Raw genomic sequence first — 72,089 nt, 5'->3', positions numbered from 1 at the left:
CTGTATCATTCATTTGTAGGAACTTGAAAAAGACTGTAGAAACTGGTGTTTTACTGGTGATCTGTAGTTGTTTGCTATTTATCATTTTTATACCCAGCTGAAAATTTATATTAGTATTGGAGATGTGTGTGTGTGTGTAAACATGAACTTGAACCTCAATGAGTTTCCAGTATTCAGGCCCAACACTCCAGTTTCTCTCTAGACCAGGTGTGAGGAACCTTTGGCCATCAGATGTTGCTGAATGTTGGCCATGCTTGCTGGGGCTGTTGGTTCTTGTAGTTCAGCAACACCTGGCTCTCTAATCCTGCACTAGACTGTCTTTAGACTAAAGGGATACTAAAGGGATACTCAAGATGGTTAAACTACAGTAGTTTATGTTCAGATATGTTCCCTAGCTAAGGGTTTGTCAAATTATACAAGACACAGGCAACAGGCAAAAGAAAGATGCTTGTACAAAGGGGGGGTAAAACAGAGAGGTGCCCCATCTATATTTAGCCACATAGTTTATTTATTTATTTACATTTATTCCCCACCTTTCTTTTCATGGAACCCAAGGCAGCTTACATATGGTTCCCAGGCAGTCTCCTATCCAGGCACAGACCAGACCTAACCCTGCTTAGCTTCAGCAGGGTGCTGGCCTCAGGTGCCAAGAGGTCTTCTGTATCTTTAAAAGTTATGGAGGGGGAAGGGAGAATTCTACCTTGTGGTTTTTCTCATTACAGTGTTGCAAGAACACCTGCACTTGGCTGACCTTCTCTTCTCCTAAAGATACAGGATCAGTCTCAGGCCATGGACCTGGCAACCCTACCTGGGACATAGTTCTGCCATTGTATGACAGTGTAGTCATTTGAAATGCCTGCTAGGTCAAAGCAGCATTACTGGAGAAAAGAGATTCTCATTAAAATCTTTTGGTGAGATATCTTTAGGTTTTTCTGCCCCCCCCAACAAAAAGGGGAACAGAACAAGCTGATCAGACATGCAATTTCTGCCATGAGTGAAAATCCAGTATAGCATTAGAAAACTAAACTTACAAATATAGAGTTTATCACCTGCTCTCTGTGCTTTCTGTTGTGTGTGGGGAGGAGTGGGAGAACTAGCAACACCCCACTGAAAATGTTATGTTTAAAAAAGGCAGCATATTCATTTTACTTGTAAAACATAAGGCAGTTAAAATAATATTTCAGTCAAAAGATTTCCAGCCTCTCGGTGCTACAATTAATCAATGGCTTATTTTTTTAAAAACTGATCGACAATATAACCCAAGGGCGTTGAAAAAAATCCCAAAACAGTAGAAGCTGAGGGGAAATATGATAGCACTCTTCAAGTACTTGAAAGGTTGCCACACAGAAGGGGGCCAGGATCTCTTTTCTATCGTCCCAGAGTGCAGGACACAGAATTATGAATTCAAGTTATAGAAAGCCAGATTTTGACTGAACATCAAGAAAAACATCCTGTTAGAGAGGTATGACAATGGAACCAATTACCTAGGGAGGTGATGGGCTTTCCAACACTGGAGGCATTCAAGAGACAGAGGCAGCTGGACAGCCACCTGTCAATTATGCTTTAAGTTGGATTCCTGCTTTGAGCAGGCGGTTGGACTCAATGGCTTTATAGGCCCCTTCCTATTGTGCTATTATATGATTCTATGATTATAAGCACACAAAATGGCATTTTTACAGATGTGAAAGGATCATTGAATTGCATGCACAAAGAAATAGATTGGGGTCATATGAATTTTAATATTTCTGGTAATTTTGATGCTTCTAATGAAAGTTGTATTAAGGTGCTAGATTTGAAGTATCTTGGTCTGGCTGGGTTAAGTCTCAGCCCTAGGGCACTGGTTGGATAATTCCACACAACTAAGTCAACTGGGATCCAGATCACAAGATTTTATTGATGCTTCTAATAAAAGTTGCATTTAGGTTCTAGAAAGTAACTTGGTCTGGCCGGGTTAAATCTCAGCCCTAGAGCACCGGTTGGATAATTCCACACAACAAAGTCAACTGCAAGCTGGGATCCAAATCACAAGAGCATCAGCCAAGGGGAATCCAAACAGCAGTGTCTAAGCAAAGCCAAGGGCAAAACACACACACAGTCGAGAATCAAACATAGTCCAAAGGCAGTAGTCAAGAGGAAGGTTGCAAACATTCAGACACTAAAAGACCTGTGTTATTCCTGCAGCTACCAGACCTCAACTCAGGGCTTATATAGTCCCCCTACCCTCCCTAAAGAGCACCCTGGGCCTTTTCTGGACATAGTTTTCAAAACAACTAGAAAAGAAAGGAACAGATCACCTATTTCCATAACAAAGCTCCATGTGCAATTTTATACTAAGCCACTGAGCCGTAGTTGGAAAGCAATAAATGTTTAAATAAATGTGTGCATGTTGAATTTCAGCTAGACTTACAGAGACAAGTCTATCATGAGACTGTACTTTAAGAAAAGAGAAGAAAAAAAAGCCCTTAAGATACATTATTTGTAACTCACTCAATTAAAGATACATGTTTTAAAGTGCTAGTTGTTTTAGAAAGGTAAATCTGCAGTTGCAATATTATCAGGAAAAGTAATAGAGTCAACTCTGCCATATAAAGTTGAAAGTTAAACCATTTTATTGTTGTTGTTGTTGTTATTAACTACTACTACTACTAGCAGTAGTATTAGTATTAGTAGTAGTAGTAGTAGTACCACTCCAGTTCTGATTCAGCTGCAATTGGAGTTGTTCTTGTTTGTTTCCAATTCAGGCCAATAAAGATTCAGTAAGTGGTTTGGCAGTTCGGCACATCTAAACCAAACAGTTCCATTCTAGTCCACATTGCTTTTATTTTCCATTACATTGTTTGCTAGGAATAAAGCAATAATAAAAGGGTAGAGACTAGGGATTTGGGAGAAATTCTATTCAGTTTGCATTTAAAGCCAAATTTATCAAATTTGCACTTTCCAAAACAATATGAGAAATGAAACAGCCATCATTTGAAATTCTCACATATTCAAATTTTGTGATGCAGCTCATCAACCAAACAATGTTTACAAAAATGCATTATGTTAGGGGGAAGTGTTAATAAAAATACACATATTAGTGAAAATAACATACAAACCTGCATTGCATTAGGAGAAATTGCTTGCAAAATGCATACATTAGTCAATAAACACAATGTGTTTATTAGAAGTTCACACTAAAATGCTGAGGAATTTTCATGAATATTTTTTAAATAAACATTTGTAAATTGTCGCAGAGACATGGAGAACTGAATTAAAGTCTGGAAAAATGAGAAACAGAGAGAACCAAAATTGACAGATCCGTCTAACCCTAGTAGAGATACAGTGATGGGGAAACAGTTTAAAAAAAAATCTGTCACAAAACGTCAAGAAAAAAGCTGGCAAGTTTTGCTCATCCTACAAAGGTAGGCGGCAGTAATGCAGCCGAAGCTCTGTTCACAGCCAGAGTTTGATTCCAAAGGAAGGAGGAAGTCGAATCTCCGGTAAAAGGGGTTGAGGTCCACTCAGCCTTCCATCCATCCGTGGTCGGTAAAATGAGTACCTGGGTAGTAAAGAAAGGCCGGGGAAGGAACTGGCAATCCCACCCCATATATACGGTCTGCCTAGTAAACGTTGCAAGACATCACCCTAAGAGTTGGAAACGACTCGCACTATAAGTGCGGGGACACCTTTACCTTTACAAACAGCATGCATGTGCTCTGAAAAAATATCTGGAGTTGATGGGAGTTGTAGTGCAAGACATCTGGAGGGGACCAGATTGGCGAAGGTTGTTTTAGGGGCGAAGGTTGCCTTGGGGGCAAAGCAATTACTTTAGTTTAGTTTGGTTTCACTTTATTTTTTGTTGTTTCTAGTTGGTAGTTAGCCTCCCCCCCCCATTAGCCTTGGCTCTGACAAAGTTCTCAACCCTGTTTGACTGCCTGGTTGTGAAATTATTATAGCTAGGCTTATTAAAGAAGGGAAGTTCTCAAACTCTTCCATTGACCTCCATGGAACACAAATAACAATGGGCCCCCAACCTCCTCCAGTGTCCAAACTGCTGTGCCAGTGTAAGGTCATCCAAATAATGCCCCCAGCAATCCCTCCCCCTTGTAGGGTTCCCAATCCATATTTACTCTGGTGTATAGAAAACCCACTAGGTGGGGTAAGGTGGAGATGGGAAATGGTGGGCAAAAAAATGGTTCCTTAATCATCTCTTTACAAAGCTGTTTTTCTTAATAGAATTTATGTATAATGTGTAGTTTGTCCTTCATGCCAGCTGAGCTTTGTCAGAAGTTCCTAGTGGATTCTGCCCATCACTGTTAGTATTAGCATCTCTTATTCATTCATTTGCACCATGAAGGATTTACATTCTGTCCCACTGATCATTACTACAATTCGCCTTGTAAAGCTTTCATTAAAAAAAGAGAAAGAGAGTTTGCCCTTTCATGCCCCAGCTGTATGCTTGTCACAGCACACATGCAGAAGATCTAAGTGAATGGCTTCCTTTGATATCCCGCCCTCAGAATATTGTGCCATATCTAGCAGAGTGAAGAATAAATAAGAACCTGGGCTTCTACTGGGAGGAAGGGTGGGATATAAATCTAATAATAAATAATACAATATCTCAGAGAGGAGGTCAGGTCTCCTGCTCTCCTGGTGCATTCACTATAGCTGCCCAATTTCCCTGCTTTTTAAAGTTTGATAGAAATATGTGTTGGCAACTGATATGTTCTTACACTGAAATGTTTTTTTGCCTAATAGTGAATATATTCATTTTTATGCACATTTCTCATAGTATATGCATTTTTGTAAACATTGGTTGGAGAACTGCACTGCAAAATTCACCTATCTGCAAATTTTGAAGGGTGGCTGTGTTTTGCTTTCCATATTGTTTCAGAAAGTGTGAATTTGATAGTTTTTGCTTTAAATGTAAACTAAATATAATTTCTCCAAGCCTGCTGATGCTTCCTTCTTGTCCATGGATGGTGCTGCTTTGTCTCTATAAGGATCCATGCTCACCTCTGATCTTCAGGAATGATTAACCACTTGATTCAACCCATCAATCTTGTCAAAATCCTAGACTCATCCATAGCAATCAGACCTCTACTCACAAGCCACTACAAGATATGAAGCCTCAGTAATAATTGCAATGGCAGCAGAAGGCTCGACGGGCTCCCAAAGAGCAACTACGAGCTCCGAGAGGTCACAGGGCGAGTAAGGGCAGCCACCGTGGGGGGGGGATTCCCAAGCATCTTCAGTCCTGGCCCTCCTTCATGCCTCAGTCTAGCACCACCCTGGGGAGCCCCTCCTCCTCTTGGGGGCTTTGTGCCCCATCCCAGGCTTTCCTTGCCTTCCATGGAATGGCGGACCTCACTAGTCTCCCTCCCTCCCTGCAGAGGCGGGCTGCAGAGCCCAGTGACTAGCTCGCAGCAGCATCTCGCTGGTGATCCTGGGCCACGTTGCTGTTGCTGTTGCTGTTGCTGTTGCTGTTGCTGTTGTTGTACCCTGCCTTTTGACCAAAGGCCCTCAAGGCAGCTTACAAAGAAAAATAAACACAGGTATAAAACACAATAAAAACACAATAAAAACAATATAATTTACAAAAATTAAATTAAATAACAAATAACATTATCATAATATTGTTAATTAAAAGCAGGGAGAGCCCAGGGTTCCAATCTGAAGAAATTATTAGTTAAATCGAAAGTACTGGGGAGCCCCAGCTTCAAGTCCCCGCTCAGCTCCCTAGATGACGTTGGGACCATCATCTTCCCTCCAGCTAACTACTTGGTGCTGGGGGCCATCGTCCACAGCTCCCTCCTGTGCCACATGGCCTGGCCCGTGCACACCTTCATCTCGGAGTACGCTGTGGCTGATGTCGTTGCGGCGGCTTCTGGGCTCTTGAGCATTGCTGCCAGTGTCCTGGCGATTCTGGTGTCCTGGAGCTTCTCCCACCATTGCCTGCCTTGGATCCTGGTTGTTATCTCCCCATCTCAGGAGCCTGCTGTGTCAGGGGGCCACACCCACTGAAAGGAGATTCTTATTATCCTGACAGAGCTCCAGTGATCAGAATGGTTTAACAGTCAGCCACTCTGATTGAAGCTCTATGAAGGGAACAGGGCATCTCCTAGTAACTCTCAGTACCCTTCACAAACTACACTTCCCAGGATTCTATGAGGGAAACCATAACTGTCTCACATGAAAACAAAGTCTGGTGTGGGTGTGGACCCCTGATTAGCCAAGCCAAGCAGCTGTGAGTCTGGCTTTTAGAACCCTGACAGTTGGTTCTTACTGAGCATGCCCGACATTACCATTCAGTTCAATGTAAAATTGATTAAATTAATTAAAAACCAGTCAGGCATTTTTTTTAACTTTTAAACTGCATAAGATGAAGGTCAGAGTATGGGGCAAGGTCAGTAGCAGGATTACAGGTCTTCTGTGAACATGGCTGATTTTTAATGAATTTCAACAGATTATGAGAACTCTGACAGAAAAAAGTCCAAAGGGGGTCTGGGTTTCTCTCTCCCTCTTTAGACTTTGAACTCTCTATTCTCTCACACTGTTTTGTGTATCGCCATGAAAATTGAGAGGGTTATTAAGCAAGCATTTCTGAGTTTAGGACTATAAGTTTTGCAAGGTTTTGTTTTGAAATGAGCTTATGGGAAGCATCAGAATGCCATGGGGGTATTTTCAATTTAACATTGCGGAATGTGAAAAATCCATGCTGGCTATAGTATACAGCAACTCTTGTGGCTATATAATATATGCTGCTAGACACTGGAAGACTGACTGTACAACACTGGGCTAGATTGACCATGCCTACTCAGAAGTAAGTTCTATTGAGTTCAATGGGACTGACTTCAAGGTAAACAGGGTTAGGATTTCAGCCTTAGTATATTTGTTGACTTGCATGGGACTTAGAAAAGTGGGATATAACAACAACAATATAGGATCACAATGGATCCTGGATTGGCAGACTTCATGTGGGAGGCAACTAAATTCAACTGCAAAAGCTTTGTTTAATTGGGAGGGGGATTTAGTTGACTGTCGTTGGACAGACAGTAAGCCTGAGGCAAGAGACAGATTTGCAGGGCAATTGTCTGCTTCATTTACATTTGAATACAAAAACAAATAGAGCAGTGGTAGAAAGTAGGAAAACATCAGTACAAAGAATGATAACAATGTTGTTCTGGGAGGGAAAAAAATGGTAAAAGGAAAAGATAACTGAACATGAATGAACATGAACCATACCAACCTGCCAATTGTTGATGACATGGGAACCGAATCACCAACCTGTGAACTCCAGCCCTAGCAGAAAGTAGATCAGGATCTCTGGGTGGTGTGCTGTAGATCAGTAGGAGTTTCTAACTTCCAACTATTTAACAATAGCAACAACAAAATAACATATCCCAGCTAAATTAGGGTGCTGAAATGTAGAAAACTTGTAAGGCATGACTTTTGTATAAAGGGCTGCAAATTCAGTTCAGTTCTAGTACTGAAAATGAAGTTCTCAGCTTAGAATGTGCTCAGAGACACATTAAGAAAATAAGAAGAACCTCCTGGATCAAGCCAGTGGCCCATCTAGTCTAGCATCTTGTTCTCACAGTAGCCAACCAGATGCTCATGGAAAGCCTGCAAACAGCACATGAGTGCAAGAACACTCTCCCCTCTTGTGGTTTCCAGAAACTGGAATTGAGACACATACCACCTCCAACACAAGGTATGTTCTGAAGGTATATCTTTTGCAACTGGCTTTAAGTTATAAACAAAGGAGATCTGGCAAGTCTCAAGTCTGTCCAACCCTAGCGTAGACAACACTGAGCTAGATGACCTAATGCCCTGACTTAGTATAAGGAAGCTTTCTATGTTCCTAGCTGGGTATATACATCCTTCAACTCACTACAGCATAAAACTGAAGTGGGATGAAAAAGGTTGGGTGACACTGGCAGTGGAAGGAAGAGCAGTGTTCAGCCAGCCTATAGTTTTGGAGTAGCAGTGACCATAGAGTAACATCTCCCATGCTGCTTCAGTGATTATTAATTGGGCCATAAACAACACCAATGTAGTTATTTCAGGCATTAGAACATCACAGCTACAACTAAGTTTCCACTTAGACATGCCATCTTCCCCCAAACCCGAATCTGCTCCTGTGCTGTTAACAGCAGACTTGTCATTAACCACAACTGGATTACCTGTTCACACATGCTGTCTACCTACATGAGAAATGAAACCTACACACACACACACACACACACACACACACACAGAGGGCTCATGGAAAATTGCAGCTACTGCATCTCTGGTTTGTAAAATCACAAGATGAAGTTGCAAGATCCCTAGCTACTTAATTAGAAACAAACTGCAAAATGCAATTTGTTCTATTTATGGAAGTAGGTCCTGAAACTCAGCCCTTCAAGGCCATATCTAAAACCACCCCATAGATGGTGAACTTGATCTTTCAAAGCGAGTGTAACCCCATCCAGAAGAGGCTGAACATCATATCACAGCCCAGACAAACCAACTGCCAATAATGCTCCCATATAAGATTCAGGTGGGAAATGGTGGCTGGTGCCCATAGGGACTGGTAGAGCAGAAGGCAGAGAGGTAGGTGGAGCCATATCCAATAATAAGCAGAGCAAGCTGACTCTGGGTTTGTCCCCATTCTCCTCTTTGCTGATTTCTACAAAGGAGGAGGAGGCTGGCAGACAATACTACCCCCTAAACTGGTTGTAAGGAAAATGGCACCAGGTGAGGGCTGGCTAAGGATAGGCTGTGCTTGGGGCGCTGTGACTACTCCATTTGTCCTAATAAACCAGCTTCCACAGCAGGTGGAGTTGGGCCTCAGTAAGGGCCTTTTGATCTAGCCAGCTTGGTTTGTTCAAAACCAAAATAGGTCAGGTAAATTTGTGGGCACTGCTAGGCCTGTGCTGTTACTATCAAATCAATGCAAGCCCTCATTGTCTAGTCAGGTTCTCCACCACTATCCCAATTTTGTCTAAAGACCAAACCAGAGGCATAAATCACAGGAATACAATTAATGTGCATGCCCTTGTAACAAAAATAGGAGCCATCAGAGCAGCCTGCATAGCCCAGGACAGCAGGAGATGAGAAGGGAAATTTGACTTTTTTTCTCTCCTGGCTGCAGTTCCAAAAAAAATGTCTCTCTGAAGGTGCTATTTGCATTTCAAGGGAAAGCTTCTATTGGAATCAATTAAAGCTTCCTTTGAAATGGAAGCAGCAGCTTCAGAGAAGGAGGGGTGGATTAGTGTCATGGTTGTTAGAGAAAGAGGAAGTGTTAAACTTTTCTTTCCCAACAGTCAGCCTGAGCAGTGGTATATGGCAAATTTAGAAGTGCAGGGTTCCTTCATGCTACACTCCCTTGGGCAGCCATGCCCCTTGCAGCCCCCCTCTCTCTTTCACATGCAGACATGTTATAAACAAAACGCCCTGGCCCCTTTTAGGGGTCCTGGTGGCTGGAGGTTCACTCCCAGATACTCACCCAATAGAGCTCAAGAACGAACAAAACAAGATGGAGGATGGAGTATATTTATTGCTAACACGTGCACATGGAGAAGTAGCAAGCTAGTTCTGACTCAACTAGGCACAGTCAAGTCTTTTATCAACTTTGTTTTACTAATTATTCATACATCATAATCATCATAACTACATCACTTTTGTTTTCCATACATCACTTAATCCATGCCCACTTCCTTCTGGTAACCATATTTGGAACTTGTTTTTCACACTTGTTATATTCATTTTGACCTTGTATCTGCAACAAAGTTTGATACTTTTCTACAGTACAGCTGGACATTGAAACAAAAAGCCTGAGACCTTATTTTTGCAAACGCAGCTTCAAACAAACAATGATAATGCAAGTCAGCAAATTAGCATTTCTTTTAACACACACACAAGTAAATTAACTGTCAGCAAATTAATACACAAGCAAGTTAACTGTCAGTTTGCTTATGCTATAATTCTAAACAGGCCTAGCACCTTTTACTTTAAGCCACAAATAAGCAAAATACATTTTTAATTCAAACAAATAAAGTCCAGTGTCACAATTCCCCCCTTAGAAGCTTTCTGATATTTATATCATATAGCTTCTTCATTTTGGATAACTTGTTGATACATAATTCTACCATACATTTGCATACTATTCTTAGCTGCATTATCTGCTATACTACGAATACTGTTCATAATTATGGGCATTAAGCAAGGCAAAAGCATACATCCCATTAAAATCAGAATAACCAATACAATCATTGTCTTCATTCCTCCAAACCAATTGAACCAACTTCCCCAAGCTCCAAGATTTATTCCTTTCCAAGTTTGCACTGGGACATAAGCAAGCTTTTTGATCTTATTAGCAATATCTTTTATTACTTCGCCATTGTCATCAATTTTCACACAACATTCTGTCAAATTAAGGAGTCCGCAAACCCCTCCTTCTTTGGCTAATAAATAATCCACGGCCAGTCTGTTTTGGAGTATAGCCTCCCTCATTTGAGTTGATTGATCAGCAAGCAATGTTAAGGCTTTAGCTGTTTGATTGGTTATTATCTGTAATACCGCCTGGAGTCTAATAAGGCGATTCAAAATATATATTGGGCCACGGTATCCCGCTGTGCCATCATGTGCCCATGAGGCAGGATCATAAGTTGCAATGATACGTTCTGGAGGCCAAGTATCTTCCCAATCATTCCCTTGGCCCTTTGTCAAAGAAAGATCAAGTGCCCTTTTCTTTCTTTCAGACTGTTCTTCATCAAACACTGGGACTAAAGGATTTAGATTTCCACCTTTTATGGTATACATTGGCTGTATAATTCCAACATAGCAAATGCCAGTCCAATTTAAGGGGAGAATTGCATAAGCCTTTTGACCACAAATCCAATAGTGTCCTTTTAGTGCAGGCATAGTAGCATTATGTAGAATTGGAGAGTCTTTATTATAAGGGATGTAATAAGTATCCTTTGAACCAAGAGGGCCTGTGACAATACGATACCCTTGTCCCAGAACAAAACTACATTTCCATAATTGGGATTCATTCCTGTAAATACAATTAGTATCATTACTGGTTTGGTTCCATACTGCCCAATAATTCTGAAATCCCAAAATGACAGTCCCATTAAGGTGTTTCCATAACCAACCTTGATCTTTCAAGACTACTGGAACCGTTAAGTTTCTTTCTTGGCATTCATTCAATTGAATATCTGTGGATTCACACTTGGATCTACATGAACTCCGATTACGTGCATCAGGGATACATGAACACCATGTTCCATTTATGAGTTGGACATGTGTATTGTTCCATTGGAAGACAAATGTAGTACAATTCGTAACTGGACAGCCATTAATGGAACAATACTCACGCCATCCCAACGTCCAATTACATTTACTGATTCCAACATACCTGCCTCTAGAAATATTCTGTTGGAGGCAATATTTGCCCAAACTTGATTTGTACAACTCCCATTCATGTGGCTTTGTCCAAGTGCTTAGATTAACATGTACCTCACTTTTATTACTCAAAAGCCAGTGAGGTGCAAGGGGAAATCCTATCCATGGCCATTTTAAAAATCCTTTCGGACTTCCACAGATCCAACAATTTGTGAGGTTAAACCCCTTGGCTACCTCTTGAGCGAGTTTAACAAACACATTTTCCCTTTTCTCCTCCTGGAATGAGCGCCTTTGACTTCTACGTATTCTCGTTTCTTGCATGGAAAAAGGAGTTGGGAAGCAGATATATACCACAAATAAAGAAATGAGACACAAAACAACACCAAAGATAGACTTAAAGCCCAAAGAGCTAATATCTGCAGAGTTTCTTCCCATTTTGACATAAGATACAATCTAAGCTAATACTTAAAAATGTCTTGAAAACAAAAAAGTCTTCACAACTATATACCACCGCTGGACTTCCGGGAAGGGTGACTTCGCTTGTGCCTGCTTTTGGGACGGGCTCCCGCCTCAAAAGAAGCTTATTCAGATATAAATCAGTCAGAACATTTTTTTTTTTGACTGATGAAATTTCTCCCGGGCAGGGAGAAACGTAGAGATCAACCTCAAAGCCTGTTTTTGTTGGGAGGACTGGATTTCATTAATTTATGAGATAAGGTCCAGCCAACAATGCCGGACGGACTTTCTAACATGCTCTATCTGCTTAAGTGATACGTTTATCTTTTCTTCAAAGAGAGAACGGACTAACAGGCAAGCACCCTTCTTTCTATTATTTTTTTTACTTGGTTTAAATTGTTGCAGCAAAAGGAGATTTGTCAGATTGATCGGCTTTGGACAACTTCTGGGTGAGATATAGCTCTTCTCTGTTATTCACGAAATTAACAGCTTATCTCTGTTTCTGTCGCAAAAAGCTGTCCTGGAAGTGCATTCTAAAGATAATAAACAGAAGAGGGATTTCTATTCCTGATTTCTATTCCGAGGAATATTATATTGTCTGGGACTATTCTCTTTTTGGTCTATTTTATTTTGACGAATCTGCTTCTTCACGACGCCACTAACTGTTTTGATGCTGGGAACTAAATTTGTTTTGCATTCTTGCACAAGAGAGATAAGGCAGGTTGCTCTGTTTATACTGTGATGTCATCAAGCCTGGAATATTAACCCAATTGTTGCTGAAATAAGAAGTGGTTCTTCTTTATTCTTGTTTTGCTTTGTTTTCGTGGTTTTAAAAATGGCAATCAAGAAAGTGGCTGAGAATCTGGAAGTAATTATGTTTCAGAAAATAATGGATGAGATTGAGATAACGAAACAAACCCTGCGACAGGGTAGTAAGGAGCTGAAAATTGAACTGAGCAAAATGACGCAGGAGCTTAAAGAAATAGGGGACCCTGTGAGAGAGGAGAATGAGATCAGAGATGAGAAAAGAAAAAATAAAGGGAAGATACAAGCCCTGGAGATTGGAACAAATGTGGAATTGGAAAAAGATCTGGAGTTTATGGATTTTAGAAATAAAATCTACTGTTTGGAATTTAACGTTATCTCTGAAGAAATTAATGAAGATATTAGAGATAAAGTTATCAATGGCTTGGATAATCTTCTGGACTGGAATGATGTGATGGAGCTTGATATAGAGAAAATCTATGGAATTAACTGCAGCCATGTGACAATGGAAAAACTCTTAAGAGATGAGCCAGTGCATTTTGTAAAAAAGAAGAACACAGATATGACTTTACAACAGTATTTCAGCAACTTATTCAGAATGGATGGCAAGAAAATATTTGGGATAGAGGAAATTCCCATCAGACTCTTATTATATGACTATGGCTACAACAGCAAGATTATTATGGAATACTGATAATGGAAGATTGGACACTGAAATTACTGGACTTAACAGGACTATTGAAGATGGAAGATGGAACTAATAGGGATAATGGAATAATGGCTATTGAAATTATTGGACCTAACAGATTCCGATGAGATGGATTAATCGAAATGTTTATTTGGACTATGGTTATGACAATAAGATTATTATAATTATTAACGAGATGGATTAATTGACATGTTTATTTGGAGAAAAATTGATAGATATATTTCTTAAAGAATTGAAACCTCTCTTTGACTTTTTGTGGAAAGAATAAAGTAATGTTTATGAGATTTGATGATTAATTAAGATAACTACTGGAGGAAAGTGATTTTATAATATGATTTAAGAGACAGGATTGTTATATATTGTAGACCTATAACTGATTTGATATGTGACAAATGGGAAGTCAACATTTTATTTTATTTTATTTTTTTGTTTAATCATTTTTGTTTTGTTTTGTTTTTTGTCTTTGAATGTTTTATGATTTTGTTTTCTATGTTTTATGAAAATTTGAATAAAAATTATTGTAAAAAAACAACAACAACTATATACCACCGCTGAAGTATTTGTCCAGGAGGTACACGAGCTTGATGTACCACCACTGAGGCACCTGTGTTCAGCCTTACTGCTGTAGGATTTGTTGTAGCTCTAAGAGGAGAAGGATGCATTGAGCCACTCATTACCCTACTACGCTATTTTATGTAGCAATTAAGGGCCTTGGTCTAGAATGTATCGATCTGCCCATCTACGCCACACACGTCGTCGATGTGTGAGATTCGTTTTTAAAATAAGATTATAATCTTGAAAAGGACTTTTATGTGTATCAACAATTCTAGGGACGCGAGGCAAAATAACAGTTACTGTAACACGTCCCCAGGTGTCTCCTCTCCAATCACTGGGAAACACTTCCGGTGGTGATGTTGGTGGAGACCCTCCCATCTACCACCTCAGGCTTACAGTTCTGAGATCAATATCGGGTGGAAGAACAGAATTCAGAAAGGTTCGAGCAATAGTATGTAGATGTTGTTTTCTATTCTTAGTACACGTATCTACAAATTGGACTACTGTTATTGGAACCTTCCTTCTAGGATCTCCTAGCACTTGTGTACTAATAGCCTGGATGGGAAAAGGCTCTCTTGATCCTCCCATACAATCTCAGTCTCTCTGTCTCTTCAACTTGAGCTTCAGGTTGAAACCCAGCACGGTTTCCGACAACCACTTTTCTTCAGGTGCTTGATCCTTCACCCCTCCAGGTGGGGAGTCCTTGGCTACTCCCTTCTCTGGTTCCTCAGTAATGACAGGCTCTGCTCTCTTTATCCTGCTAGCGTGGACCCATCGCTTGTGACCTACGAGTTTTACTGCCGATTCGGTAATCAGGATAATCTGCTCAGACGGTCCCCATGTGGGCTGCAAGGGCTCTTGCTTCTACTTCCGGACTCGTACCCAATCACCGGGTTGATATTGATGGATCGCCACATCCAAGGGTAACCTCTGAAACTCACGATTGTGCCTGTGAATAGAGGACAAAACACCCTGCAAGGCAGTAACATACTCCAATAACTGTCTGTTCCCCAATTCCCCACTAATCTCTGTCTGGGGCCCAGGCTCAATGGAAGGTCTGCCAAACAGTGACTCAAAAGGAGTCAATTTCGTTTTTCCCCTTGGAGTATTTCTCATGATGGTCAAAGCCAATGGCAATGCTGTTACCCAATTCAATTTGGTTTCTTGACATAATTTAGTCAACAAAGTCTTAACCGTCCGGTTTGCCCGTTCAACTTGACCGGATAATTGTGGTCTCCAGGGAGTATGAAGGTTCCACTTGAACCCTAAGGCCGCACTTACAGCACAAATTATCTTGCTCACAAAATGTGGTCCTTGATCTGACTCAAATGTCTCTGGCATGTTGTATCTTGAAAAAATCTCCTTTAACAAAGTCTTTGCAACTACCGTAGCTGTTGCGTTTCGAGTTGGAAATGTCTCCACCCATCCAGTCAACTGATCAATAATTACTAACAAGTATTTGTACCCTTGACACCTAGGTAACTCTGCAAAGTCAATTTGTAGTCTCTGGAAAGGATAGTAAGCCCATGGTCTTCCTCCCATAGCTGGTGGTGGCTTTGGAGCAGGATTAGTCGCTGCACAAATAGTACATCCATATACTGATCGCTTTGTCTCTTCATATAATCCTGGTGCAACTACTTGTCTGATCAAAAGATCTCCTAAAGCGTTGCCTCCAAGGTGAGTCTGTCTATGTGTCTCCGTTACAAGGGCCCGAAGTACTGTTCTTGGGACAAAAATTAGTCCTGTGGGTAACTGCCACCAACCATTAGGTAACTTCTGAGCCCCATACTGTACTGCAGTATCTTCCTCCTTCTTAGAATATTGAGGAATCAACTCTCTCCATGGGATCATGATGTTCATTAAATTCTTCTCCAACGACTGTCCACTCAGCGCTGCTTCCTTTGCTGCCTCATCCGCTTGGTGATTTCCTTTCCGCCTAGCTGGATCTGTTTCTTTCCCATGGGCCTTCACATGGATAATAGATACTTTCTTTGGTAGTTGAACACAGTCCAAAAATTCCTTTATCATCTGTTGATGCTCAATTCTGTGCCCATCACTTTTAATGAAACCTCTTTCTTTCCATAACATAGCAAAGGCATGTGCCGTTTGGAATACATACTTGGAATCAGTATATATATTCCCTTCCTGCTGGTCCAATTCCTTTAAAGCATCTATGGCCGCAGCCAATTCTGCCATTTGTGCTGAATAAGTGGCTGGTAATTTAACACTCTTTATGGCCTTCAAATCCTCACACACGGCGTAACCTGCATACTGTTGTCCATCTATCACCTTCGAACTTCCATCTATATATATGTGTCGCCCAGTTATTGGCTGATCCGTCAAATCTACTCGGGGTTTCAATGAGCATTCCAGTGTCTGGATGCAATCATGCACCAATTCTCCTGGTTGAGGCAGTAGTGTCGCTGGATTCAGAGTATTACAAGCTTTCAAACGTAAGCCTTGTCGTCCCAGCAACTGTTGTTCATACTGGGTAAGCCTACTTGGACTGAGAACCTTAGCTGCTTTCTCTCCCAGGATTCTTCTCAAATCATGCGGTCCCAGCACTTCCACAGGGGCTCCCATCATGATCTTTTCAGCTTTCTTCAGAAGGATTCCTGTGGCTGCCACAATATGTAGGCATGCTGGCCATCCTTTTGCTACAGGATCCAGTTGAGATGAGTAGTAGCCCACAGGTAGATGGTCAGGACCCCACTGCTTTGTCAAAACTCCACTCGCAGTTCCCTTGTTTTCTGAAACATAAACTCTGTATGGTTTGAGCCCATCTGGTAAGGCTAAGGCTGGTGCTTTCTGCAAAGCTCGTTTGATGTTTTCAAAAGCTTGGTTACATTCTTTAGTCCATTTCCAATCTATTTCCTTCTTCAGTAACTCATACAAGGGAGTGGCATAACTACTGTAATTTGGTATCCATTGTCGGCAAAAGCCAGCCAAACCCGAAAATGATCGTAGTTCTCTGACATTCGTTGGTGCTGGTAAACCACAGATCGCCATCCGCCTTTCAGTTGACAACATTCGTCCCTCCTGTGATAGCTGGTATCCTAGGTACGTCACTTGCTTCTGGTTCCATTGTACCTTATCCTTGGACACTCGATATCCACACGCATGCAAATGATTCAATAGGCTCACAGCATCCTGCTCATTGCTCCTCTCATCTGGGCTACAGATCAAAAGATCATCCACGTAGACCAGCAATGCTGACTTTGGTTGTTGTTTATACCATGGTCCTAAATCTTTCTGCAAAGCCTTTGTAAATTCAGATGGGGAACTGATAAATCCTTGAGGCAATATGGACCATGTTAGCTGACACTGCCAATGGTCAACTGGATCTTCCCATTGAAACGCAAAAAGGTCTTGGCTGTCCTCATGAAGGGGTATTGAAAAGAATGCATCTTTCAAGTTGATGACAGTAAATCGGGTAGTATTGCCAGGTACATGAGCCAACAAAGTATGTGGATTTGGTACTACTGGGACATCTTCTAGAACTTTTTTGTTGATAATTCGCAAATCTTGCACCATCCTATACTGTCCTGGGCAGCCTTCCTTGGAAACTCCAAATATGGGGGTATTGTGTGGACAATATGGGGGTATTGTGTGGACAATATGGGGGTATTGTGTGGTATTGTGTAGTTTGATGTAACCATTGGTATCGGATGAAGTCTGTCACTAATTCCTTCAGGCTCAAGCATACTTCTAGTTTCAAAGGAAATTGATGTACTGGAGTTGGGCCTACCCCAGGCTTCAACCTGACCTTCGCTGGTTCAGCGTTAACCGCACGAGCAGGATTATTCTTCCTGGCCCAAACATCAGGGTGGATTCCTTCTGGGGCCTCCCATTGTTGTTTCTCTTTGACCTCTAACTCCCCCCTTAAGATCATTTGAAAAGTGCATTCTTGCTGCTTTGGTATCACCACTTCCAAGGTGTTTCCTCTAAAAGTGATCTGGGCCTGAAGTTTTGCTAGAAGGTCCCTTCCAAATATTGCAATGGGGCATCCGTCTGAAACCAAAAACTGATGTGTAAAATATTGTTGCTTATCTTCCTTACCAGGAAGGTGTACCTGTATGGGTTGGGACAAAGGGATTTGACGACGCTGTCCTTCTATTCCCATTACATCTTTAGTTTCTTTAGTGAGGGTCAAGGGTAGACGGGACATTGCTCATGGAATCATAGAGAAGGCCGCTCCTGTATCCACTAATCCTTGGACCACCTAATTATTCAGTGTAAGGGACACATATGGTTCTTCCCACGAGCCGCCCTCATATCCTGTCCACCTTCATTCTGACTCCTCCTCCTGCCCTCTGACAACCACGATCCGGGCATGAGGTGGATTTGGATCAGAACTTAAGACTGTCCTGGGTTCCCTATAGTTGTCCCGAGAGCCAGGGACTTCTCTATAGCCATACAAGCCTCTTCTCTCATCCTGGCGAACCCTAGGAACCCTCTCATTTCTGCAGTCTTTCGCCCAATGACCTTTTTTCAAGCATTTGGCACACTGGTCCTTCTCTATTCTCATCCTTGGCCCTCTTTCCTTGCCTCTTTGGTTTACACCAACCACTGCCGCAATCAAATCGCATTGCTTTTCAAGCATGCTGCATTGCTTTTTCATCAAATTTTCTTCTTCCTTCTTACTTGCTTCATCCCTATTTACATAGACCTTGAACGCAATGTCTATTATTTGCCCAAGTCCCATCCCCATAACTCCTTCCACCTTCTGCAGTTTCTTTCGAATGTCTGAAGAACTTTGGCCAATAAACAAGGAAATTAGAAGCCATTGATTTTCAGCTGCCTCGGGATTAAGGGTAGTAAATCTCCACATAGCTGTATTAAGGCGGTTAAGGAAGGAAGAGGGAGTTTCCTCTTTCTCCTGATGAATTTCATATAATTTTGCCACATTCATTGGCTTGGGGATGGCATGCTTAAGTCCATATAAAATCAGTCTTTTATACCTAGTAATCTCAGGGGCTCCTACTCCTGGAGTTTGAATCCACCTACGAGGGTCCACAGTTGGTAAAACATGTACTGGGGCTAGACCAGGTGCGTTGCCACCTTGTCTTTGCTCTTCCAATGCAAGAGCCTGTCATGGCCCCGTCAGAGGACTCCTCAGATGAGGACGACTCGGGAGTAACAGCAGCAGACCCAGGAGCAGCAGACTCAGAAGGAGACATGGAGGAGCCTCCTGAGAATCCAGCTCCTTCTCCCCCTCAGCTGCAGAGCACCCCAGATACAGCAGAGGCCCTGCAGCCAGACACAGACAGTGAACAGGATACTCCCCCCTCACCTGCAGAATGTAGACAGCAGAAGGTCAGGCAGAAGAGAGGCAGGCCTGTCTCCTTAAGGCCCAAACGCTGAGGACTCACACCTGCTGTCAACCTTGCTCTTTATAAGGCACACCTTGACTGCAGCTTGTTGCTGACTGCAACGTCAGGTGTGGCTTTGTGTAGACCTAGTTTCTCTGCAGCATCTCTTTGACTGACCCCTTGGCAATTGATCCCGGACCTCCACTGACCTTGCTTCTGGACTTCTGACTCAGCAAGTACGCTTTGGATAGGCCTGGCAGATTTACAACCCAACTGCTGGCTAAGGACTTTCCTTCCCTGCCAAAGACCCAGGAATTTCCAGCCCCCCCTGGCACTGCTGATGCAGTGTAGAGCTGACAGAGCCATGGCTTGGGAGAGTACTAATGACTTTTCCTCTGAACTGAGAAGAGTATTCATCAATGTCTGTGTATCCGCCCAAGTAGGGTGGTGGCTAGCAAAAATAGTCTCCCACAATTGGCAATGTTTATCTTGGTCTTCTCTCAGGCCTGGCATCTGATTTTTCCAATTATATAAATCAGAGGTAGTAAAGGGCACATGTACATAGGCAATTTGTCCCTGGCCATCTAGCATCTCTCGCATTGGTGCCATAAAGTGAGAGGCATCGGCCAAAATATCCTGTGGTGCAGGGTTATTTCTGTCTGCGTCTCTACTTATGGGAGTGGAACTATATGTCCGCCCACTCTGCAAGGTGTGTCCGTCCACTTCTTGATTCTCCCTCCTAACTTCCTCAATCATCTGGAGACGTGGGTTAATCATTTGGGGCAAGGCTCCTAAACCTTGGCTTTGTAATACAGAATAGGCATAACGGTCCAAAATATCATATTCTTGTCTTATCCGCCCTAAAGATTGACTTAAATCCTGGAACGCTGCTGCAGTTCCGGATGAAGTTCCAGCAATGGGTGATTGGCTTAAGTCTTGGAACGCTACTACAGTTCCAGAAGGAGTTCCAAAACTAGTGGACTGGGTCTGCGAGACAGTAGACTGCTGATACGTTGGAGGCTGTATTTGAACTGATGGCACAGCCTGAACTTGGGCGGGTGACACAACTTGGGCTGGTGGCAGTTGGACCATCTGTGGTGGCTGAACTGTCTGCGGTGGCACTGGTGGTACTGGTGGTGCTGGTAAAGGAATGGCCAGAGGTGGGGCCGTAGGCGAAACCAGCCATTCCGCTTCTTCTGCCTGGAGGACTGGGGGCTTTATTTCCAATTTCTTCCCCTTATTAATTTGGCATTGAGCCAAGGCCATCTCCAGCGCACACTCTTGTGGTGGGTCTAGGCAGATGTTTCTCCACCCCCTAGCATACCACCATGAGGTTATCTCATCTGGCAGCATATCATAGAGGGTGGCTTCCAACTGCCGAGCCCTTGTAATGTTAAACATCCCTCCCAGCGGCCAATCAATACCCAACTGCACCCACTCTTCATTACAAAATGTTAACAATTGCTCTTCATTCGGGACCGGCCCTCCAGAAGAAATAACACTTTTCTTAAACCTAGAGAAATTTTGCAAAATACATTCAAGGGGGGTCATTTTCCAATCACCCTTTTTCTTCTGACTCTTTCTGGACCCTTTCTTGACTGTCCCCTCTGTCCCCTCCTGTTTCGAAGCACCATTCCCCATCTCTCCCGTGTCCAGTCCCCACTGCCCTTTGCAGACGACATGTGACACTCGGGTAGCCCTTCTTATCTACCAGGGGAAGTGTCTAAGACGAAACAACAGACAGATGACTTACAACACCCACTTCCCTCTGTTCGTGGCCCAGCCTCTCACGAGGACGTGGGAAACGCACTACTGGAGGTCCGCTCTCGCTTCAGGGTAAACCGCTGCGGATAAGCCCTGTCTCATACACACACTCTCACACACCACTCTCTGCACATTTAAGCCCACTGGGCTCCTTACCACTGCCAACCAGGAATGTTGAAATGTTCATTCCCCTGCTCCGCTCCAACCTTGTTTCGATTTAAAAGGGAGTCATCCCAGCAATACCTCGTCACCCCGATCCGCTCCCACAGGCTTGGGCAGGCTGAAGATAGCCTGGAGCGCTCTTCCCAACCCCCTGCAGAGACCACGTCCGAGGCAAAGAGGAATGCCAGCAAAATGATGTCCCGGTGGAATGTCACCAAATTGTTATAAACAAAACGCCCTGGCCCCTTTTAGGGGTCCTAGTGGCTGGAGGTTCACTCCCAGATACTCACCCAATAGAGCTCAAGAACGAACAAAACAAGATGGAGGATGGAGTATATTTATTGCTAACGCGTGCACATGGAGAAGTAGCAAGCTAGTTCTGACTCAACTAGGCACAGTCAAGTCTTTTATCAACTTTGTTTTACTAATTATTCATACATCATAATCATCATAACTACATCACTTTTGTTTTCCATACATCACTTAATCCATGCCCACTTCCTTCTGGTTACCATATTTGGAACTTGTTTTTCACACTTGTTATGTTCATTTTGACCTTGTATCTGCAACAAAGTTTGATACTTTTCTACAGTACAGCTGGACATTGAAACAAAAAGCCTGAGACCTTATTTTTGCAAACGCAGCTTCAAACAAACAATGATAATGCAAGTCAGCAAATTAGCATTTCTTTTAACACACACACAAGTAAATTAACTGTCAGCAAATTAATACACAAGCAAGTTAACTGTCAGTTTGCTTATGCTATAATTCTAAACAGGCCCAGCACCTTTTACTTTAAGCCACAAATAAGCAAAATACATTTTTAATTCGAACAAATAAAGTCCAGTGTCACAGACACATATACTGTGGATTCACCGGTGGTGCCAATCCACCCACCACCACCACCCCTGTTACCATGAAGAAGAAGGTGACAGGAGAGAAGGCCCCTCCGGGTTGAATGACAGAGTGGAGGCGACAGCAACAGCCTTCCCAGCAGCACCAAACCATGGAAGATGAAGTGGAACAGAAGAGGAGGCACCACTCCGCAGAACAGGAGACAGGCTGTAGGCCGGGGTGGGCAAGTATCTGCTTAATTCCAACCCCCAGTGGTCAGAATTAAGAAGACTTGTTTGCCTGCCCCAGCCTGCAGCCTATCTCTTGCCCTGTGGAATGGTGCCTCCTCTTCCTGTTCCTCCTCCATGATCTGGCTCTGCTTGGAGAGGCTGTTGCAGAGAGCTTTGCTGTATCCCCCTCCTTTCCTGCATCTTCCTTCTCTGTGATGAAGGGTGGCAGATCAGAGGGGGACAGGAAGGGATTGCCTGCAGGAAAAGTAACTGGACGTCATCCCAATGTGTCTAGCCAGGAAAATACACCTTGTCCTGAGGCTACATAGGTTTCACTGTGGCTACTATTTGCATATGTATTTTAAAAGGTGCATTATTTCCATTCCCCCAATTTGCATTAGGCCTAAAACTGGCCTTGAAATGGTACATTCTAGGACCAGTGTTATCACCTCTTCAGTTGTTTTGTGCGAACAAATGCCCCAAAGAAAGAAATGGGATTTCACTTTGCATATGCGGATTTCATTAATTAACTTGTGGAGGAGGAAGAAAGAGAATGGCTAGCTTTAATTTAACCATTGTGCAAACCTGAACTTAACTTTTGATTTTCTGTATTGCTGCTTTACCTGAAAAGTTTTGTTACAGCACTGTGATGTGCTTTTTGCTAGGTTAATTTTGCTCACACTAAGTCCACAGCACAGTCGTTTTATTATGGTGATTCTTCTTTGACAGAGCAGGATGGACATGCCTTATATCTTTGTGGCATGGGAATTAAACTTAATCTGAAAAGAATAAAATGCTGCCCCCTTTGTCCAAAACACACTTGCTATAAACTGCTGCTGTTAGTGTGAAAATGGGTCATCACATGATCTGTAAGGCAATGACTGGTGCACCAATACCAAACACATTAACTTGGAAATAAATCTTGCTGAGGTCAATAGAAGTGGCCCACTGAGTTTACTAACTTTTCAGAAGAAAATATTGGTTTTATTGGCTGGATCTGCAAAAAGAATTCTGGGCTTGCAGCGTTGCTGATCAATTGTGGTTTTCCCATCAAAATTAGGTACACCTGGTAAAACCAACATGTATATCCATGCCATCTGATGCTATGCACACAAGGTACGCAAAAGGTATATGAATACCATATAGGAACTTCATCTTGCATATCTGAAGGGACTCTTACTTAAAATTATTTTAATGTGCCTTTCCAAAGGCTCAGGGCAACTGCCATTAATACATGTAAATCCATAAACTAATTCTACTTCCTCCAACCAAATATATAATCCAACCAAATTTTAAAAATCACAACAAAAGTCAGCCACCAAATGCCTTCCAAATTCATTTTATAGTCCCTATAGAAGGGTGTCAAAGAAGAATGATCTTGTAAAGCACTCTGTGAAGTATTTTGTGAAAAGCCTTGTGTGCAGCCTGTTTTACAGCAGATCCCGGACTGGCAGACCTCTTTGCCTTATAGGAAATCCTAGCCATGCCTACTTGGAAGTAAGTCCCACTGAGTTTAATGAGACTTACTTCCAGGTAAGTGGGGCTAAAATCCCAGCAGGGCTGAGGGGGCACTGCAGTGAGAGAGAGGTTGCTGCTTCAAACTTCACACTGCTTCTTCTTTGCCTTAGAGTGCTCACTATGAAATCCTAGTGATTCTTACTCAGAAGTTCAATGCCTCTGACTGAGTCCAATGCCGCTCGCCCGCCTGCTGTCTCCTTTGCTCCCTCCCCACTTCGATCATATTTTACTCAAATGGAGGAGAGAGCGAAAGAGACTTTTCATGTGAAACTACCTGACTGTGACTGTATACAGGCATACCCCCCTTTAACATACACAATGGGACCGGAGCATGTATGTAAAGTGAAAATGTACTTCAAGTGAAGCAATTATCTATGCATGTACTGCACTGCAATTGCCACTAGATGGCAGTGGCGTCATGCCATTAAGTGTCCGTTATTGCAAAGCGTGTACGTTAAAGTGGGGTATGGAGGAGTATGGAGCATGTACTTTATAGCGAGGAGACTTTAAGTGAAGCGACTTTAAGTGGGGTATGCCTGTAAATGACTGCTATACTGCCTGTGAGTTAAAAAAAAAAGAAAAGATACAAGGGTGACAAGTTAAGAATAAACCCACGAATGTTCATGGCTACCATCAACACCTCATTGAGAGAGGTTAAAGGGAATACACACTTCAGCTCATTTCAGCATTTTAGTTCAAGATTGACATCAGTAACAATATCATTCTCAATACCATTATATTCAAAGCATTTTTTTTAAAAAAAAATCTGGTGTCAGGAAAAAAACTGTGGAAGATCACAGCATATAAGATTAGTCCACAAACATAGCAACCATACAAACTATAAGGAAATCTACTGCCATTCTTCCCTTGTTGTATGCTGCTAAGAAGTGGTTCTCCAGGGTTTCAGGCAAGGCCCTTTTCCAGCCTACTTAGATATGACCCTGGGATCTTTTGCATGCAAAACATGTAATCTACCACTGAGCTTTGGCCCTTCCCAGGGGTTACTAGAAAGAAATACAACAGCTATTTCTTGTCACACCAATCAAAGGGTAAAGTCTCAAATCCTTTGTGCACTGCAGTCATTCCTAAATTGTGTCCATGAGAGAAATACTAGTCAGAAATAAATTAGTTTTAAAATATAAGTCTCTTGGGAGGCCAAAGTGCTCACCTCAAGAAGATGCTTATCTAATGCATTTTTGCATGATTAAGTGCTCTGCCCTTGCTTTCTTACAGTTATGCTCCATTGGGGGACATATAATTTTTTTTCATGTGTCCACATCAGATACAGTCAGATTTCCCAAACCCTCCTGATTAGAGATGCTGGCAAAGCTCTCCGGAGTTAGATTTGGTAAAGAATTTGGCATGTTTGTTAAAGCCAACTTCCAAGGAGAGAAATTTTTTAAGTTTCCAAGTCTTCTCCAGCTTGGATTTCAATCTGAACTGAAGAAGAATTTACTGTTTCACTTCTACATGGTTTTTCCCACACCCATACAAGCTAATGGAGTGGCTTCAGGCAGGGGGTTCCCTGGAGGAGAAAAATCCAGAGAGCCCACTCCCCACTAAGGATATCCTTGCAACGTTCCAGTAGCCCCCCTCAATGTTTGGTCCCTGGAACTGTTGCCACACCCCATAAATGCCAGAGGAGCCATTAGTTTCTATGAGAGCAAAGGAAAAGCTCCCAAGACCTCAGACTGGCTTGGGGAAATTATCCTATCTTCCAATGTTTTTGGGGTACATTCAGAGTTAATCCAAGGGGAGCTTTGGAAAACTTATATGTTTCTGCTTCTGGTTCAGAGAAGCAACAGGATTACCTGTCTACAGAGAAAGCATACATAGAACAATGGATTTATGCAATGGATGTCTTGGAGAACAGGTAGGTCTCATTCTTGTACTCTCTAAAACAGGCATGGGAAACCTCTGGCTATGGGCGCATGTGCCTTATGTGGCCCTTGGGGGCTTCCCATCTAGCTCCAAGACCTCTACTCCTTGGCCCCATCCCCTCCTTCTTGACTTTTCTATTGGCTGTGGCAGGTGGGGGAAAATAATAAATTGTAGCTGCTGGGGGCCTGGCCTAGACTGAGACCTGGGAGGGGGATGTGGGACTTTAACCCTTTGCCTCCATTGCAATACCAAACTGGATCAGAATTGCCAGCACAAATTGGAAGTGCAGGGGAAGCGCACAATCTGGATTGGGAACACAATGGAAGGCAAAGGGTCAAAGCCCTCCTACCCCCATGCCAAGATACTAATCTAGATTAAGATCCCAAGACCTGCTTTTTGAATTGGGGGGACTCCTGTTGCAGCCAATGAGTGGTTTCTCCCTCAATGAAAATTGCTTTGTGTGTGTGAGGATGGTGTATGGGTGCACACATGAAAGAATGGATGGTTGATTGGGGCGTGCTTCTATTTGTGAATGGCTGGATGCTGTAAAATACATGTGTGTGTGAGGGTGGTGTGGTCATGTCCACTTCTGGCTCCAGCCCTGCCCAATTAGGGCACTTTGCCCTTGAAGGAATGCAACCTTCAGGAGGAAAAAGGTTCCCTCGGCCCTGCTTAAAAATTAAAGCTTATTCAGTGAAATAATGACTTCAGTTTTAATTAAGGAAAAAAGTACTTTCTATAGCTATAAGAAGATTATGAAGTACAGCTGTGAAGTACAGCTCTGAAAATGCATCAACTCTGGTGTCTAAGGAGTGGTCCCCATCCTTTTTGCCCCTGTGGACATCTGTGGAATTCTGATAGTGTTGTGGGTACTGGTCACAAAATGGGTTCTGCAGGGTATGGAAAAGAAAGAACATAAAAGTTAAATAAAAATGGATCCTCTTACATTTGCACTATTTTTACATGGGATTTTCCCCAAGTCAGCTTGAAATTGCAAATCACATCTGTCCGCATGGACTGACCTGTAGCAATTACAGAGCCCAGATATAAATGGTCACAATGATAATATTATCATTTCGGTGTTTTTTCAGGTTAACATGCCAAATATGAATTTGAGATCAACATTTATATGAATGGTATTGCAACTAGCAGAGGAGATTTTTATATACGTATAGATATAGATGAGAGCCAGTGTGGTGTAGTGGTTAAGGTGTTGGACTGCAACCTGGGAGACCAGGGTTTGAATCCCCACATAGCCATGAAGCTCATTGGGTGACCTTGGGCCAGTCACTGCCTCTCAGCCTCATGAAAACCCTATTCATAGGGTCACCATAAGTCAGAATCGACTTGAAGGCAGTACATTTACATTTTATAGATATAGATATTAGCATTGCTAGCTTTCCAGATTTTACCCGGAGACTCTGGGTTTTGGGGGTCCTCCCTGGGTCTCCAGAGGATTCACCCCAATCTCTGGAAAAGTGAGGGGTCACAAGGTCATTGCACAAGAGGGCACAGAGTAGCATGGAGTCATGCAGGGTTGCGAGAGAGGTTGCAATGTTGCCAGAGAGGTGGTGATGGTGGTGATAGCAATGAGTGAGCCCAGGCCTCCCTATAGGTTGAGCAGAAGGGAGCCAGCAAGCACCCAACACAAGGTGCCAACAAAAGAAAGTGGTTGTGGGGTTTAGGAAGCAAAGTGCCTGGAGCAGCAAGTGGGGTGGGGGTAGGAAGGAGCCTGGGGGAGTGAATGGAGGGATAGGAAAGTGCATGGGGGAATGAGTGGGGTAGGGGTAGGAATGTGCCTGGGAGAGTGAGTAGGATGGGGGGATAGGAAAATGCCTCAGGGAGTGACATCACTAGGGCCCCACCCTGTGACATCACTAGGGCCCTACCCCTGAAATCTCAAGGTTTGAGATGCTTCTGACCTGGCAACCCTAACAGATATAGCTATATACAAAGTAACCCTAATGAGAGGAGTCATATGGTGAAGGAGGAACAAGTTGAAACCACAAGTTTCTTTCTTTTTTTAAAAAAATGAACCTAAAATATGATCAGAATGAATTGAGCAAGTAAGTGCAGAAATAAAAGATCTGTTGAAGTGTTTAAAACAACAGGAATAATGCATGTACTCTTCACCTTTTCAAAAATAATTCAAGACTGATGAAAAAGGGCATTCCACAAGAGCTCCAGATAACAGCAAAAGGAGAGACAAGCCAATGAATTATGTATTGGAGCCCCCAAAAGCACTTAAGTGTTTTTTCTTGTCTTTTCCAAAAGCACCCAAGAGGCCACAGGAATGTGTACAGAGGCTGATGGTGCTCAATCCTTTTCAACAGCAAGCAGGCTAGCACGGACCAAGTAGCTTGTTCGTACTGTTGCATGCACATGACCTGACTAGATATGTGCCACCTCTCAGGGGCTATAATAGGAGAGATTTGAACTGAAGGGCGATACTGACCTCTCAGGAGGCAAACAACATAAAGGTCAAGATGTATGACAGAAGCATGACTCACCGCAGGGATTACAAAAGAGCTGTCCCAAATCTGAACGTGAAATGTAATCTCTTCACTATAATAGGCCAGTAATACTTTACTTCCAAACCCCCTTTGCCCAGGGTTTTTATCTCCGTGTTTTCATTCTAGGGTAGAATTTCTGCAGCATCAATATTTAGACCAGGGCTGCAGCATGCATCCAACAAGCCCACCAGGCAATCAATAGACCTTCTGTTTTTGCTATGGCTGTCAAAGGCCCCATCTGTGCTATGCATTTAAAGTAGTATCATACCACTTTTAAAGAGTCATGGCTTCCCCCAAAGAATCCTGGGAAGCGTCCTTTGTGAAGGGTGTTGAGAGTTGTTCAGAAACCTGTCTTCCTTTCACAAAGCTACAACTGCCAGAGTTTTGGCTCAAGATGGTATTTAGCCCAATAGGTCTGGCACCCTATATCCTGCAGGACAAATTTCATTCATCGTGGGAAAAGATGATTATTAATAAAATAACAATCCTGGGGTTTTCAATCCCCATAGTTTTAACTATGGGTTTTGCAAAAGCCAAAGAGCAAATTTTTCAACGAGTTAAAGACGTGGATCTTCAACAGCATTTTGTACTGGTAAAAAAACACATGTTTAACACCAATCCTCAGTTTCCTATGCCATATCTGTCAAATCTATCTATACCCAAATATCAGAAGGCGTTTGCGCTGGCTAGGTTAAATTGCTTACCATCTGCGATCTTGGAGGGCAGATATAAAAAAATACCATATAGCGATAGGAAATGTCCTTGTGGTGACGGTGAGGTAGAATCATTAATCCACGTCTTCTTACATTGCACATATTATGGTGAGATTAGAAACCAACTGATAAGGCCTCTAATTACCTATTTGCCAGGAAGAAGCAAGGCTTTTTATGTTAAGTATTTTCTTGCTGACCAATCTGCCCATGTAGCTGAATCTGTAGCAAAATTCTGTGCTATAATTATTTCCATTAGGAAAAGCTTAACTTCTTTCACTTAAATAATAATAAATCGGAACTTTATTTCTTTGAAAGAAGTGTATATATTAAGTATCCCTGCTCTTTTTTAACCAGTATGTTTAAATCAAAATTGTAATTAAATATTGTATGCCTCACCATTTCTATTTCAGAATTTTAACTTCATATTTTTAAATTTTAATGAATTGTTATCATTTTAATTGATTGCATGTCTATATATTTGTATACTTTTTGATCTGTGACTGCAATAAACTGATCCATCCATCCATCCATCCTTTGGAAGAGGGATTGACTGTTAGATCACTCTGCTCACTGGAGCTCTATCAGGGGAATAGGAGTTTCCTAACAACTCTCAGCACCCCTCACAAACTACACAATTCCCAGGATTCTTTGGGAGAAGCCATGACTGTTGAAAATGGTATGCAACTGCTTTAAATGTGTAGTTCAGATGGGGCAAAAGATCAAGCAGGCCACAAAATGGGGCAGGTGTGTTTAAACTGTTTGTTTGTTTTCTTTTTAAAACCAATGAAAATTAGGAACATTGTTTAGTCCTATTTTCCAGCAGAAGTATTTAGTAACAACAGCGAGTTTGAGAATAAAACAGCCAACCTTCCCCTCAGACATACTAGTCAAATAACTCACAGACAGAGTCTTCTTAGGTAAGAAAAGATAAAGAATGTTTACTCACGACCTTTCATGTGTTCAGGAAACATAGGCTCTAGCTTAGATGAAAAAATAGGAGTTTTTTAGTCCATTTAGTTCTTGGTAATGATGCTCCCAGGAAGAGCATCTGCCATGTTGCCTCTGCTAGAGGTTAAAAAACTCAGTAATGGTGGATATGCAGGAAACTACAATATCCCCAGACAAAGGAGGAAGAAGAGAAGCCAGGTAACCCCATCCTTTAGGAAGTTGAACAGGTACATAGAGATATTCCCAAATATCCCTTAGAGGGAACATCTCCCTTTTTACAGGGGAACATGCAAGTTTACTTATTCTAACACTCCTCCTTAAACTGGCATGCAAGAACCCAACAGTCCCATCTTGATACAAAGTCTCTGGAAAGTGTCTCTTGGGAATGGTTTTGTCAAGATATCCGCTGTCATTTCTGTAGTTGGACAGTAGTTCATCTTGATGAATCCTTTCTCTGTCGGCTCATGCACAATATGGTACTTTATCCCTATATGTTCAGTGCGTGGTGTGATTCTCTCAGTCTGAGAAAGTCTAATACAACTTTGGTTGTCTTCCATCATCTGAATTGGTCTTTGCACTCTTATTCCAAAATCCTAAGCCAAATGGCTTCTTTGCATGCTTCTGCAGCAGCTACGTACACAAAGTCTGTTGCCACGGGCGTTGCTACAGGATAGGCATGTTTGAGTTCTAGAGTCTCTAAAAGATCAACAATATTTTGCCTTTGGTTGAGTAGATAGGAGCCATCTGCTTCTTTTTCAATCTGAATGCCTAGGTAGTATATTGCAGTGCCTAACTCTTTGATTTCAACTTCCTTGTTTAAATGATGTGCAATGTCTATGTAGACTTGATCTCTTGAGTTACTAGGATCAAGTCATCAACATAAATCAGAATATAAGTCAAGTGTTCATCTTTGCTTCTGGTGTACAGGCATTGGTCTATCCAGGGCCAGCCCCAGACATGCCAGGACCCTTCGGGCTGTGGGCGGTATATAAATTGAACAAAATAAAATAAATAAATAAATAAATAAATAAATAAATAAATAAATAAATAAATAAATAAATAAATAAATGTGTGTGTGTGCCCAGGGCTAGCCCCAGACACACTGGAGCCCTTGGGCAAAAGCCTGCCCCAGGCCCCAGCGCTCCCTTCCGTGACTTGTGCATGGCGAGAGCTTCAGGGCTCTGCCATTCCCTTCCTTAACTTACCTTCATGGCAGGGATGCGAGCGCACAGCACACATGCGTGCCATCAGCCAAGATGGTGGCAGAGGCTTCAGTCCCTTAGGAAAACCTCAGCCACCATCTTTCTTAAGGGCACTGCTGCGTGCTCAACTGCAGAACAAGGTAAGTTAAGGAAGGGAATGGCAGAGCCCCGAAGCTCTCATCCTGCAATCTACGGCAGTGATCCTGCTGTGAATCACGGAAGGGGAGCAGAGGGCCCCCCAGGGACTCCTGTGGCCTCAGGGGTTCTCGGGCCAGTGCCCCACCTGGCTGCCCCTTGAAACCGGCCCTGGGTCTATCTCACCTTGCTTGAAGCCTTGCTCCTTCAGCATTTTATCAAGTTTCTCATTCTAAGCTCTTGCAGCTTGTTTGAGTCCATACAAGCCCTTTTAAAGTTTACATACAAGATGTGCTTGCTTCTGGTTCACAAAGCCTGGAGGTTGTTGCATGTACAACTCTTCTGTTATTTCTCCATGCAGAAAAGCAGTCTTGATGTCGAGGTGTCTCACTTGCATCTGCTTGGAGGCTGCCACACTTAGTAGCATCCTTACTGTGCTGTGTTTGACAACAGGAGCAAAAATAGCATCATAATACTCTGCAGGAAACAGGGCCAGCCCCAGGCATGCCAGGGCCCTTGGGCACCAGCCTGCCCCAGCCCCTGGCACTCCCCTTCTATGATTCGTGGCAGGATTGGTACAGCAGATCTCAGGGTGGCAGATCCCAAGCCACCTGCCATTTCCCCACCCTACTTACCTCTCTCTGTGCTGTTTTGAAATGAAAATTAGGAAAATTGTTTAGTCCTATTTTCCAGCAGAAGTATTTAGTAGCAACAGAGTTTGAGAATAAAACAGCCAACCTTTCCCTCAGACTTACTAGTTAGTCAAATAACTCACAGACAGAGTCTTGTTAGGTAAGAAAAGACAAGGAATGTTTACTCATGACCTTTCATATGTTCAGGAAACATAGGCTCTAGCTTAGATGAAAAAATAGTTTTTTAGTCCATTTAGTCCTTGGTAATGATGTTCCCAGGAAGAGCATCTGCCATGCCACCTCTGCTAGAGGTTAAAAAACTCAGTAATGGTGGATATGCAGGGATCTACAATATCCCCAGGTAACCCCACCCTTTAGGAAGTTACATCATGGTAAACAGGTACATAGAGATATTCCCCAAATATCCCTTAGAGGCTGTGGCATCAGATCCTAGCCAAAGTGGAAACTGTGTTACAGTGTAAGTATCTGAGAACTCCTCTCCTGCAGGATTGTAAGAAGGCACCATTCTCTATTCTGCCCTGCATTCATTGCATGCAGCACTATTTCCATTCCACTGCAGTTCATCTTCCATCAAAAACTACATTATTCACCTCTCAGTCTACTGTGGCATTTTACATAATTATGTAAATTGTGTAAGTTATATTGTTATTACATTATTTCACTCCATTCATTTCAGTGCAAAGGAAACACAACGCAAATGGATGGGCATGTAATCAATGTTGTATTTTTTTTTTATGAATCCCAATCATATTCACTGGAGTGATTTTTATTCCGGGCATGGGATGAATAAGTGAACATCGGCAACTTCTGCTCCCATTTCTGTCTGTCAGATTTCTCGGGCATTCCTACTCTCCTGTGACAGAAAAGTCTTTTCTTCCCGTCTGAGCTTTCATTCAACCTAGAACACGGCAACGGTTTTATATTTACATGATGGGTAGAACAGAAGACCCTCCTTACCTCTGTGCAAGATGAACAAAATATATTGTAGCAAAATGAGTTTGTTTTTAGGTGAGGGGTTATTACTCTGGGCAGCCCTGTTTTTATCTGTGAAATGTCAGGAAGGTAATCAGGATCCACAATGTAAAGCAAAGCTCAGGACTTCATGAAGCTCTGCAAAGAGTCACTTGTGCTGATGATGTTGTGTAGATCATACACCATCAAGTGATAATTTTCTGATGAAGTTTCCTTCCTTTGTGTGTTGTTTTAAAACATACATTATCTTTTTGAGAACATTGGGCCATACTGTGAAATGCCCTCTCTATTAATGTATAGTGCCATGAAAAAGTATTTGCCCCGTGTCTAATTGGCAGTGAATGTTTTCAGATTTTGAACCAAACCTAATACTAGGGAAAAGGGAACCTGAGTGAACAACTAACACAAAATTTTGATACTTATTTCATCTATTTATTAAAGAAAGTTAAGCAACACCCAATGTCCCTGTCACCTTTAGCAGCAATGACTGCAACCAAATACTTCCTGTAGTTTTTGATCAGTCTCTCACAGCTCTGTAGTGGAATTTTGGTCAGTGGAAAGTTCCATCTGTTGTTCCAGACCTCTTGATGATAGTCCAGGTTCTTTGAGGCAAACAATGTTTTATGGACAGATGAGCCAAAGATGGAACTTTTTGGGCAACATGGGTCCCATTATGTCTGGCGAAAACCAAACACTGCATTCCACACGAAGAACCTCATACCAATGGTCAAGTATGGTGGTGGCAGTGTCATGGTTTGTGGATGCTTTGCTGCGTCAGGACCTGGATGACTTGCCATCTCTGAAGGAACCATGAATTCTACTTGTATCAGAGAATTCTACAGGAGAACGTCAGGCCATCCATCTGTCAGCTGAAGCTGAAGTGTGGCTGGGTCATGCAGCAAGACAATGATCCGAAACACACAAGCAAGTCTACATCATAATGGTTGAGGAACAAGAAATTTAAAGTTTTGGAATGGCCTAGTCAAAGTCCAGACCTAAAACCCATTGAAATGTTGTGGCAGGACCTGCAAGGAGCAGTTCATGCTCGAAAACCCACTGACTTAAAGCAGTTCTGCATGGAAGAGTGGACCAAAATTCTACCACAGAGCTGTGAGAGACTGATCAAGAACTACAGGAAGCGTTTGGTTGCAGCCATTGCTGCTAAGGTGACGTAACCAGGTTTTGAGTCTAAGGGCAATTACTTTTTCACATGGGGGCACTAGGTGTTGCTTAACTTTCTTTAATAAATAAATGAAATAAGTATCAAAATTGTGTGTTATTTGTTCACTCAGGTTCCCTTTTCCCTAATACTAGGTTTGGTTCAAGATCTGATAACATTCAGTGCCATAAATATGCAACCACACAGAAAATCAGACAAGGGACAAATATTTTTTCACGGCACTGTACAAAGGCTTTTAAAGAATGCATTTTAAAAAAAATTTTAGTTCTCTCTCTCTTATCTGCGTGACTTGTTCTGCATGAAACCACACTGCTTAGATTCAAGTATCTTATTTCTGTAGCTACATACAAAGACAGAGCTTTAATCTGTTCCTTTCATAATGTACGAGTCTCAAGAAGCCCCTGCAGCCTGGCATTAAGAAGCCATTCAATTCATTTGCAATCTTAATTACTTTTTTTAAAAAAATGAAAATGATGATTGCTTGTTTGTTAACGAAGGGATGCTGTGGTTAGCCACTGGAAAGACGATTAAGCATCATAAAATTGCCCTTGAAGTTTGACACTTCAAATATCTCATCTGACATGTTATGTACCCATTTGCAAGGAAGGAAATGGCAGGAAGGGGGAGAGAAACCATAAAGCTATTGCCAATTACAGCACAGTGATTCATTAGATAGTTCACTAACATTATTTAAGAAAGAGATGAAATATCCGGGCAAATAAAATCAATTAAAGGTAGAAGAGGACTGAACTGAAAAAGTGTCCTCAATCCAGTTCCAGCTTGCAACAATTAGTCTCTCATAGGTAGATAACAGTATTTCTAACCAAAGAACAACATTATATGAATTGTCTTGCTGGAGCAAACCAAAGGTCGATCTAGTGCAGAGGTGTAGAGCCTGTCCAGCCCCTACCCCGAGGTTGCTGGACTACAGCTCCTATTATCCCTGAACTGCTTTGAGAATGATTATGGGTGAAAAGAAGTAGACCCAAATATTGTACAATTTTTTTAAAAAAATTGCACAGCCCCAGAAAACAATGGTGGTACCCTTTGAAAACAGGGAGAAGCCATGTCCAATTCACTGGATTGCATCATGAGTATCACTGGTTTGATCTCCAGCACACCATGAGGTAATCCTCTGGCTTAATCAATCTCTACATTGCCATCAAATTTCAAGCCTTTTTTTTTTTTGCAAAGCAACTTTTAATGGGTCAAATTTAGAGCAGAGAAGCAGTGGGGAATGAACGGAGTCCTTAACACTTTCCCTGCCATTTCTCGATTCCAAATCACTCCCAACCAAACAACTCCCCCCTCACAAGGTTGAAAGCATGCTTTTTTTACTAAAATAAATTCCAAGGGAAATTCAGGCTTTTATGCTAATTTTCTAAATACATCTGCTACATGTCCAAAATTATTAATTCATCTGATATTATTCCACCTAGATTTAGCTTTAGGTGCTACACGAAGACACACTTGCTCTACTTGTAACATGGAACCAAGTTGAAATCTATAATCCTGCCACTGAAAGTGGCACAAGCTGGTAAATATACCAAGTGTGTCTATAATTAACAATTTCCGGTCGACTTCCCAGGAGGATCCCTCCGCCTGTGCAGCTCTGAGACGGGCTCCCATCTTGGATGAAACTTTTTCAGTTTTAAATCCAGTCAGAAGGGTCTTTTTTGACTGGGGATAATTTCTTCCGGATAAGGAAGAAACGTGAGATTTCCCACACAGCTTTGTTGTGATTGTTGGAGACTGGAATTCGTCAGAATTGTCTGTGAAATAAGGTCTTCCAGCAGTTCGGATGGAGTGAGGATTTCTAGCTAAGCTCAGCTGAATAAGTGACCCGTTTTTTTTCTTTAAGGAAAGACAGACTAACAGGCAAGCATTCTCCTGTCTACGCTTTATTATTTTCTTATCTATACAGCTAAAGAGATTTGTCAAAGGAACAGCAATTAAGAAAACCTGGGTGAGCCAAAACTTTCCTTATCTTTTACTCACGGAACTAAGGGGGAAGAAAATAAAAATAGCCTATCTTTTCTTTTATTGCAAAAAGCTGACATGGAAAATAGCATTATAAAGATTTCAACGGATGAGGGGTTTCTGATTGGAAGAGAAAGGAAAAATCTTTTTGATTTATAAGACTTTTGTGTAACACATGTCTGGGACTATTTTTTCTGATCTACTTTTTTTGACGAATCTGCTCTTTCCTTCTGCTACTAGTTATTTGGACGCTGTGAACTAAAGCTGTTTTTGCACTTCTGGGCATACAAGAGATAAGGGCTGTCTAGAGTGTGAAGTCAGTTGGTTTGAAAGATTAACTCCTTTGTAACTGGATAAAGAAATAAACTGTTCTTTGCTTGGGACATTGAAAATTGAAGGAGTTTTGTTCCTTTGGGTTTAAGAATGACAATTAAGAAGATCATGGATGTACAAGAAGGGACTTTATCTTTAGACATGTTTCAGAAAATAATGAATGGGATTAAGTCAATAAAACAAGAACTGAGAAATAATAGTCAAGCGTTGAGAATTGAATTTGACGAAATGAGACAGGAGCTGAAAGAAATTCAGGATTCTATGAGAAAGGAGAATAAAGATAGATCTGGAAAACCAAAAAAGGATGAAAGAGAAATTAAAGTCAAGGTTCAAACTATGGAGATTGGATTAAATATGGACATTGAAAAAGATTTGGATTTCCTGGCTGTGATGGATCCTGAGATAAATATTACAGTTTGGAACTCAGCGGTGTCCCTGAAGGAATTGAAGAGATTGGAGATAAAGATATTATCGGTTCAAAAAAATTCCTGGACTGGAAGGATTTGATGGAACTTGAAACGGAGAAAGTTAACAGATTTAATCCCTGTTTTGTGTCAATGGAAAATTCTTCAAGAGATGTGCTAGTGTATCATGTAAAAAAGAGGAACAGAGATGCGGCTTTGCAACAATACTTCAGTGATATGTTCGGAATTGATGGCAAGAAAATATCTGTGATAAAGGAAATTCCTATCAGACTCTTATTATATGACTATGACAGCAAGATTATTGGGTGCGTAAAGATGGAAGATGGAAGATGGAACCAATATGGATAATGGAAGAAGAGCGATTTGAAATTACTGGACTTAGTAGACTTGATGAGTTGGATTAATTGACATGTTTATCTAGAAAAAAAATTGATGGACATATATCTCAAGGATTGGAAACTTCTCTTTGACTTTTTGTGGAAGAATAAAATGATATGATGTTAATGAGATTTGAAACCAATTAAGATAACCGCTGGAGAAAGGTGATTTTATAATCTATTAAGAGACAGGCTTGTTATATATTATAGATTTATAGCTGAACTATGACAAATCGGAAGTCAATATTTTTATATATTTTTTTCTTTTCTTGTTGTGTTAGTTATTGATTTGTGTTTTTTCTTTTTGTATTGTTTTGGTTTTGAAAATTTGAATAAAAATTAATTGGAAAAAAACATTTTCCTTCTTTGAGGCATCATCTTTCTGTCACTAATTTTCTGCTTCTGAACAAATAAATACACATTTCTCTGTGTATTTGGGGGGAGGTTCTCCCCTAAACAACTGTTAGGATACTGTTTTCACACCCTCATCATCCAAACTGTAAGAAAAAAAAATACTCCGAAACAGACCTATAAAAGGGAAATGTGTAATATTAGATTTGAATTCTTTCAAAGAGGCAGTGTGGTCAGAATGGTGCACTAGAACCTGGGAGACCAGGGTTCAAATCTCCACTCAGCCATGAAGATCATCGGGTTGTCGTAGGCTAGTCACCATCTCTCACCCTAACTTACCTCACAGGATTGTTGTAAGGATAAGCTGTAGAAGGGGAGTATGCCACCTTGAGCTCCTTGGAGGAAAGGTAGGATATAAATGTAATAAATAAATAAATATTTAGGTATCGTTCAATTTTAGAGACTTTACAAACATATATTTGTTTTAATGTTTTTGATTGCTGTAAACCGCCCAGACAGCTTCGGCTATGGGGCGGTATACAAGTGCAATAAATAAATAAATACTCAACAATTTATTATTATTTCCATCTTCCCTTTTATGAGGACATCTCAATAGATTTCTTCCCAGAAAGAGGTAAAACTAGATGAGCCCATTCGGACCAATAAGAAGGCATCGGTGCTGGCCTGTATGTATGTGGCACCACCGTTATGCCATCCTTCTTTCATCCCATCCCCCTTTTAGGAGTGTGGGATTAGCCAGTCATTTTCTGGGGTTGGGTAGGAATTTCAGGGGTGTCTTTTTAATTGGTTGTAGGGGAATATTCTTTTACCTCCTTTGCACTGACCTGCAATTGGACCTCAAGAGGCTTGGTCGGTCATGATTTGGCTAATTGGCTGGATTTGTCATAACATTTAGTGTGGGCAGCAAAGAAAATTAGTGTGGAGTTTGATAAGAACCCTGAGGCACTATGGGGTAAGGATTTTACCAATGTCCTCCTATCGTTGACCGGCGGGGGGGGAATTGCTTGGTGTGATGCTCTTGGACCTGAAGGGGTCACACTGAATGCTGAACATCAGAGATGGGATCTCAACAGGTCCCCATCTGCTCATCTTCACAGTGGACAGGCAATGAGAGGCTGACATCAGTCAGTAACTGATAAGGGACTTTGAGCCAGGGTGGTTTTGCTCATCAACACAAACTGGGAGGCTTTAGACCCCTAATCCAAGAGACTTTGGGAATGCCAATTTATAGTTTAAGGATTATTATTATCATCATCATCATCATTATCATCATCTTTATTTTTATCCCACTCTTTTTCCAAGGACTGGAACTCAAGGTGGCTTCCAAATATAAAAGTACATATAATTACAAGCAAACAAAAAATCTACATTAAAATACAATTAGACTATGTGCAATAATAAAACCATTTAAATACACAATTGGAGTAATTCAAAACTCACTTTAAGATAGTATAGATAAAACAGTAAAACAATACAACACCCTCTTCAACCCCAGTTGGTTAAACTGCAGATCCTCAAATTATTAATTAGTAAAGTTATGAACTTGTTTTCACAAGTTTTGTCTCTCAAGTCTTATTTTGCAGTGTGCAGGCACTGTTTTTTAATTTATCCTATGTATACTCTGACCTCTCTCCACATTGCTCAGACATTGCTCAGACATTCCCATTTCATACATGGGAATACCTCAATGCATCCTCACAAGGACTTTGCAAAGTACGTTAGCCTAAAAGTGTATGACTTGCACAAATTCATTTACTGACCTTTAAAATTAATCACATATCTGAACTCAGGTTTCTCCATTCCAAGTCTAATACACTATGCCAGAGATAGTCTACATGGTGCCCTCTAGATGTTTGGGACTCCAACTCCCATCACAACATCTGGAGGGCACTATGTTCACTACCCCTGCCCTATTCAATAGACCAGTTACGGACAACTTCTGCATTCTCCAGGGCCATTCAGCCCTCCAAACACCAGAGCAGGGTTGTATAGTGTGACTACTTTGTGGGTTGTCTGGCTCTGTGATAAAGTTGGCATCTCCATAGTTCACTTAGATAACATGAGGTTTGATGTGTTTCCTGCAAGATCCACTCAAGAGAGAGTTTAGCAGCGATTTTGCCTTTCCAATATGTGCAGTATAAGAAAGAAAGAAAGAAAGAGAGAGAGAGAGAGAGAAAGAAAGGAAGAAAGAAAGAAAGAAAGAAAGAAAGAAAGAAAGAAAGAAAGAAAGAAAGAAAGAAAGAAAGAAAGAAGAAGAAAGAAAGAAAGAAAGAAAGAAAGAAAGAAAGAAAGAAAGAGAAAATACACATGGGACCTCATTGCTATTTTTTTTCCTGATGAGTGAAACTATGAAAGAACCGTCCACCATTTTAGATTTGTTAGTGCTGCTGAGAAACTGGATAAACTTGCTTTGTGCTGGGCCATCTGTTCCCCATTTTTGCACTTCACCACTCTGACTCCATTTTTTTCTCCAAGGAGTTGAGAAGATGCTATAATAAATACTTCTCTATTTGCCTTACAATTCCAAAGAGAGATTATGCTATATTAAATATTTGCCTTGCAAATCCCACAAACTGAGACATACAATTAGGTAATATACATATTTTGACAGAGCAATTGTAGGTGTAAATCATCATTTCTCAGGGTAACATGCTTCACAAGATACAGCTTGTTCAGGTGTGAGGGAGGACACAGACATTGATCTAAGAAGGCATCCCCTGTTTTTTATCTTGGAATAAAATTAAATGGACCAGGATTAAGTGACCTGAAATAATAATTGCTACTGAAATTTGCCCAAGATGCTGGTTGGAACATGTGTCAAGCCCTTGATAGAAAATCATGGGAGGCCATGACTTGGGAAGTGAAGCACAGAAGAGGTGGTGCTAATAATTGAGTTCAACAAGCAAGAAAAGCACTGCTAAGCAGCATCAAGGAGGAAGGACTCTGGAGAGTAATGGGTGACAACTATGTTAATGGGAAAACAAAAATGGAAGAAGACGTCTGACAAAGCAGCATAGAAATTTAGAAGAGGAATGCATTAAGATGGAAGGCCAGGTGCTGCTTTAAATTGGAGATCTAGCCAAACGTGGGTGACAGTTACAAGTGGCTGAACAGAGTCCATCATGGTTCAGCAAACCACCAGGTCTTTTAGGATGGTTGGTGGGGAACATCAGCCTCAGATGCTGAAGATACTTAACTTATGGTCCCATCAACACCACTTAACACCTCTGCAGAGGCATCTGCACTGGCTATCAATATGTGTCCTGCCCAGAGTGTGAGACACGGGATGGAGGCAAGATTAGAAATAATTCCTGTTTTATTAAAGTAATGGTTACATCAAAAGCAGTGCACTTCATAGACCTAACTGTACTGACTCACTAATGATCCTAACTAGGCTAACTAGACATTCTCGGCAGCGTATGGAGTAAGTTGACTCAGCACCCCAATCAGGGGGGCACCACCTTAAATAGGGAAGGTCTTAGCCCGTAATCTCTGACTCCTGTGAAGTAGGACCTTCTGACTGTCCCACTTCTCACGTCGTCTTGCATGGGGCGAAAGGGGGCGAGCCTCCATCTGCTCATTATTTATTTATTTATTTATTTATTTATTTATTTATTTATACTCCACCCTTCCTGCCAGCAGACAGCAAACGCTCGCTAGGTGCCAGCTCAATCTCGGGGGCAAGCTGCAGGTTGGCAGGGAAGCATTTGAAGTGCCAGGTGGGGGATCCTGTCGGGGGTGGAGTTGGCGCATGCACCAGATCACTGGCCAATTGCTCTGTTGGAGTGCTTGCAGTTGGAGTGGGAGCCACATCAACAGAAGGGCTGTCAGTGAGAACTTGCGGGCTGTCAGCATCTCCCCCTCCCTCAATGTCCTCGAAAACCTCCTCCTCCTCTCTCCCTGATCCACCTGGGGGAACTGGGGCTCAACAATATGCTACCAGGAATAGTTCAAGATTTAAAGCCCCTAACAACTTGAGACCAGGTTACCTAAGGAACTGTCTCACCCTATAGATCCCTGCCCAGCAATTGCACTCTTCAGGTGGGGCACTGCTGAGAGTACCTCATGCTGCAGAGGTGCACTTAATTTCCACTAGAAACCAAGCTTTTAGTGCTTCAGCTCCAGCTCTCTGAAATCAATGACCAACCAAAATTAGACAGGTACCAAATGTCATGTTGTTTAGGTCCCTGTTGAAGACATTTTTATTCAAGAAGGTTTTCCCTGATGGGTGACCCAGTCAGGAATCATTTATGGAATATTGATTGAATATTTGCAGATATGCAAATGGTTTTATGGTCTGACGACATTGTAAAGGTGGAATTTCTTTACAACCCCTCTTTAAAAACATCCATTTTACTTACCTTTAAATCATCTGCCGCAACAGCCAGGATGATTGCTAATAAATCATTTCTTGGAAACCATGGAATATCTATCCAGAGACATTTTACCAACCTAGCCAAGCCTGCCCCTTTATTTACAAAGAGATTAACTCCATCGGAAATAACTCCCCCAAATGTGAGCGGAAATTCCCCTCTGAGCAAAAAGAACAATCTGCTAAACCCTGGAAACATAGATCCACCTCTGGACCGGCTTCCCCTCATTAATCTGCCTAATTTAAACAGCCCTCAATCACTAACAGGCTCGACTATGCAGACAAACAACCTAATTCCTTCGTTCCCTCTCTCGCAGAAAAAACAAGCACCTGAAACGGCCTTATTGCCGTCTTCCTCTGGTCTGGTAAATATTGAAGCAAATCAGGAAGTACCTTTTGACTTTACATGTGAAGGGGAAGATGAATTAATAAACAGCTTCCATACATTCACAGATGCCGAACAGAGTGAAGTTATTAACAAAATGCAAAATCTTTTAACAAATCTCAGGGCAAAAAGGACTAGCTCTAGATTCCTAGAAGACTCAGAACTAGGTTCACCACCTACAACTCAAGTGCTCTCTCCTAAGACTCCTTTAAATGAATGGCCACTTTTCCACCCTAATGTCTGCAGATCCAGTATGCTTTGCGATGCAATAGTGCACGAGGCACCTAAACCAATTTGACAATTTTCATCAATACTTAAGAACTCCTCTCTAACTAGTAATCTACCTGGGAAAAGGGCAATACATTATAACTACACAATAGACTATCCTCACTCACTTGTAAAAGAGACTACCGATCATAGCGTAGAGTCTGACCCCTTTACAAGGTCAGTACCCACCTTGCCCTATGAAAACTGGCAAAGGAGACTAAACATCAGATCTATTCCAACACTGCTTGGTAAAGGGAAATATAAAGGATTAAACATCATTAAATCTCCTAAGGATACCACCTGTTTACGCTGCTTAGTAACCCCCACTCGAGTTCACCAGCAAAAGGGACAACCCACCTCTGAAGGAAAAACACGTACTGATTATTTAATATTATTATTTAATGCCAGATCAGTCAATAATAAGACTACAATAATCTATGATCTTATCCTAGACGAACAGGCTGACATCACCTGTATAACAAAAACATGGCTTAACAACTTAGGTGGAGCCAATTTAACTGGTATTTGCCCCCCAAACTACGCTGTTTACCATCAACCTAGACTTGATCATCGTGGTGGTGGAGTAGCTCTAGTATATCATAAATCTATTCCCTTGTGTAGAATTTTCCTTCAGTCTTCCCCCGGTTTCGATTCTTTTTGTCTGAAGCTTGGCCACTATAATTCCATTGTGATTCTTGTGATTTATCGCCCCCCCAATTCCCCAAGCCGTTTCCTGTCTGATTTGTCTAATTTAATTGCTGGTTTATTATTGGACTCTCCTAGACTCTTAATTCTGGGAGACTTCAACATTCATATGGATTCCCCTGCCTCAAGTGATGCTCTTGACTTTCTAACCGCAATGTCCACCTTGGGGCTGCAGCAATTAATCTCACCCCAACGCACATTGCAGGTCATACCCTAGATCTTATTTTCCAACTGGAAGTAGGTACCTCTGATCTTCGTATAGAGAATATAGTCTTTACTCCACTATCATGATCGGATCATTATCTAATTAGTTTTAACCTTCTTGTGTCACCTGTACCCCTTAAAATCAGAACCCCCACTAAGTTATATCGCCCTAAGAGACTATTAGATCCCGACATATTTTTAACAAAGCTTAAGGAATACCCATGCCCCCCTATGGGAGCTCCAACTGACATTCTGATTTCCTCTTGGAATAACATTATGGTTGAAATTATGGATTCAATGGCTCCCCTTCGTCCGTTAAAGACTACAAGATCTAAATCAGCCCCCTGGTTCTCTAAAGAACTGCTAGAAATGAAGCGTACTTATCGAAAGTTGGAACGCCGATGGCAAAAAACTAGGAGCCCATTCGACCGAGCCCAAACCAAGGAATCTGTGAAAGCCTATACCTTGGCTAGACATGCTGCCCAAAAAGCATATTATTCCGCTGCAATTACCTCAGCCGGAAATCAATCAAAACAACTCTTTCTGATAGTTAACAATCTACTCCGCCCTAAACAATTGGATTCTAATATAGTCCATTCCCAAACCCGTTGCCAAGAGTTCGCTACCTTCTTTGAAGGTAAGGTGGATCAGATTCGCTCCACCTTGGACTCTATCAAAACAACAGATTATACTGATACTTCACCAGAAATAGATATAGTCATATTGGCAGAATCTAATAACACTCCAACAGAGACTGCCCCCCCATCTCAACTTGCGAGCTTTCAACTTATCCAACCAGCTGGCGTCCTCCAACTTCTCACTAGTATGAGACCGACAAATTGTTCACTAGACCCATGCCCTTCATGGCTTATAAAAACATCAAAAGCTGAACTTGCGAATTGGCTCAGTGTGATAATCAATGCCTCACTCCAACAAGGCCATGTCCCTGAAATCCTGAAAGAAGCAATTGTAATTCCTTTATTGAAGAAGCCCTCCCTCGATCCTACACTTCTTAGTAATTTTCGTCCAGTATCCAATTTATCTTTCATCAGTAAAGTCATTGAACGAGCTGTAGCCATGCAACTTCAAACATTTATGGATTCAAATGACTGTTATGATTCTTTCCAATCAGGTTTTAGACCAAAACACGGGACTGAAACAGTGCTAACAGCACTGGTAGATGATATGCGACTTGAATTAGATAGAGGAAATCTTACTTACTTAGTTCTGTTAGACCTTTCAGCCGCATTTGACACCATCGATCATACTATTCTTCTGGACCGCCTTTTCAGTATGGGATTCCGAGGTATAGTACTACAATGGCTTCGCTCCTTTCTGGAGGGCAGACTCCAAAGAGTTGTCCTTGAGAACTTTTCATCTAAAGTTTGGCCATTACGATACGGTGTCCCCCAAGCCTCCGTATTATTGCCAATGTTATTTAATATTTATATGGAGCCCTTGGGAAGGATCATCCATGAATTTGGAATACATTACCATTAATATACAGATGATACCCAACTTTACTATTCTTTCCCTCCAGACGCCTTGGAGGCGGTTCATCCCTTAAACCAATGCCTGGTTGCTATTCAAAATTGGACAAACAGGAACAAATTAAAACTCAACCCAGAAAAGACCGAGGTTCTACTAATCAGACAGAAACCCTCTCATGAAGTTAAAAATCTACTTACCTTAGATGGGGTTCCACTCCCTCTGAAATCCCAAGTTCGGAGTTTAGGCATTCTCCTTGATTTGGCTCTGACTCTTGAACCCCATATTACAACAGTATCCAAAAGCGCTTTCACTCAATTAAAACTAGTCTGCCAACTTCATCCGTTTCTAGGATCATCGGACTTGAGGCAAGTGACACAGGCCCTTGTGACCTCCAGATTGGACTATTGTAATTCTCTTTATATTGGACTATCGGCAAGATCACTCCGTCCGCTTAAGCTAATACAGAGAGCAGCGGCCAGAATGCTGACTGGAGCTGGCCCACAAATGCATACCACACCTCTTCTTTATCAACTTCATTGGCTACCGATTTCATTTCGTCACCAGTTTAAAATTTTGGTATTAACTTTCAAGGCCCTACATGGATTAGCCCCAACATATCTATCAAACTGCATTCTGGAGTATAAATCTCAGCGACCGACAAGAGTATTTTTCGAACACTCTCTTATTATCCCTTCTACCTTTTTAATTCGCCGTTCCAATACTAGGAACAAAGCCTTCTCGACCATAGCCCCTATCTTATGGAATAATCTACCACCAGAGATCCGACGTTCTCCCTCACTCATGGATTTTCACCGCCAGTTAAAAACATTTTTGTTTCGTCAAACTTTTAAAGTTAATACTTGAATTGTTTTATTCTTCTTAATTTTATATCGGATTGTATTAGACTTGTCTTATTTGTTCGCCACCCTGAATTCTATGAACTAGGGCGGGGTATAAATTGTTTAAATAAATAAATAAATGAAAAATATGGTTTCATTGTTTTCTAGAATTTGTAAAATACTATACAGCCACAAGAGTGGCTATATACTATAGCCAGCATGGATTTTTCACATTCCACCATGTTAAATTGAAAATACCCCCATGCTATTTTGCTGCTTCCCATACATTCATTGCAAAACAAAATCTTACAAAACTTGTAGTCCTTAACAATCCTCTAAGTTTTCATGGAAACACACGAACCACTCAGAGAGAACCCAGACTTTAAAGTTGGAAACACAAGTAAAAGAATCTAGACCCCTATTGGACTTTTTTTCTGTCATTGTTCTCATAATTTGTTGAAATTAATTAAAGATCAGCCAAGTTCACTGGGTACCTGTAATCCTATTACTGACCTTGCCCCACACTCTGACCTTCATCTTCTGCAGTTTAAAAGTTAAAAAATACATAGCAAATTTTTAATTAATTTAAGAAATTTAACATTGGAGTTAAGAAATTTAACACTGGAGTTAAGAAATTTAACATTGTGATAGCACAGCATACTCAGTATGAACCAACTGTCAGTGTTCTAAAAGCCAGACTCACAGCTGGTTGGCTTGGCTAATCAGGAGGCCATACCCATGTCAGGCATGTATTTCACTTTAAACACTCATGGCTTCCCCCAAAGAATCCTGGGAAGTGTAGTATGTGAAGGGTGCTGAGAATTGTTAGGAGAGTCCTATTCCCCTGACAGAGCTCCAGTGGGCACTGGGCACAGTGGTTTAACAATCAGCCGTCTTCTGGTGATTGTAGCTCTGTGAGGGGGAAAGTGTGTCTCCTAACAACTCTCAGCACCCTTAAAAACTATACTTCCCAGAATTCTTTGGGGGAAGACATGAGTGTTTAAAGTGGAATAAATGTTTAATGTGGATGTGGCCAGGGACAGCTTTGGTTTAAATGTGGTGGGAGACTACACATGTCTGCTGTAGAATAAAAATGTGGGAGAAACCCCCCAAAATGATGCTGTTGACAAGGTTTTCCTTTTGGAAAGGAAAGGGGCTTTCACTCACCATATGCTAAGAGGCACATGTTACCAAATTCTTCCAAGCTACACAGAAAATGCATTGGACTATGAAAGAGCAACCTAAATTGTTTGCATTTTTATAAATTTGTAGAGCACTGCAATATCTCAGAAAGGAAGTCAGGTCTCCAGCTCCATTGATGCATTCACAATTGTCCTGCTTTTTAAAGTTTGATAGAAATATCTGTTGGCTATAGGTATGTTCTTAAACCATGAGGGGTTTTTTTGCCTATTAATGGATATTTTTATTGTTTTTAGAGTTTTATAGAAACAATGGTTTTGCTGGTAAAAATTGGGTTTTGTGTTTTATCCTAATTTTTTCATCTTGTACAACACTTTGATGGCCTCCAACTGGGAAGCAATTTATAAATCTATTAAAATAAATAAATAAATCATCAGAGGACCCAAATGTTGAAGACCAATCCTGGACTTAAAAACACCCCCAAGATGACTTGGTGTTTTAGCCACAACTTTTGATTATTGACAAAAAAAGACTGCATAGCAAACAAAAGTGGGCATGCAACAGTAAGAAACACAGAGGTTGTTGCTGGTTTTTAAAATTAAATACACAGCCTATATTAAAACAATAACTCATAATAAGCATAACAAATTAGTAATAGCAAAGTGAGAATATAAAACAGTAGGGGACAAGGAATTACGCAAGAATAATGTGTAAATCTCTCAATGTATCTTGATTTTAGGTGTAGTTTTTAGTAGTAATAGTACTATTAAATATTTAATAGTATTATTAAAATAGTAATGTGTGGTAGAAATGGGCTAAATGCCTTTGTAAGGACATTTTTACCTTATATATAAACTCTGGGCCATCATTCATGAAGTAAGTGAAGATTTACACTGGATGTTCCATGTTTCATTAACTACAGTGAGTATAAAAATCACACTGCTCATATATTGGATTGTTGTTATTATAATACAGCAATACAGTCTTAAAGAAGAAGCCATCTTTGCTGTATTGCTACCAAGTTCTGAATTACCACTCCATATTTTAGGGTGTGCTTTTTAAAGGAAGCCCACTGTTGGTTGTTCTTTTAAGAGGTAAATCTCCAAAACTGTAATTAAGGAAAGAGTTATGAATTATCCATGGCCCAAAAGCCCCTGTTGAATATCCAGGCTGGTTAATTATCCAGCCCATTGCATTCCAACTCACAGCACCCAAGCTTTTAAATCTAAAACTATAAACTCTAGTTGGGGAGTAAATATTTCCCAGTGACAACCTACTTTATACAAATTGCCATAAAATATTTTAATTACATGTTTGATAGATTAAAAAAAACACCATGGAAAATAAAAAAAACCTAAAGATGTCAGTGGCAGATCCATCTCCAATGGCTGTGAGAAGAAAATGTTAAAATTGCTTTTCCACGTGCCCTGTGTGTGAGCACTCAAGCTACTTTGGTTTATACACAGCCTGTATTAGAAAGAAAACTCAGGTCAAATTACCCTGGGACTTTAGAAGTATGCTGAAGGACAGCTAGGCTAAACCTTGGCCTAGCAAGAAAGCATGAGCATGCAGGCTCCTGGAATTTGTTTCTGGTTAGTGACGAGAAAGGTTGAGCATGAGTCCCAGTTCAGATGACACCATCTACGTCAAAGCTTGGTTTAATTCAGCGTGGTGGAGCAGCAGAAAGGAAAGAGGAGGGGTAAAGTGGCTGCCTCTCCTGGAGGTTTGGCTTAGTATGTTATGTGAAGCAGGCCTGTCTTCTCCAACTGGCTGGAGGACCAAGGCCAATGGGAGTCTGCACCCCCTGTCTCCCAGAAATAACATCAAGGAGAAGGAGACCAATCTGGCCACAACCATTGGCTTGGGGAAATGCAGCCGCAAATAGCTTGCTTCCCTGCTCCCTGCCAGAAAGAGCACTCAATTCCAACTGTCTGTTGCCATGGGAGTGCAGAAGAGAGGGGAAAGGACACTCTGGCCCCATCTATCTGCCAAAGGAATAAGAGCCACCAATTGCTATTCAAGCAAGAACACTTGAAAGGGGGTGGGGGATTAACCTGGCCTGAATATAAATGCTCACCACATATATATCTCACCACTTTGATGTGGCCTTGAAGAACTGACCTTCCTCCTACCTTTTCCTTCCACTGAGGTGGCCATGTCTCCTACTTGACAGACAACAGTCCTCTCTTCAAAAACCTGCCAGAGAACAGTCCTCTCTGTGAAGGGATTCTGTATTTGAAGATCCAAGTCCCATTTGAAAATAAAGGGGGTCATCCAGTGCTCTGTAAGCAGAGCTCTGCTCATGCAGTGGGACTTCGCCTTCCTCCCCTCCTCCTGCATTCTCCCAAATCTGCTCTGGAGAGTCCCCCAGCCTGTAGGGAAGAGGAGAGGAGGGGAAAGTTCCATTCTGCAAGCAGAAGCCTCTTGGATTAACAGAACAGGAACATTTGATGCCACTCAGAGACCCCTAAGAAGGTAGAACAAGGGTCCTGAAGTTGCCCATCACCTTAGGCTCTCATCTAGGGCCCAAACAAACTCATAGCTCAACCACTAACTCTCACAACAAAGGAGTTCCTGGAATTTGTCTCTCACACTAGGTTTGCTTTTATGGGCAGGCACCAAGGTTGATAGAGCTTCCTCAGGCTGCTTACAGCTGTTTCCCATTCAGCTACTCACCACACACCCATTTCCAGGCTACAGCATTTTTGGTTTGGTTTGTCCCTAATGTCCCCACTCCCACCATCATGTGGCCACACACTGTCCATCAACATGCCCCACTTCTCCCTCTTCCAGACACAAATGATGCACCCCACTGGCAGCTTTTTGCCAGCTATAAGGGCCATTCCATATTGTATAAGACAAACTTGAAAGTCGCTTTATTCTTTCTTCGCAATGGAAACTCTTTGTTGTTACTTATTAATATATGATTTGACTCTTAAATTCATTGCAACACACTATACAAACATTCCATAAACAGAGTTAAAAACTTTTTAAAGTACAAACAAAAAGAAACTAAACATGATACAAAATGAACAGCTAAAGCAGAGATATTTTAAGGAAAAGGTTGTTGAAACAAAAATGCCTTCAGTTGTTTCTGGAAAGTACAGATAGTGGGTGCCTGTCACATCTCAACAGGGATGCTGTGTCATAAATCAGGGGCAGCCACACTGAAAGCCATGTTCCAAGTTGCTGTGGAGTGGCCTTCTGATATTTTGAGGACTTTAAGGAGAAACTTTCCTGCAGACCACAGTGACCTACTGGGGATATAGGGAGAATGCAGTCTCTCAAGTAGGGATGCAGTTGGGGGTGCATGAGCATGAGCAAGGGAATAACACGCTAGATCCTTGGCTCCGCTAACCCGACCTAGTTTAAAACACCTTTTGTGCCATTCCAAGATATGATATAAACAATATAATACATGGACCTTACCTGGGATATGTTCCCAGGCATCTTGGGCAACAAAAATAATCAAATAACCACTTTTAAAAAAACTGATTACTGAACGTCCAAAAAACAACCCCTAGGGACAAATGGCCTCAAGATGGTGGCAAGAATGGTCAGAATGAACAAGGAAGATCAAATGCAAATGATGGAGCCTGAAAATGAACCAGTTGCAATACAAATTGCGGTGCTTCAAATCAACTTATTAAGGAAATGGGATGAAGGCTTCAAATCACTGGAAGAAAAGATTTCCTCATTAACAAACAGCCTGGATGAAACAGCCAAACAGGAGGCAAAGTGCCAGAGATTGGAATTCAACATGCAGATGTGCTTAAACATATCATACGTAGCCAGAGAGACCTGCTAAACTGTATAGATGACCAGGAGAATCGAGGCAGTTGCCAGAACATTCGTGTCCATGGGATTAAATAATGGCAAGCTTACTGAGACCTTATTCAATTTTTAATAGACTGGTATAAAAATATAATCCCGGATTTAGAAATCACCAACTCGTGACATAGAATGGGTTCATCAGAGTCTGGGCCCTTGCCCTAAGAATAATTATCCTCCCAGGGATATATTGGTGGCTTTATAATTTTGCTAAAAAAGAAGCACTCCTTAAAGCTATTTGTGAAAAAGGCCAGATAGAATATGATGAACATCCAATACATTGCCACCATAAACATTCCGTCCTGCTATAGATCTGCTACAGGAGGCAGGTATCAAGTACCGCTGGGGTTTCCCATTTGCTTTTATAGTAGAAACCAATGAAATCCAGCATAGAGCCATAAATAAAAAAGAAGTGGTGAGTCTGCTAGCATTTTTAAATATAACATCACCATGGGATGAAGAAGATATTGAATCTAATGATTTAATCAATAGGATTTTGGTGGGAGAAGATTGGAAGGCTTTCCCTCAAGCTACCAAATGTAGAAAACACCAAAAAGGAGACTCACCTACCACAGTTTCCAATCTTCAGAAAACCACAAGATCAACCTCTACAAAAAAGAAATAATTGCTAAGTTATATGTTGACAACATCATTTATTTACAAAGGAGTTCTAAAAAGGAGGCATACATATGAGGGAAAATAATCCAAATATGTACTTCAGATAACATAGAATCCTTAAAGTTACATAAATCTTACTGCGTTTGTTTTATAATATCAATTTGTAAGTGAGTCTTGGTGCAAAAGGTAAGTCTGTGCTATTCTTGTTAAGGCAAGGGTTGGCGGAGGCAGGGGTTACCCACATGGTATTGTTGATATTTTTAGTATAGTTTGGAAACCCAGCACGTCTTCATGCTATACAAAGCCCCAAAAGTTTGGCCCATTAAAAGCAGAACTGCCTCAGGTAATACCCACAAGCAGGGACATGTTCCCTTTCTTCATTTAGTTGGGCACTGGGGTTGGTTGGGGGGTGAGTTTTAGATTTGAATGGGGAACTGGAAGTCATGAACGAGGTTTACATGGTTATAATGGGTTATCTACGTTATGCAGTTCTTTAGGAACAATAAGAGGAATATACAGGGGGAAATTACCAGGTTCTTCATAAAATACAAATAACTGAATTTCATGCCTTAACATTGAATGTAAGGGACTTGGGAGATGTTACCAAGCGATGGAGAGCCTCTGATTGCATTAGGATTCAGAGGCCCTCTGTCATTTTTCTTCAGGAAATCTATAAATCAAAAGTAAACAATCATTTATTACCACATTAATAGTTTGGGTCCCATGTTTTGGCTCCAGCATCTACTCATTCCAGAGGAGTGGCAATTATTTTTGCTAAAACAATGGATTTTCAGGTTCAGATTGATGCAGAAGGCAGATATATTTTTATTTCTGGTTTGATTTATAATTGTAATTTCATCTTTTCTTTGATATATTCTCCTAACTCTAATCAATTTAATTTCTTGGCTAAAGTATTAAAACACCTTTTTAAATTTGCAGAGGGGGATATAATTATTGGTGAAGATCAGACATGATATGTGATTTTAGATTAGATAAAAGTAATGGGCATCAAACAACCCGTCACTAGAGCAAAAAAATACTATCAAATTATTACAACGTTACAGGTTGGTTGATGCCTGGAGACACATAAATCATGGAATTAAGGGCTACTCTTATTTTTCATCCAGATTTAATTCATTTTCATGTTTAGATTATGTCCTGTTGTCCTCTACTTTAGCACCAGGTGTAACTAAAGCAGATATACTTCCTAGACTAATTTTGGATCATGCAGCAGTTGGAATAATTATGGATATTTTACCAGACAGTCATTACTCCCCTATGTGGAGGATTGATCCATTCCTTCTGTCAGTTAGCCTCAATACATTAAAAGATACATTGGTGGAATATTTCAAAATAAATACCACTCCAGAGATTAGCTGTAACACCATTTGGGATGCTATGAAAGCTACAATGAGAGGGCAATGTATAGCAGAAGCAGTAAAAAAAGCACATAGAATTGACCCGATTAAAGATAAATTATTAAAAGAAGTGGAATTATTAAGAACTCAGCATAAGAAAAAAGAGTCCAAATATTTTTGATAAATTGCAAAAAAAGAGAAAAGAATTAGAAGCCTTAGATTCTACAAAAATAGCCAAATCACTTTAAATATAAAACAAAAAGATTATGAATCGGGCAACAGGAATTCTAAATGTCTAGCTCATGCTCTCAAAACATGTCACCTATCTTCTCAAATTTCAGCAATATCCCATCTTGACAAAGTAACATACGATACCAGAGGAATAAATAAATATTTTGCAGATTATTATAAAGAATTATATAATTCTAATCCCAACAAGATGGGAGATATCAAAACATATCTCCATAGTTTTTCTTCTCCCAAACTTTCACATGCTCAACTGATGTTCTTAAATCAAGCTATCTCTGAAGAGGAAGTTTCTGCAGCAATCAAAAGGCTTAAACATAACAAAGCCCCAGGACCAGATGGGTTTAATAGCTCATTTTACAAAACTTTTAGGGAAATATTTACTCCACATTTAACACATTTATTTAATTGTATTCGGCCCGGCAGCTCTGTTCTGGAAACATGGGGATCATCACATATAATAGTTCTTCCAAAATTAGGTAAAGATAAGAAAAAAGTAGAGACCTATAGACCTATAAATCTGTTGAATCAGGACCAAAAACATTTCACTGCTATCATAGCAACCCAGCTTAATTCAATGATAACTGAATTAGTACACCCAGACCAGACAGTTTTCATTACAGGAAGGCATATAAGATCCCATCAGATGACTACTTAATGTTGTACACCATGCTAAACATTCTCGGAACTCGTTGGGAATATTTTCTTTAGACATGTACAAAGCCTTCGATTGTCTGAGTTGGGAGTATTTAAAAAAAGTCCTGGAGAAATACCAAATGGGAAAAACATTTTTTAAATGTGATAGAATGACTGTACTCCAAAACTACAGCTGTAGTTCACACTAACAACCTAGATTCTGACCCAATACTAATAAAATGTGGCACGAAGCAGGGTTGCCCTTATCACCATTGCTCTTCACCCTCTCCCTGGAGCCTTTGGCAACAAGAACTCATAATAAGATAGCAGGATATTGGGGAGAGGGCGAAGAGGAACACTTGCTGAATTTGTATCCTGATGATATGACTCTAATGCTAGGAAATGCATCCGAAGCAGCCCCTGATCTCAAATCAGAACTAGACAAATTGGCAATAATATCACGGCTTAGGATCAATTATGATAAATCCACCATTAAGTTTTTTCATACTCATCTTGAGGATCAATTGATAGTTTGTAAATTGTTAGGAGTCACGATATCTAACACTGCCTTTAGAGTTTTAACACAATTTTTTCAAGATTATTTTCAATTAATTACTGCCCATTATTAAGTAAAATGAACAAAGATATAAAAAATTGGAAAAAACTTAATTTAACTATTTTGGGTTGAATAGCTTCAATACACATGAAAATAGTACCCAGATTTGTTTATTTATTTCAAGTACTCCCAATACTTATTAATTCTAAAACAATGAGTAAATTAGTCCCAGGCTATGGTCTGAAGGCAAATGAGGCCAGCTCCCTGCTGAAGCAGGGTCAGGTCTGGTCAGTACCTGGATGGGAGACTGCCTGGGAACCATATGTAAGCCGCCTTGGGTTTCTATCATGAAAAGAAAGGTGGGGTATAAATAAATAAAATAAGTAATAGTAAATGGCAGAATAATTTAAATACATTTATTTTTCAAAATAAAAAACCAAGATTGGCTTGGTCTCCATTGTATATAAAGTATTAGTAGAAAAATATTCAGGAGGTCTTCTCGGTCTTAAGAATCAATGGGAAAAGAATCTGGGATTTGAGTTGGACTCACCTGATTGGACAACACTTTATACATTTAAACATAGTAAAACAATTTCTGCCAGTCATAAAGAAATTATGTTGAAAATATTCCATAGATGGTATCTCACACCAGTTCAGCTGTCTCACATATCTTCAACTATATCAACAACTTGCTGGAGATGTTGTATCCAAAAAGGAACATATTTCCACCTTTGGTGGACGTGTCTAAAGATTAAATCATTTTGGAACATAATCCACACTGTACTCAAGAAAATTACTAAAGATATTCACTTAAATCTGGAACTGTTTTTACTCTCTTTATTCAAGGGTGAAAATAACAATTTGAAATCCAAAAGCCTTATTTCTAAATTATTATTAGCAGCAAGGATATCGGTATTACAACAATGGAAAATTTTGATTGATTTAGACATACAGGCTTGGCATAGGAACATCAGGATGATCATGATTCTGGACACACTCGCGCTACACCTTAGATTCCTGCAAGGCAAAACAAAACCAGGATACTTCATGACCGTGTGGTGGACATTTATAGAACATACAGCTCAACATGATTTACATGATCAACTTTCCAAAGTAACCAGGTTTATTTAGCTGTCATGAACAAACATTCTAGATCACTTACTTGATGGATTAACCCTGTCCTATAGTTGCTTTTCAGTTCCAGTGTTATTTACTGTATTAATATTTTTACTTGTATGATCTGAAATTGTATTTATATTTGTTAGTGATAATTTGTGATAGTCCATGGCTCTGAGGTGGAAGGGATGGAAGGGGTTGTTGGTTGGTTGAATTTTTGTTGTTTGTAAAATAAGTAAAATATATATATATATATATATATAATATAATAAAGTAAGGATCGGGTTCGTTGTCTAGTTCCCATCTGCTTATATTCCAATATTTGTTGTTCAGTCCTGATCTGCCTTTTTTTTTTGTTCCGGCATGTTTTGCACTTACTGATTTGATCTGCTGGGTTTGTGGGGGGGGGGGGGTTGCAGCGAAAAAAAATATGTAATTTTAACATAAATGCTTATGTAAATCCATGGAAATTAATGGGTAATAGCGATTGTAATTGTGAAGATAATTACATAAAATTGAGGGGGGGAATTTAAAAAAGCCATGCCGATTACAGCTGCAGCCCACTGCAAAAAAATCAGTGCCAACCTGAAAAGACAGCGGACTGTCAGATTCAGTCCAAATCTGGTACTAAGTCCAATTTAGTGGATATTGTCCCCCATCCCTACTCTCAAGCAACCTGGTCCTGGGTTGTAGAAGCCCTTATATGTTATCTCACCCTAATCCTAACCTCACCACCTTATAAAGCATCACATCCATTTTGCCTCTTTCACCTTGCTACTATTAAACCAAATGCAGAAAGCATGAGACAATAACCATCCATTCTTCAGCATAAAAATTGGTTTTGTACCTTCATCTTGGGGAAGAGCAAAAAAGTGAGGGCAATATGTAATTCATTTTTTAAAGAACACTTGATGCAATCTGCTTCCCCCACTGGTGACTTGGACAGCGTCAGCAAGATTTCTCACTTTCCATATTAAATAAAAGATTACTGTTCCCAGACTTCTTATTTCCTGTTGCTAATGAAGCTTTTGAAAACCTCTTTTTACAAGTGTAAATGGATTAAATCTCTAACAAAAATGTCCTAGAGGTACCAATAGATTTTGTTCCTTTCCTGCTGATAATCTCTTTCTGTCTTTGACATCCTGTGCAATAACTTTTTCTCAAATAGCCATTCACCTCTCAAAATATCTTATCCTTGCTTAGGTGCTATTTGAGACAGCAGTGCACGGTTGAATCCCCTGCAGTTTGTGTGTGCACCTGTTTTTGGAGTTGTAAATCTCAATCAACTAGGTTTTCCATGTTCTGAAGCCCAGTAGAAAGGCAGTCACTCAGACACATCCATATACCCAAGTATTATAATGGTAAGACTTCAAAACATCTATTCTATTTCCTCCCTTATGACATGCAAAGCACATTTTTCATCGTATCTCCTTACCTCATGCACACACACACTTTTAAATAAAGTCTTATAAACATGAGAAACACAAACAACACTTTAAAGTTGAACTACAGAATGGATGGCTATTTACATCCATTCATTTGTTTTTGCTTGGCTGCTCCTGTTTCTTTGACTATAAACCATCAGTAATGGTTTATAGTCCTGCACACAGAAAAGTAATCCACTAAGGAAAAAGCTAGAGCACTTCTCCCTGAGACTATATTTTTCTATTTGCTGACTGAACCAGCTGCAGTTTGTAGAGTCTAGCAAAATGCGTGCCACTTGATTCTGCTCGTTGTGTAAACTTTTAGACCAGGAGGCTGGGTTATCCACTGCAACTCACCTTTCAGCATTCAGAATCACGCAGTTTGCCACAAGCAAAGAACAATTTCAGATGGCACAATTTTGGTATATTTTGACATTTCTATGGTTGTAAACCACCTTGAGTGCAGTAATGTAGAAAGGCAGTATACAAATTAAATGTGAAAGGAAAGGAAATGACTGGCAATGGACAGGGGGATAAAATTATCAATGTGTAGTCAGGCCAGACTGTATTAGAAACAAAAGGCCCTGTTCCAAGTGCTTCCAGTACATGCATGCATTAAAGTTCCCATGAATTGTAACAATGCTGTGTGATCCATGCCAGCATCCTCAGTCCTATAACCCAGTCCAACAGGGCTGTACACAGAAACAGCAATTTGTCTGTGGAGCACCATCTTCCACACATAAACAGGGCTTCCCTGACTTAATGTCAAAAAGAAAGTTCCATGGTCATGCCTACTGTAATAAGCTCATACACACACCCTATCCGAGGCCTGTCCAACTTGTGACCCACTGAATCAAATGCAACCCACTAGCTATGCATTATGGGCTCCCATATCTGGCTGGTGTGTTGTGTTTAGCATGGTGAGTCTCAAGCTTTCCAGGTCTTCCCCACTTGCACTGGCAATGGTTGCAGACTTTGGGCATACTCCAGACACTGGCACTTCCACGGGTTTCTGGTTTAATGAAGAGAACCTATAAGTGATCCTTAGAACAACTGGATCTTTAGTTCATTCAAGAGCGCAGTTATCCTTCCTTTAGGATCATGGTTTAAAATGCTAAAAATATTTTTTTTGGGGGGAAAGGAGATGACCAGGTTCTTCCCCTTCAAAATTAAGTCAGCTATAACCTTGATTTCCTCATTTAAATATTATCAGGGGGACAAAGAGCCTTAAGACAAGTGAGCTAGGTTGTCATAACCCTGGCCTGAGATCAGTGTCAGAGGATAATGAGCTGGTCAAGTATGAGACTGATGTGCTGAGGAATTGGAATGGATTCCCAGTATGTGGAATTTTTACTCATCACACTACAACCTGACCCTACAGAATATGCCTGTTTCCCACACTGCACCCTTTTTGGCATTTTCAGCCATTGCTCCTGCACTGTGAAATACCCTTCCCTCTATCAGTTGCTTCAGATGTTTTGTAAAGATGTATCCTTTTCCCCAGGCGTTCCCTGACCCATAGAATTGGGCCCTGTTATTACTGAATTCCTGTTTTTAACCATTTTTATAATATTATTTTACTGGATTTTAGGTTGTATCTATCCACAGGTCTAATTCCCTAAATAAATAAAAGAAACATTGCTCTGCAAAATGACACAGTTTTTTTTCACCCTCCTATACATCCCTGTTTATATAAACACAATATGAGCCAGAATCACAAAAATAAGGTGTTAAATATTAATCTTCCAGAGAGATGCTGCTTCAAGACTGTTTTTTCAGAGATGAATTGTTGTTACATGGGGAGATGGTATGAAATACTACCAGAAAGGAAGAGTCCATGTTGCATGAATGTTTGTTTGTTGATTTATTGTTTGTTTGTTTGTTACCTTTATACCCCACCTTTTTTTCATCATGGAACCCAAGGCAGCATACATGTGGTTCCCAGGCAGTCTCCCATCCAGTCACTGACCATAAAAAAACATTTTGGGTACAGTGAAATATCAACAAAAATATTAGCAGCAGTCAGTTCTTCTTTTTCATGTTTGGAGAGGTGTAAAGTTACCAACTTTAAAACATCTTAAAAACTAAAGACTTTAAAACATATTAAAACAAAGCATATTTAAAACATCTTTTAAAAAAACAACTTTAAAAACATCTAGAAAAGGAATTCCAGCACAGATGCAGACTGGGATAACATCTCTACTTAAAAGGCTTGTTGAAAGAGGAAGGTCTTCTATAGGAGCTGAAAAGATAACATTAGGAGTCTGTCCAATATTTATGGGGAGGGAATTTTATGAAGGCTATTGTTGCCCCTTATGCCCAGGACCTTTTCAACATAGCCTTTCGCTTAACCCACCCCAACCAAAATAAAACCTATGTATACTTAACTGTATCTGTTCCCATTCATCCCTTTTTATGCGTGTGGACTTTCACTTCTGGTCTCCCTTTCTGTAAGTTCCTTGGGACTTTTCTAATGTTTTCAGAGAGAGAGAGGTGGTGATGGTGATCATGTACCTCCTTTGGATCCTGGACCTCATGCAAACATTTACAAAAGAAGAAAACTGAAGATTTTTGGCAGCATCATATTGTTTGGCTGATAGGGTAGTCATCGGTTTCTAGTCTAAATAATAATAATAACAACAACAACAATTATTATTATTATTATTATTATTATTATTATTATTATTAAAATGTATGCATGAATACCTATAAAATAATGTCTAAAACATTTCAGAGGAAAATAATATACATAAATACAGCAATCAGAACTATTTGAGCCAAAGGTTCATGGAAAGGGTGGGTCTTAAGGGGGCTTTGAAAGAAAAGAGAGAACATTGGCACCAAGTGGGTGTTCTGGGAACACAATGAGAGCAGCAGGGGTGGGGATGTTATAATTGTAATATTAAACAAATGTATAGATGAAAAAATAATGTATGAGTCTTAAATGTCAGCTGTAAGCACAACTAGAAAAGAATAAATGGCCAATGCAGGTGCAATTTATCGATCAACTTTGCTCAGTCTAAAACACACTGTTGGCTATTTGCATTTTCTGTTCATAGTAATAAAGTTCTAACTTTTTCAATCTCAGCCTTCTTCTGGCATTAGTGTGTGTCTGCTTAATTTACCATCCTATTGAAAATGAACTTGGAGGGAAGGGAAGGGGCACAAGAGAAAAACATTAAATAAACAATTTTGGTACCTGTTAACATGTTCAGAAATAAAAATCAGTCTTCCAAAATGACACAATAATTCAAAGGAAAGTATTTATATAAGAAGTGCTGCCGCATGGACATATATATTTTGGCTGCAGTCTTATTGAAAAATCAGATTTACCTCACACTAAGGAGAAAAAGTGGGAGGGCAGTCCTCCCATTCAACTAACAATAATTCCAACAAGGGGTATCTGTGCACTGAAATAGTTTCCACTCACGTGTCATCCTTGCTGGCTTGAGTTACAATATCACAAATGGCAATCATCCATGACCAATTCACTGTGCAGCTGGGTATGTCTTTGTTACAAACAACAGCCCATATGCAATATGACCATATGCAATATGACATGGCCCTTAGAATTGCTTCAGGTATGGATGTACATAGAATGGCAATGTCATGAAGAGATCCCTCCTTCCCATCCTGTATCTCTTTGCATATTCTCCAAGAGTGCACTGATAACAATACCATTGATGACACATGCTTGAATTCGAAGGGTGCATTTAGAAAGTGCTGATGGCTGTCCACAGCTATGATTGGCTCCAGGTATTACTAAAGCAGCCATGCTAGCTGAGTAAACAGCCAAAATTGCATTTGACTGGAAGCACTTCCTGTGATGTTTGCCTCTGACTGGGATACACAAGTCCTCCTTTGAATGTTATAAAAAGCACTGTCAACTGAATGCAGAACTGCACATTTGGTTGAGTGGTGCTTCTCTGATAATGCCTAAAGATGTTCTTTTACATGATCTCCTCATGAAAACTTAATCAAGTCCAAGCCTAGACAGCTTTCATAAAAGCCAGCAACCTAACATTTTGAAAAGTTGGAATGCTGTTCTGTGGCTCTCTCAGTAACTGAATTATTACATACCCCTCTTTGCTACCTAACAGAAAGCAACTGTCTCACATGTCTCAATAGAACCTTTGGGTTAGCTCACAACAATAATTCTGCAGAACAACAACTAATATAAAAATGTCCAAGAGTGGTTCAAATCCTGTAGTAAGGAACCAAGTGAAGACAACAGGACCATCAAAATCAAGATAAAAATTACAATGATGGTGAGGGGTGTGGCATCCTTCCCTGGCTCTACCTGTCAAGTTCCCACCTGCTTGTGGCTACTGCCTTTCCCTAGGGACCACCAGGGACACCACCAGTCAGGATCGTTGTTTTTATGTTTTCTCCACTCTGCTCTAGCACAGATCTCACTAGATCCCACTGCTAGGCAGCACCACCAGTCACTTCCTGTAACCAATACTCCCAGAGACTTTGCCTGAGTCTCTCTATAGCTGGTTACTTTGTGACTGAGTGCTTATGCTGTTCCCAACCCCCTTGTATCTGTCTCTATAAAGCATACAACTCTGGGTTGCTCTGGATACTTGACTTTGTTACAGTATCTCCCTTCACCGCTGCCACCAGTAGATACTGTTTCTATTCAGCCTTGGTAATTACCTTGCCCTCCCTTCTGGTATGTATATTCCCCAGACAAGGATCAGGCCTTTGGTAAACCAAATAAGTATTTATTCAATAATACCAGGAAATAACAAGATTACTTAGGATTGTTTAACAAGAGTATGGTTTCATTTAGTGCCACTCTTTATGTTTCTGTCCATTTATATACTTTCTAAATATCAGCCAAATATAATCCAAACCTCCCTCAGAACTCTGCCAACCAACCCTCACCAAATGACCTCACTCCAACCAACTCAACTTCTCCCCCTCTCATCACTCACAAACCTCCATTTATACTTTCAGCCAGCCAGCCACTCAGTCAATCATCATCCAGCATACTTCAGCTTCTCACCCATGTACTCCCCCTTTCTCTCTCAGTCAATTACCATACATCACCTAATAGACCCACACTTACCTTATTTACAGATGCTTAACCTACAGGAACATCACAAGGGGGTGGGAGGGAATCTACCACTATTTATTGTATTTTGTTCCCCAAAACCTGCCAGAGTAAGGTCTGTATGATCCCCCTAAACTGCACAACAGAGAAGATTGAAAGCTTCCATGAGAAGGGAATTTTGAAGTATAGGCACCACCACTGAGAAGGTCCTGTGCCTTGTGTCTGGCAATCTAACCTCAAACATGGCCAACATCTGGATTAGAACCTCATCTTAGGAGGAACTGATAAAGTGAACGGTATACTGTAAGGCAAAAATGTGGAACCTCTGGACCACAGGCCTAATTAGACTCAGCAGAGGTCCTAATTTGACATTTGATGCAGTTTCCCCAAATCATGCCCATGTGCCCCCTGGCCCCCCCAGGGGTTCAATTTGCCCATGAGTTTATTTTCCCCAAACCATGCCCACCTCACGTCACTGGTGATGTTAGCTGATGGATGGAAGGAGATAGTTTAATCCTAATTGGCTGCACAATCCTGTTTCCAACATGGAAACAGTCATCTCTGCTCAACCAGCTAAGTGGACATTAAAGCCCTGTGAAAATGTGCCCTTTGAAACAGTGCATGCACAAGCTACTTCAAAAAGTATTTTGCCTAGGCTTTAAGACAGCTCCTGCCCTCCTATTTCCTCAATCAGCAGCACAGTTGTCTTAAAGTCTCCAGGAACAGGGAGTAAAAGGGGGAGGGAAGGAGACTTGCAGAAGTGTTTTCCAAGTCTCCTCACATTTTCCTTTTAATTTTCCATGAACAAAGTCTGAAAGAGGGAGGGGAAGACTTGGAATAAGCTTTTTCAAGTCTCCCCCTCCCTCTTCACATCCTTGATTATAGAGACTTATGGGGAGTGAAAGGAATTTTGCCCACCTACCAATCATGTGACATCATATTGACACTACGCAATTGACAGGTGGGTGGCCCCACCCAACTCCTGTCAAATTTGGCACACGAGGCAGATCCTGTGGATCCAAAAATGTTCCCAATCTCTGCTTTATGGCATCTTGGCCCCAGAGGGTTGCATTGAACATTGTATATGCAGAGTTCCACTTATGCAGTGGGTCTAACCATTTTTCTCCTCTCCCTGTGCACCCTAAAAATGTGCTCTGGAGGAGTGGAAAGTTCCATTGCACAAGCAGAACAGTAGCACTGGATATGACCCATGGCTTTAAAGGTCAATGGCAATACAGCTCATAACAGAGATAATTCAGTCATAAGAAGTAGAATTTTTCATCCAAAGATATCATTTTATAGATCATTACAGGTAACTTAGCTCCGTGTTTGTGTCCCTACATGTTTACGATTCTCTCCTAATCTTTATCTTTTGTGACCAATGTTACTGAATGTAAATACACTTTTTGCTCTGCTCCATTCACTTCTGTTCCAGGAATTTAAAATCACATGGCATCAGCCTCTGCAACATAAAATGTTTTGCACAGATAAAGGTACCACTGTGATCCTGCAATAATGAGTAATGGGTTTCCAGTGGAGCCTTGCCCAAACCTCTCCAAACTTGTAGAAATTGTCCAAATGAAATTCTCACAGGGTGAGCCAAGGTTAAAATCTGGCTGAGATCAGAAGTGAAGAGAATTCCATTAACTCCATCTGTGGGTCTGTTATCACAAACCACCATTTGATCAGGCCTTGTCTCAGCTCTGGGAGGTTGGCAGTGGGATGAAAGGTTTTCACAAGTTGGAATGAGTTGTGAGTGGAACTCCAAATTAATTTTTCTCTATGCGGAATTAGTCTGCCAATCACTTCCACAGAATGTTACGAAAATGCTCCAAATTCCAAATGCAAGAACACTTCATGGATTTTACTAGCTGCTAATTACTTCATCCATTACTTTGCCGCTTTCACTGTGTTGATGAAAACAGTCTTATGCCCCTGAGAGTATATAAGAAGATGGTCATGTGGAATAAACTTGCTAGTTATGGTCATATAACAATTTACTTGGATCCTGTGCTTCCCTCTACATTGTCAGACTACAGCTCACACCATCCCTGACCATTAGCCATTGGCTGTTGGAAGCTGGAGTTCAACAACATCTGAGAACCACAAGTTCTCCATATCTGCTCTACATTTAGGATGGAAACCAACATGAGATTTGTGCTATACTTATTTGTGTTTAGAAAATAATTAAACCCTGCTTGAGGTATTTACATAGGACTTGATGGGACCATTGACTTTGTATTCCAGCAAATTGTAGAGATGGGCCACAATCCTGTAACATCAGCTTCAAGATGTATGGAATTTAGAGACATTTGGGAAAGGTGGCAGTCTAGGAGTTTTAGATACAATGAATGGATCTCTGGGATTTGATGTACTATAGTGACTAAGAAACTGAGCTGTGAATTAGGAAGTCCCCTATTCAAATCTTGCTTTTCCCATGAATTCAGTAGAAGATCTTAAGCAAAACACTACTGTCTCCTCCTCAGCCCTCTATGTGAAATATATGGATGATGATTCTAAGACATTAGTGAGATAATGCATGTGAAGCCCTTGGAAGGATTATATCAGTGATATATTAGGGGTGGCATGTGGTACTCAGTCTAATATCATGCACATGGCAAGGGTGGTGGGAGAGGGAAACAGAGAAAAGAGGGAGTTGGACAGAGAGAAAAGGAGGTGCCCCACTCATTTTGGGCTCTGGACCCACCACCACTAGCATGCAGTCCTTGACACATTATCTCTGAGGGAATGTGGCCCTCAACAGGAAAAAAAAAGTTTTCCTATCCCATGTTACTACAAAACTTGGTTCTGTACATGCCCTGAGACAATGGCTGCCTCCCTGGTGACCTGTTTATGGAGCATTCATCTTGGTTTGTTTGCAGGGAGATTAGATGATGTTAGCTATTTAATCAGCATTTATTCTGATTTGTTTGCCTGGAGGTTAGATGATTTTGTGTCAAAGCAAGTGTTATTCAACACTTTCCAGTGTATTTTTCTGTCTCTTTCCTTATTTGAAAAAGCCTCATATTTTGGGGAAGCAGGTCTGTTGTGCAAGACCTTCCAATCAACTATAATTGTGCAATCTGAATTTTCCAGTATGTGATGGAATCCCACCCAAAAGTAGCAACAGTATGGAAACACACTATCTGTGTGATTTGGCTCTTCTGCTCTGATCAAAAGATATGAGTACAGACATTGTAAAGAGAGAGAGAAAGATCCTCCCCAATAGTACACCCAGCACTGACCCCAGTACAAATCAGGAATTGCTTGCACATGCATAATCAAATCCCCAGAGCAAAATGCCATACCTAATGCATGTAGTATCTAGGATTTGTCCATTAATTATACCTTGTGAATGAACGGATTCCATCCAGCAAGCCTATCTGGCCTTGATTAAACTGAGTGCCCTCTTTTGCATTTCTTGAGAAATGTAAGCATGTTGCTAATAGCAATGGCAGGACCACCCATTAAAAGCCAAATCTAAGGAGCAGACACTTGTATGATTTTATCTTAATCCAACGGTGAGAATCTTGACTGATGTGACTCATGACCTGACAACGTATGAAAACTCATCATGCCCATCTCATGGAAACTCATTGCGTCCATCTGAAACTTGTGAAACCTCCTTTTCAAAATCACGTGAATGTTTGCTGATAATTTAATTCCTGTCACATTTTCATGTCATTTAGTTTTCCAGGACCCCACCAGAAGGCTGCTCCAAGCTGATCTTTTTCAGGTGCTCCAATCCTGCAGATTAATGCAGGAGCTTCTCCTTTAACGCCTCCTGCCCCATCCCTTAACCTCTGTACCATTATTGTTATTTTCTTTGGAATTATAGGATCACAATGGTGACCCTGTTATGGATGAATCGACCAAATAACATCCAGCCATTATAATGAGAAATCCAGGGTGGGGGTAGGGAGTAGATTCTATGTCTTATAGCTAGAAAATGGTTCAACTGAGTAGTTTGAAACTTAACAGTGAAGGGGAGATAAGTTTAAGAATGGTTCATGTTGAATTTGAGGCAGAAAGGGTAAGAAATTGCTTATTTTGAATGAGTTAAACATTTGATGAGGAATTCTGGCATGTTGAGAGGTGTACACTCTTCTTCCATAGACTTTGCTGGGGTGGTTTCTTTCAGAAAGATTTCTCCGTTTGTAATGTGTCTTTTGGGAAATAATTTATTGTTTTAGGTCAAGGGGAACATTTTAAATTGTTTTTATTGTTGGACTTTATATTGTTGTGACCCACTCTGGGAACCTCTTGTGAAGGGCAGGTAATAAATATAACAACAACAACAACAGCAACAACATCTAATATGTGCTTTCGTCTAATCTTAGTGTAACATATTTGTAATTTCTGTTAAAAATGCATTTTATGACCGATGTTATGCAATGGGATTTCATACACATGCTCAACTGCTTGTGCAAAACTACTGTGAGAGAAGGTTAAACCTGGGTTGGGGATTGAATGGAATGTTGTGAGGCTGAGGGTGAGTGTCAAGCAGAGGCGGTTGATTGGAAAATGCCAATGTGGCTATATGAGGGATTGCTGAAAGGCTGGGAGGGGAGGAGATGAGACAGAGAGAGGTTTAAGGGCCACAGTAGGGGCCCTATTGTTAAGGGTAAATTGGATGAATCACATTCTGAGCATCCCCCCTCTCCTTTTTTTTTTTTCAATAATTTTTATTCAGATTTTCATAAAACATACAAGACAAAATCATAAAACATTCAAAGACAAAAAACAAAATCAAAAATAGTTAAACAAAAAGAAAAAAAGAAAAAAAAAACAAAAATAAAAAATAAAGAGTAAAATATTGACTTCCCATTTGTCAAAGATCAAATCAATTATAAGTCTATAATATATAACAATCCTGTCTCTTAAGTCATATTATAAAATCACTTTCCTCCAGTAGTTATCTTACTTAATCATCAAATCTCATAAACATTACTTTATTCTTTCCACAAAAAGTCAAAGAGAGGTTTCAATTCTTTAAGAAATATATCTATCAATTTTTTTTTCCAGATAAGCATATCGATTAATCCATCTCATTACTAATTATGATAATCTTATTGTCATAACCATAGTCAAAATAAACATTTCAATTAATCCATCACATCAGAATCTGTTAGGTTCAATAATTTCAGTAGCCATTGTTCTATTATCTCTATTAGTTCCATTTTCCATCTTCCATCTTCAGTAGTCTTGTTAAGTCCAGTAATTTCAATATCCAATCTTCCATTATCAGTATTCCATAATAATCTTGCTGTCAAAGCCATAGTCATATAGTAAGAGTCTGATGGGAATTACCTCTATCCCAAATATTTTCTTGCCATCCATTCTGAATAGGTTGCTGAAATACTGCTGTAAAATCATATCTCTGTTCTTTTTTTCAAAATACACTGGGTCATCTCTTAAAAGTTTTTCCATTGTCACATGGCTGCAGTTAATTCCATAGATTTTCTCTATATTGGGCTCCATCACATCATTCCAGTCCAGAAGATTATCCATGCCATTGATAACTTTATCTCTAGAATCTTCATTCATTTCTTCAGAGATAACATTGAGTTCCAAACAATAGATTTTATTTCTAAAGTCCATAGACTCCAAATCTTGTTCCTGTTCCACGTTGGTTCCAATCTCCGGGATCTCCTCTCTCACAGGGACCCCTATTCCAGTCTCCAGGGTCTCCTCTCTCACAGGGACCCCTGTTCCAATCTCCGGGGTCTCCTCTCTCACAGGGACCCCTTCCAGGGTCACCTCTCTCACAGGGACCCTTATATCTTTAATCTCCTGCTTCATTTTACTCAATTCAATTTTCATTATCTCAATCTCATCCATTATTTTCTGAAACATAGTTATTTCCAGATTTTCAGCCACTTTCTTAATTGCCATTTTAAAAGAAAAATATAGGAAAACCACTTCTTATTTCAGCAACAATTGGGTTAATTCTCCAAACTTGGTGACATCACAGTATAAACAGAGCAGACAGCCTTATCTCTCCAATAGTTAAGTAAACAAAATGCAGTTCCCAGGATCGAAACAATTAATGGCAATCGTCAAGAAACAGATTCGTCAAAATAAAATAGACCAAAAAGAGAGTAGTCTCAAAACAGTATAATATTTTTCAAAATAAAAATCTGGAATAGAAATCCCTCTTCTGTGTATATCTTTAGAATGCAAATCCAGGACAGCTTTTTGCAACAAAAACAGAGATAAGCTATTAATTAGTGCGTAGCAGAGAGAAGTTATGGCTCCCCAGTGAGATGTCAAAAACTGATCAATCTGGCAAATCTCTTTTAAACAGCAACAATTTAAGTCAAGTAAAAGAAAAATATAGAAAGAAGGGTGCTTGCCTGTTAGTGCGTTCTCTCTTAGAAGATAAGATGAACGTTCGCTTTAACAGATAGAGCTTGCTGTTGAAAATCCGTCCCACCTTCGTCGGCTGGACCTCGTCCCATAAATTAATGAGATCTGGTCGTCCCAACAAAAATAGGCTTTGAGGTTAATCTCTTCGTTTCTCCCTACCCGGGAGAAGTTTAATCAGTCAAAAAAAAAAAGAAAAAACTGACTGATATATCTGAATAAGCTTCTTTTGAGGCAGGAGCCCGTCTCAAAAGCAGGCACAGGCTAAGTCACCCTTCCCGGAAGTCCGAGCATCCCCCCTCTCCTGATTGCTTAATACCAGGGTTAGGGAACCTTTGGCCTTCCAGATTTTGTTGAACTATAATTTCCACCACCCTCAATAAACTTGATCAATGGGGAGGGACGATGGGGAAGTTGTAGTCCAGAAATATCTGGATGGTCATATGTTATCCCACCCCTCCTTTATATGCTGTGCTGGCAGTATAATGCTAGATCTCCTAGAACAGCCTTTCCCAAATAGTGGGCCACCAGATGTTGTTGGACCACAACTCCCATCAGCCTCAGCCAGCATTGCCAATGGTCAGGAAAGATGGGAATTGTGGTCCAACAACATCTGGTGGCCCACTAGTTGGGAAAGGCTGCTCTAGAGCATTCTGATCCACCTCCTTCTTCCTAATCAGAATAGACAATCCCATGCACTCACACAAGAAGGATGCAGACAAACTGGAAAAGGTTTAGAGGAGGGCAACAAGGATGATCGAGGGACTGGAAACAAAACCCTATGAGGAGAGACTGAAAGAACTGGGCATGTTTAGTCTTGAGAAAAGGAGACTGAGGGGAGATATGATAGCACTCTTCAAGTACTTGAACGGTTGTCATACAGAGGAGGACCAGGATCTCTTCTCGATCATCAGCAAGGGAGAGACCAGCCAGGGCACATCCCAGAGCTTGGAAAAGTTACTTTTTTGAACTACAACTCCCATCAGCCCCCAGCCAGCATGGCCACTGGATTGGGCTGATGGGAGTTGTAGTTCAAAAAAGTAACTTTTCCAAGCTCTGCCCCATCCATTCACCAAAACAGCTTCAAGGAGCTTTATTCCCCCATTTCTGTAGAAAAAACACTTATAAGATCCTTGTAACTTAGGAACTAGTGTCTGAGCTTGCTTTTTTTCCTCATCCATTCCAATCCCCTTGCCCCTTGTGTCATGTATTCTAGATTGTAAACCTGACAGCAGGGATTGTCTTATTATGGATTGTTGCAAGCCACACTGGGAAACGTTTTTGACTGATGAGCAGAGTAAAAACATGTTAAACAAATAAACCTGCTTTGGAGCAACAATCGCCACACTCTCACATCACCTAAATTCATTTCCCTTCCGTTAGGAACAGAAGAAGAACCCTGTTGGGTGAGACCAAAGGTCCATCTAGTCCAGCTTCCTGTTTCTTGCAGTGGCCAGCCAGATGCTTCTGAGAAGCCCCCAAGCTTTAAGCAGGGCATGAGGGCAATAACTCTCGCCTGCTATTTATTTACCTCTCAACATCCCATCTTCTGTTCCATTAAGTGTTAGGCATTTTATGATTAAGTACTGAGCGTTAAAAAAATTCCTAGCAAATTCACAGAAAGAATAGTGTCTAATCAAAATCCATCCTGAATCTGGTTAGCTGCTGTGTACAGTAGGAGTTATTGGAGACTGATTGTCTGCTAAGGCCTGCCGGGGGCCCTTTTGCTTTTACCTGACTGCTTTATCTGGGGAACATGAATAATTTGTCATATGCATAAAGCTAATTGTCTTTGTGTTTATTTTAGGAGCTCATTATAAAAAAACTACATAAATGACACTGAATGAGGGGTAGACTCAGCATGAACTGTTATGGGGAAAAATCCACAACATTGTGGAATTGCCTTTTGCATGGCAGGCAGCAATGAGTAATGAGTGCCACTAATGAAGTATAGCAAAGAATCATTAAGAGAAAAAGAGACTGAGGCGGGGGGGGGGGGAGGAAGAGAATGCCTGCTAATTATTTTATTTATTTTTGAATATCTAAGTCATTTATCACTCTTTCATCTGGGTTGCCGTGTAGTACAAATAAATCCAACATGAATGAAGCATTCACCATAATCTGTGAGCCTGTCAGGGAAAAAATAGCTACATATTAAATACATGGTATGTCAATGCATGATTCCCTCCTGCCTTCCCTTTAAACAGCAGGTGTTGGTGGGTAGGATCAGGATGATGGACAATGCCAAAGGGGACTATGCCGTTTACTCTCACATTGCAATCCTAATGAAAAACCCCCATCAGCTCTTTATTTTAGGAGAGAAGCTGCCATTGGTGCTAATGACAGCAGGTGGGTCTGTGTAATTTTCATTAGGAACATTGTGGGGTAAGAGGTTAAAAAATCCCTCCCTTACATGTTGTGGTTGTTATTATTTCCTGCCAGTAGGAGCCCAGGGTGGCAAACAAAAACACTAAAAACACTATAAAACTTCATAAAAACAAATGTTCAATATATTAAAACATCTTTAAAACATATTAAAAAACAACTTTAAAAACATCTTTATTTTTTTTTAAAAAAGCTTTAAAAACATCTTAAAAAAGTAATTCCACCACAAATGCAGACTGGGATAAAGTTTCTACTTAAAAGGCTTGTTGAAAGAGGAAGGTCTTCAGTAGGCACTGAAAAAATAACAGAGATGGTGCCTGTCTAATATTTAAGGGGAGGGAATTCCAAAGGTTAGGTGCCATTATACTAAAGATCTGCTTTCTATGTTGTGTGGTATGGCCAATCCTGCCAATCCTGAACACTCTCTCTCTCTCTCTCTCTCTCTCTCTCTCTCTCACTCACACACACACACACACACACACACACACACACACACACACACACACACACACACGCACGCACGCACGCACGCACACACACACACACACACACACACACACACACACACACACACACACACACACACACACACACACACACACACCCCATGGCTGCTATTTAAAGTTTATATTTAAAGGGGCTGCACAGGAAGAACTAGGAGTGCTTTAGCCGTGGATTGAATTTGCAGTCATATGACATCATATGGCATTAAGTGATTGACTGGTGGGCCCACAGCCCACCTGTCAGAGTGACCCACAGAGGTCTCTGGAAGGACCAGTTACCCACTTCTGATGTAATGTGTAGTTTGGTCTTCAAATGTAGCTGTTGCCAATAAAAATCAATTTCCAACATATTTGTGTTACATTGAGTGTGACCAAAAAAGAGGCTGAGGTGTAGAGAAAAAGCCTAGTGCCAGGCTGGGCAACTTGTGGCCTTCCAGATGTTTCTAGACTACACTTCCCATCACCCTTGACCATTGGCCATATTGGTGGTGCTGATGGTAGTTAAGAATCCAACAATATCTGGAAGACCACAGGTCCCCCACTCTGCCCTAGTGCCATCCTTCCATCCAAAATTATTACTTCTCCATCTATGAAATCCCATAGGTTTTCCCACTGTAATAATAACTGGAATTGTGTCATGGCTAAGATGCTGAGCTATGAAACAGGAAGTCTCAGGTTTGAATGTCAGCCCCGTGCGATGAATTCACTAGGTGGTTAGGGAAGCCACATTACTCCAGGCATTCCGAATAGGGTTAATGGAGGGAATGGTCATCAAGGACTAGAAAACTCATTACACCCCCCTCCATCGCTCATGGAAGGTGACTGTTTGCATTGAGGGAGCATTTTGTATCTGTGGAGCTGGAATGCAACTGAAATGGTGGATCCGCCATGCTGATCCACATTGCCCCTCCTTACATGTTGAATTAATTCTGTTTGGAATGCCTGAAGAGAACTAGTGCCCAGAAGCAGCTGGCCGACTGGGGCAGAGCAGCTATTACAGCTGCTTGCCAGGTGGGTCTCTCCCTGTTGCTTACCAGAAGGGACAGAGGGAGGGGTGAAACATCAGAGAGGTTGGCACAAGGGAAATGCACCAACAGGAGCCCCAGATTGGCTCTATGGCTGTTTGCACCACACCAACCTCCCCACCGCCTTGCCCTCTCCCTCCTGGTAAGCAACAGTGACCCGCCCCCACCTGCTGAGAAGCTGGCATAGTGGCTCTGCGCCGC

This window comes from Rhineura floridana, chromosome 1 (assembly GCF_030035675.1).
Source record: "Rhineura floridana isolate rRhiFlo1 chromosome 1, rRhiFlo1.hap2, whole genome shotgun sequence".
Taxonomy (NCBI): domain Eukaryota; kingdom Metazoa; phylum Chordata; class Lepidosauria; order Squamata; family Rhineuridae; genus Rhineura; species Rhineura floridana.
Note: the sequence above shows the minus strand (reverse complement) of the source record.